The 64,972-nt window shown below is 43.9% G+C and overlaps 4 protein-coding genes and 1 pseudogene across 5 annotated transcripts; 4 read left to right on the top strand and 1 right to left on the bottom strand.

Moving 5' to 3' along the window:
- Positions 1–4,552: 4,552 nt before the first annotated feature.
- Positions 4,553–18,286, bottom strand: LOC109471168 (syntaxin-5-like). 2 transcript variants are annotated; one of them, XM_019770452.1, is made up of 12 exons: positions 18,120–18,286; positions 17,169–17,543; positions 16,686–16,753; positions 15,258–15,313; positions 15,024–15,094; positions 14,602–14,643; positions 12,638–12,712; positions 12,249–12,305; positions 11,928–12,024; positions 9,723–9,844; positions 9,203–9,324; positions 4,553–6,493 (listed from the first exon to the last, which is right to left on the bottom strand). In XM_019770452.1, the coding sequence occupies exons 2-12, from the start codon at positions 17,334–17,336 to the stop codon at positions 6,334–6,336; spliced, it is 1,038 nt and encodes a 345-aa protein (XP_019626011.1). In that variant the 5' UTR covers positions 17,337–17,543; positions 18,120–18,286; the 3' UTR covers positions 4,553–6,333. The 2 variants fall into 2 exon arrangements, with proteins under 2 accessions (XP_019626011.1, XP_019626012.1); XM_019770453.1 differs by lacking the exon at positions 18,120–18,286 and adding an exon at positions 18,005–18,097.
- Positions 18,287–18,714: 428 nt separating this feature from the next.
- On the top strand, positions 18,715–39,899 carry LOC109471155 (methionine synthase-like). The gene is made up of 31 exons (XM_019770422.1): positions 18,715–18,894; positions 19,744–19,943; positions 20,830–20,919; positions 21,437–21,506; positions 21,764–21,856; positions 22,188–22,294; positions 22,568–22,627; positions 22,806–22,900; positions 23,368–23,468; positions 23,702–23,763; positions 24,060–24,127; positions 24,366–24,558; positions 24,676–24,816; positions 25,177–25,362; positions 25,750–25,929; positions 26,215–26,331; positions 26,773–26,913; positions 27,216–27,305; positions 28,290–28,442; positions 28,934–29,050; positions 29,596–29,696; positions 29,923–30,111; positions 30,492–30,573; positions 30,802–30,900; positions 31,139–31,211; positions 31,396–31,551; positions 37,156–37,352; positions 37,560–37,760; positions 38,145–38,246; positions 38,371–38,574; positions 38,878–39,899. Exons 1-31 carry the CDS (start codon positions 18,840–18,842, stop codon positions 38,962–38,964), a joined length of 3,810 nt encoding a protein of 1,269 aa, XP_019625981.1. The 5' UTR covers positions 18,715–18,839; the 3' UTR covers positions 38,965–39,899.
- A 1,201-nt stretch (positions 39,900–41,100) lies between these two features.
- Positions 41,101–45,556, top strand: LOC109470957. Its single transcript, XM_019770052.1, has 2 exons — positions 41,101–42,151; positions 44,116–45,556. The coding sequence occupies exons 1-2, from the start codon at positions 41,813–41,815 to the stop codon at positions 45,388–45,390; spliced, it is 1,614 nt and encodes a 537-aa protein (XP_019625611.1). The 5' UTR covers positions 41,101–41,812; the 3' UTR covers positions 45,391–45,556.
- Positions 45,557–48,210: 2,654 nt separating this feature from the next.
- Positions 48,211–53,757, top strand: LOC109471205. Its single transcript, XM_019770492.1, has 2 exons — positions 48,211–48,732; positions 51,699–53,757. Exons 1-2 carry the CDS (start codon positions 48,598–48,600, stop codon positions 52,122–52,124), a joined length of 561 nt encoding a protein of 186 aa, XP_019626051.1. The 5' UTR covers positions 48,211–48,597; the 3' UTR covers positions 52,125–53,757.
- A 5,246-nt stretch (positions 53,758–59,003) lies between these two features.
- The window catches only part of LOC109471189, an 8,242-nt pseudogene continuing 2,273 nt past the window's right edge, over positions 59,004–64,972 (top strand).

Genomic DNA, 64,972 nt, shown 5'->3' with positions numbered 1-64,972 from the left:
GCTCTCACACATCCACACACATCCACACACACGCACACACACACACGCGCACACACACACACACACACACACACACACACACACACACACACACACACACACACTGCACTTCCACCCACCACGAAATGTAAAGGCCTTTCAACTCATTAACGAACGTGAAATGCGAGTGGGCCTCAACTCAACGTTACAATTACAAATAGAGCCAATCCTGGGTCTGTAATGGAATCCCTGGCCGCCGTATCTCCTATGATATGATCTAAAAGCACTTACCGCTTCTTAAGGGCACTCGTCTCAATGAGAACAAATGAAGTGCAAAACCAAGTAAATGTTACTATCGTATTTCAGCCAGTGTCGGACAGTAACTGAGTACGCTATTTTGAGTACTGCCGACACCGGGAACTAGGGACACGACACAGACTATAGAGTAAAGCCGCTATAAGGTGTACTGACGCAGGTTGGACGACCCTTGCCATTCCGGTGTATTGTCCCATGTCCCCGGGCGGCGCACCGGAGCCTGATGGACTTGGCAGACCAATAACCCGCCATTGACGTCATTCGGGTGGCGTCATTCTGCCGCTTATGAGACTTGCGACCACAGAGATAGGATTTAGCGGATGAAACCGGCATGTGTGTTGATGTTTGTCTGTTTCTCGCTCACTTAAAACGATGGGCGTAGATACACAAGAATTGTTATTGAGTGGGCCACTACTCTCTCTCTCTCTCTCTCTCTTTCTCTCTCTCTCTCTCTCTCTCTGAAGCCTGGGTTCAATTTGCACAATTGCTGGGACTGAATCACAAGGTCTGTAGCGGCTGCCATGCGGTGCTCAAGCCCGAAGTGAAGGCTTCGCTATGACTCGACGTGAGCGAAAACGACAGGAGATGATACGTGAAATGTTTAACCCGTGGAAACCTATTGGCGCTTTTCATTTGGGTAGCGTTATGTATGAGCAACAAATTTTTTATTTCTGGTCCTCTCCCTTATAAAAAAACTGGGCATCTTATTATTTCAAGTTATATCATATTCGATGTCTCATGGAGGTTTCTTCCATTGAATCAAGTCCGGTCAGCTGTGTTCTAATGGTCACATGCAGACCGAGGAGGCGGTTATTGGGACTGTGGACCGGGCTGTGCTCATGTGTAGTTTAGAGGGGAGTCTGCGTTACGTTCGTGTGGACATGCCATGGTCACGTGTGATAGACAGGCAATGCGATGAGATGTTGCGAACAAAGTCGCACGATAGAAGAATGTTCTTTCAATCCAACAGCAAACTTAGCATAAACTGAAGAACAAGATTGAAATACTAAAACATGTATACTGCAACTGACAATTCATGCCACATTTTCACAACCACATAACCCAGTCCCTCTCAGTCCCTGTAAAACCTGCGTTCTGTTGTTGACAAAGTTTTGTAAAGATTGCAGTCAACACCAACTCCTATATTTGTGAAGACCTGTGACGTCTTGAAGCATTTGTCTTACCGTGCAGACGGCGTTCTTATCGTCCCACAGCGTCAACGTCGTTTCGATTTACGGAGCACAGAATAACTGATGACACGAGGCATCTCTTTGCGAGCTGTTGAAATGAATCAATGACGGCGTGAATATATGTGTAGACAGATAGATATATGAAGACAATAATTCAGACTAAACAATATTAGTACAACGCCAATATTTCGGATTGCTTCTCGTATATTACGGCTGACAGTGACGCTAGCTGACGCAGGTTGTATAAATTTGACTTATCTCTATGTTTATTATGTGTTACTAACTACTCGGGGTGTTGTGAGCTAGCCAATACATGTATTTGAAACTTAGGGCCAACAAACGATTTAACTAAATCGTGGAATTGGCCGTCTTTTCCCCCAAAGAATTACCATGAAAAGCTGTTCATTGTTGTGCTGAACTAAAGATGGCGCCCTCTAGAATATGCTTCTGCTGTTCTTGTGTGGACGACGCACATAAAACGTCAGAAAGTGAATACACAAAACGAAGACATGAGTGTACATAAATCTACAACAAGATTTTTCTAACGATGTTCGCAAGTCGAAATAGATGAATAATTAATTCATTGAGATTTATTACATTGATATAAAAGGTGACGATCAATTTTTGAAGATGTCAAGCCGGAGACCGGACTGTAAGGTTCATCCAACCACTCACACCACGACGAACCCTACTCTTTTCGATAAGTGTGGTGGGCTCTTTAATCTACTTGAGGTGCGGCTCGCTCCTCAAACACGGGAACGGACCTCCAGCTTTATTCCCTTCCCGAGAGGACGCCCTAACAGGAGATAATTTGCACCTGAGTCGCGGGAGGAAATAGGCATTTAGTGCCTTTCTTAACTTACCAAACTTGATAAGCACAGAACCAACATGGGCTCAGTAAGGTTGGACACATGAACTGCTTGCACGTGTAGAGAAGCCGGAGAGAAACAGCCTCTTCTGAAGTGTTATTTCATTCCTTCTCACGTGCGCTTGACGAGCAGACCTGACGCTCTTGTCCCCGCTCCACTGCTGCCGGGCTGATGCTCACGTAACGGAAACACACCGGGCCTGGCGCTGAGACCGGGCCGGTACATGTGAGGCCGGCCTGCTGTCCTCGTCGGTAAAGGTCACGCGAGCTCGCACGTGTCTAGTCGCTCTCCGTTGATTGCGAATTGCGAAGTTTAGCGCCAGAACTTGTGTGAAATTGGGGAAAAGTGGCACGGAGGGAATTTCCAACCCATTTCCTTTGATTTCCATTATTTTTAATGACTGTGAAATCCTGGGTGGGTTCCTCTTTGAGTCATGTCAGACTAGCCTTTAAATGAACGAATGAGCCATGAACTCGCCAGGAAAATCTACCAAATGGAAATATATTGACAGACTTTGCCAAAGACACCTGTAAAAAGTAAGACGTTGCCGTCTTCCACGGAAACCCGGGTTCGTCAACGGGCTCCCGCCTGAGGGCACAGGGAATCTAAGATGTTTGATATCTGCTATAAAAGCAGTTTTACAAGTCGTCTTAAAATGTCAAAAGGGGGCTGAACTGCAGTGGCTCATTACCGGGGATGAGGAGGATGAGAAGATGTGTGAAAGTACAGGGAATCTGAGTAACTTGTTCTCCGGCAGCGGAACAATTACAGGCTTAACAGCCTGCCGATGACGCACGTGGAAATCCCACCCGGATCCCAGGCCATGATTCTCCCGTTTCGTCTGCCCTTACAACTCTTAATCGTCTCTTCCTGTGAATAAGGTGTAGAGGAATGGATGTAAGGAGGCGGAAGGAAGGGGCTGATGAGGCATGGAAACACGGTTGGAAACAAGTAAACAGAGGAAACAGAGCGTAAACAGAGAAAACTAATAACGTGCAGTACTTGCCAGCTCAGCCCATTGCCACAGGAGGCATTCTCGTAATGATATGTAATTAAGACAAAAACATTCTGGGACAAATATTCCGTACACAACATGTCCCTCATAGGCCGCCCTCGGGTAACTATGCATGAACTAACCCCCTTCCTCTACTGGCTTGTCTTCAATTTTAATCGCAACCTGAAATATTCAAGTCACACGCGTGCCTCAGTATGCTCAGAGCAGTCGTGGTTTTATGGTCTTTTATGGATGGCATCCGCGCACATCGATTTGAACACGTTTCCCTGTACATGTACAGTTGATGACCCGCGGCTATGTTCACATTATTACATTAATATTCCCGGAACAAGTTGTAGTAAACGAAGAAAAACCACTCAGTAGGGAGTGACAGCCCCGGTAGGGAGTGACAGCGAAACAGTTTGTTGGGCTATTAAAAATATATCCGCAAACACGCTGAGCTTGTGGTTTATTGTGGAACAACTTTAGCTGCCCATCCGTGGGTGACAGCTATTCTTCCAGGAGAGGGTGCTTATATACTGGACGGTTTCCCAGTACAAAACTTGTTGGTAAAAAGTAGTCGTTCACAGGGGATATCTATGCCAGGTCTGCTGTATCTCAAGCAACGGCCCTGACGTACCCACAGGTATTCCACTCCTAACGTTAGCAGTACACCTGCAACAGGTATTCCACTCCTCGGGTCTATCCCGTAAAAGACAGCAGAGATTGGCCAATCTATTCACTAACCCAAGCAGTCTGGCGGAGGCTAGGTACTAGTACTTCAGGCCTGTTCCAGTAATAGAATTCTCCGTCGTTGACCTATACTGCAGTGTTGATGTGAGAAGGCTCCTGATGTTACCAGCATGCGTGGGTTGAGGACCTCTTCAAACAGCCACTAACAAAGAACCCATGGCCCGCATACATTCACCTGAACAGGCAAATATATCAAGGAGAGGGTTCAGACGAGTTGAACCAATACACGTTGATTCATCCATATACTTATATGTAAGTTCATTTGTTACGTGTATGTATTTTGTTTACACCATTTGCTTATATGTCTTATTAGTAGTCCACTTATTTCTACGTATACCTGTATCGGACCTTACGAAAGTCACTGTGCTTTTGTTGTCAATAAAGGTGTCTACGTGTATTTTCTGAACGCAGCTCACAGCTAATCGAAAAATAAATAAATCTGGTCTGAGACCTTGGTGGTAATTGCCAATCTTTATTATATACAGGCGGATGTACAGCCAATAATTACATGTTTGAGACAAGAGTTGAAACTTAATAACGGCAGTAGACTGGCTGACTGTGGCACCTCCTGGGAAAGGAACTATACAAGAACAGAGTGTAGACCTTAACTCCTGTTACAAGTTCAACCAAACAAGCAGCATGACATCTTCACAATAATCCAGGAATAAAACGACATGTTTTAGGGATGAAGAGCAAGGTGTTTGAATGGTCTCTAGGAAATATTCAAAATATTTCTGATCTCAGTACAAGTTTATAGCAATCATACACACCTTCTGACCAAGATATGTTTTTCATCTTATTCCTGTATTATGTAGTAAATACATTGTGACATAAAAGTCGCTGACTGCACCATTGGCAGCCAATTTTTCTCTGTACTACATGCACCACATACACTCAGTCTAGCTTATAATTTTGAAACCATCTTATTTTCAAGAAGTCTAAAATCTCTGGTTTTCCACTCCTCCCTACCATTTGCTGGTGCCTTTTTAAACCACAGAAACACAAAACAGTGAATCTTCCAGGTTTGCTCTTATGTGGACTCAGAACATGTCATGGAAGTACAATATCACAACATCATGGGAATTAAACAATAAATATGAATAGTACACATAATATATCTTTTTACTGAGTATCCTGATCCTAAAGTTGTACAGGGAACTTCTCTCTACACCAAAACCAATTTGTCAATAAGAGTCACCAAAAATGATGCCCTGTTCTCCAATATCTTTTACACACCACCTTTTAGAGGTCATTATTCCCATGACTTGATCTGGCCACAGACAGCTACAAGAAATTGATTTTGGTTTTACAGTAGAGAGAAAGGATTCTCCACACTCTTGATTGCATATGCCATTCTCATATACAGCCTGTAAGGAGCTAGAGAACATCATATTTAAAGTAAGATCAGATAACTTCACAACATATGTAGAATGGACAAGAGTGGCCGAGTCAACATATTTTGAAATGGTGATGAAATCTTAGTGAAATACACTGCATAAGACAAACAGTATGTTAAATTGATGATGAAAATGATGATGCTTGTTTTTCTGTGGGATTTTCAGCAAACACTGCCAACATGTTTTGGGCAAACAGATGTTTGCTTGGTTTCATGTATTTTGCATCATACATTTCAAATTTGAAAATTCCTCCTGTCCTGCGTACAAAAGTAAGAATAGTAATGTCTCTTACACAGTTTTGTTCAAACAAGTTCATTTGGTATGTCAACTGTGGAGGGCAGCCATGTATTGAAAATTTCCAGGTTTAATATTTCGGCCCCTAGCTCCTAATCTGTTTAAAAAAGACTGTTAAACAATGGGAGCACCATTTCATTTAATAGGCTGTTTGCCTGAGTGAGAGAATTGTATTCAGATATGCTTTTTACGTCATCAGTGTGGTAAAACCTAAACACTACAAGGCAGATCCATTCCTTCTCTGACACGACAAGTAACATGGCTACTCTTAGGTCACACCAATTTATTTTCCTCGTACTCAGACATTTTAAAGTGGACATCATAAAAGCAGAAGGCAGGGTGGAAAACTTGAACGTGACTGTATAAACTCCATAAAACTGAGTGTATCAAGACATAACCTGGTCCTCAAACTTTGTGTTTGACATTTGTAAGCATATTACTTAAAAAATCTGAGATCCAACAAAATGAGTTGTACTATAGGATTAATCACAAATCAATGTACAACTAAGAGGTGTATCATTGCCATGGCAACACATCCGCTCTCATGCCAAGAAGACGACAAAGATGATGAAGAATACAATGAGCACGCCGAAGACCTTGATCATGAGCCAGCGGTTGGAGGAGATGGACTGGAAGTACTTCAGGATCTCCCCGTGTGCCGCCTCCACATTCAGAACTGTGTCCTCCACGTTGTCATCAATCCTGGAGGGAACAAACATCTGGATTATTTCTTTGTTTGATGATGGGTACTTCAGAATCTTAAACAGCTTTCAATCTTTCAATACCAAATAATTAGATAATAATCTAGAAATTTTTTTATCTGTTCATACAGAGAGAAAGTTTGCAAGGTACCAGACTGCTGAGTACGAATCAGTCTTAACATGCTGATACTGGCACTGCAGTTTCCCTTGTCAGAACATTCTGTGAATTCAGTTAGCATTTTCATGAGGGGTTCATTTTATGGTATGGGGAGAAATAGGTTCTTGCACTGTTTCTAAGTCACAGTTAAAATGAATTTGAATATTCTGTAATACATTAATACTGGTACAATGGTGATAAATATACGCAGTGTCCCAATTTTCATTGTGAACGGAAAATAAAACAACTGCAAAAATTCTAAGATTTACAGTATACATACATTGTATATAGCTGTCAAGATTTCCCACCCTTGTTATTGGCTATTTTTACACAGAAGCTGATGACCACCTGTGCTTGCCAACACTTCCATTAACAACTTGGCACACCTGAGGGATAGCTCACGCCTGCCTCAGACATTATTTCTCACTAAGGCCACACCAATTCAATTTGTTGGTTTGTCAGATTTTTTAATAAAATATGCTTAACTGGAAAGACCTAATGAAAACAAAACTTGAGGACCAGAAGTCCAGAGTTTGATTCACAGTCAGCTGGTGCAGACATCTTTTAAAGACAAGTAGTTAAATAGGCAACCTCACTGACCAACTAAAATTGTGAGGACCAGCCTGGACAGATATGTTTGAATAATGGTGAGGACAATGTAAGCAGCACGTGCATTGACTGGAAAAAATGTTTTTCAAAATGGAGTTCCTTTTCACTTGGTTCCCACTTGTGCTTAAACCCTATAAATCATTCTTGTGGGCAAGAAATGAGTGGCTTTGCAGGTAATGGAAAAAAATCATGTGGTGCCACTTAGCATTCTGAGAGGCACTTTAAGGTTTAAGTTAGGAAACTAGATGACTGTTAGATGTACCACAGCAGGCCTCAGGTTAAGCAGTAAAAATCTCTGCCAGCCTTACATGTGCAACATGGGCCCAGCCTGGGGGGAGATGCTATCAGCTTCTGGTTAATGTGGCCAGAGTTTTTTACCCAGTGGCCATCATTTCTGTTCAGTACCTACTGTAAATACTTTCTCGGGGACTTCATTTTGTGGCAGAATACATCAGGAAGTTTTCACGGTATTACACTGGAAATGCATACTGGTACACATATGTCATAAACTATGTCGGAGAGGTGATTGTAAAAACTGCAAAAATAAAACCAGTGCAATCATATCAAGATTTACAGAAGCCTACAGGTGAACATAATGGCTGGTGTGCTATGGGAACAATGGGGATTTTATGTGTTTTAATGTTGACAAATTCAGCAGTTTTATTCTGTGTACTAAACCTTACCTCAGGCAATGTACATATTTATCTCAATATATGGATATTATTATCTAAATGTGCAGGGCAGGAAGGGCATAATTGCACCAGCCATTTTACCACGATCTATTTTAAAATTCTGTGAATAAAACTAAATATCAAAGAAAACCCAGTTGGACCATATTTAGGAAACCCCCTGGAAGTCTTTCCTTCCAGCAGTTTTCTAAAGTACATTTTGATTTACTCATTTAGTTTTGAAGTCAATGCACTCTTTTGAATTACTGGTTTATCTATTCCTACTTACAAATCCCCAAGGCAGCTAGCAATCAAACTTGCATCTTTTATGGATGAAAACATGCTTCCAATATGTGATATTAGTGTACAGAGGGTAAAAGATATGCCATTACATGTATGTGACCATCCATCCATCTAGTCCTGGCCTGGCTCGTATTTGAGATGGTGGCTAAGGTAATTTCACATCCATCCATCCATCCACCCACACAGACACCCACGCACGCATGCTGGCATTTACTGGACTTCTTCAAACTGGCCGTGAAGTGGGGCAATAACCACTCACATGGAATCCACACTTCTCCCCACTGTAGCAGGGTTAGACATGCTTGCACTTTGTCAGGGTTTGACAGCAGACCTCCAGATGGAAAGAGTATGAAGGGTGAAATTCAAATTTGCGAAACATCAATTTCATCAAATCAAACTGATGCGTCCTGCGAAATCCATGCCTTGCACAGAGTCTGACAAGAAGAGACAATCATCTCTCATGGAGCACATCTGGGCCGCGCCCTGTTCAATTTCCTCTGGTCTATAGACAGCTACAGGCCCTGAGTACATCTCTGTCAAATCAGATAAAGGCAGGCCAGCCTTGGGTGCTATTTCTGTTGTTTGCTGATTTCATCTACCATTTATTCCACACTTGGTTTTTGGGTCAATGGCCTCTGGATTCACATAGGATTAGGTACTGGTGAATGAAGCACTATGTCTGTGTTCTGTAGGGTTTACAGTTTTAGGTCAATGGGCCCTATTATGACACTGGATACTATAATATGCATGAAAAATACATGTGCTTGTGAATAAAATGGCTTCTGTGGGAGAAATCCTGCTAAAGGAGCTGAATAGTTCAACGAAAAAAGCTGTCTAGCACCTCTTGTTTATCATTTTTGCACCTCTTGTTTATCAAATGTGTGCAGTTTACTACGTAGATGTGTCAGTGGTAATTTTTATTAGGAATGTATTTCCAGCTGTTGGCAGAGAATGAAGACTTTTATTTCCTGACCTCTGTACTTGTTCCTCCTGTTCCTTGACCATGGTGGCCAGCTGCTGAAATATGGAGCCCAGCTCGACTATCGTGGACTCAATATTCTCCATCGTCCGCGCTCGCTCCTGGATGTACGCATCCTACAGAGGGGGTGGGGAGGGGGGCAGCACTGTTAACTACATGTACAGATATCAATAAGATTATTCATATCAAATGTCAATTTTTTATGTGTTTTTCTCTTTCTCAAGGAAGCACTGTAGTACAGTGGACCCAATTTAGTAATGCCCTCTGTCAACTCTTTCATGTACTGCAGCAATGTCATCATTTCTCAAATTCCCTCCACATAGTGTTATAAAGGCTCACATCCTGCCCCCACAAGTTTTTCTGGTGTCTCGAGAGCACATTTCTCCTGCTGTGTTTCCTAAGCATAAGGGACAGTTATGAATTGGCTTGTCTGGCCATAAGCCAGTTTACTACTATATTGTAGTTACAACTTACATACTGCTAAACAAACAAACAAACAAACAAATAAACTGACGTCCTCCTCCACGAGTTGCAGCTGTCTCTGGTGTCTCTGTCTCTCCAGTGCGTCCATGTCAATGGCCACCTCGCCTGACTGGAGAGACTTGGTCTCATCTAGTAACAGGATGGACCCTCCAGCTGGGCAGCACAGAAAAGGGAAGGAAACAAATTAGAGATGGTCTTCAACCCACAATGCTGCCTACACACATAACTAATAGTAATAGAGAATTGGTAGCTATTCAGTGTTTGTTTGTTTGGTTTATTAGGATCAGCATTAGCGTTACATGAATTTCACACTATTTCAGCTCTACTTCTCTCTTCTCATCACATACAAGCAGGATATGAATTTAAATTCTCATGATGGGCTGGTGCAGATGACTTTTAGGTAGCCTTGCCAACCTTGCCAACTCCTAACCACAGGTGACCTTGCTCAAGTTTGTGTTTTAATTTGTTTCATGACTGCAAAATTTAGTCCATGTAAATGTAAATGGATTCACAGTAGTGCCATGCTACATATTATCATCATTAAATCCCAAACTGTAACAGTAACTGCACCAAGAACTCTTGATAATGGCACTGTGTGGGTGTGAGGGGGTGAAGTGTGGTACTCTGACATTTAGATCAAACTGTGTTTCAGGGAAAACAACAGGGATAGCTAGGTCTCAAGTGTTATATTTCACTTGAGCTGACAGAAACAGCGGTATGGAGGCTTTGATCAGTCTTCTTTCCAGGTAAATTGAAGGATGATCATACCCTAGTAAATGTCACCAGGCTTTTAGGCATCTGGAAATTGAAGCTCAATCAGTCAACTTTCCCTCTATATATGTAGTTGAATCACATCATATCCTCAGGGATAGGGAGAGTAACTAGATGGCAATGCACCATGTGCAGGGCTTTAGAGCCTTTTTTGCATTCCTGCAATGGTGCAAGTAAAATTAAAAATTACCCGTACTTCTCATTTTCCTTCCCTTTTATTCTTGTCTATCAAAAAGGTGGACCTGACACTAATGTAGATCCTGTAGATCTGTACAGCAGTTGTACAAAGTTGGACCAGAAACCATTTCAATTCTTTCTTTTTCCATTTACAGGTGGTAAAACTCAGTAAAGCAAACTCCTCTATGAATATATCAAAATTTCTTATTCTGGTGATATTCTGGCTCATTCCACCTCTTGTGTGAAGGGGGCTTAGGTCAAGTCTCTCGGCAGTTTAGATTTGAAGGATAGGCAGATCACAGAACATCACGGAGGAGACGGCTGCCTCAGTAGAAATGCCTTTGCCCTCAAGTTACCTTTGCAGGACGTGAGCTGCAACTTGAGTGGCCCAAGTTCTTTCCCATATATGTATTTACAGGGTCCACAAGATGAGGAAATACAGTGCGTAAGACAGAGCTAGACATAGCAAACTACACGTGGTCTAGCATTTTTAATTATCTGATCAAAAAAGTTCTTATCCAACACAGATTTTGTTCTAAAAGAGCAACATTTTGACCCTGCTATGATGCAGTTAACTTTCTTACTCACTATGCTAATTGCTTTTTGGCTGCAGAAGATAATCAGCAGGGAGAAGGCTATTAGCAGACATTGCTTTAAAATGCATCAGTACTTCCTCCAGCTGGACTGACATCTTGTACGGTTTAAATGTGTATTCTTTTACAGCTTTGTGATCAAAAAAATGAATTAATAGGAATAGGCAAGTCACTATTTAGCCATGGTCTAAAATTTACCAGAATTTACCATGGCCAATACTGACCAACAGAGGTCATACAGTATGTAATACATTGTACATGTATATATAATATAGGCCAGTTAGCATGTTTTCAACAGGCAAATGCATTAAGCACCACCTACCAGTTTGCTCATGCATTGCACAGCAATGAACATGTACATTTGTATACCAGCCTGTTAAAGCACTTGTGCCACCAACAACAGGAAAATGAAACTTGTTCCTGATTACATCTTACCATAATAAGTATTCTCCAATGAACATAGATATGTGAGAAAAACAAACAGCCTTCTGATGTTAGTGAACATTATCACCCTGCAGTTAGTACTATGCCTGGTTCTGAACTGACTGCTGTGTTCACTGTTAACATGAATACCTGGCTGCAGGTATCAAGAACTGGAAGGTTGGATGTTCTCTAACATCACAAGGGTGTTTATTTTGTATAGATGCTCACTGAACAATACAGCCATAGACTATTGAGCTGCAGGGAAGTCTCACCTTCTCCGTTGGGTGCGTTGTACGTAGATGGAGGCATGCTGGAGGAGACTGGACCCTGAGAGAACTGTTCTCTTCTGGACCTCTGGTGCTTCAGGTTCTACAACACAAAACAGGAATGTAAAATTTCAGCAAAACCTAATTACATACCTTATTGCTCTATTCAGATCTTGAATCTGAATCTTAATGACTTCTACCAACACAGATGAGCTTTCATGCTAAGTTCTAATTTTTGTTGCACAAAGGTACATACAATGTATGCAGAGGGTATTTCCAGCCTTCATACATACACTGCACTACTGAAACAGTGAAATTGCTACTCACCTCTGTTCTAACCTCCAACACTGACTTGAAGTCATTGGACATCGTGGCCAGCTTCGACTGAAAAGGAAAGAATTGTTCATCATTTTAGCTGTTTTAGGTATAAACAATCATCCTTTAACCTTCAGTCTGATACAAATTTGTATTGAATAAACAGTAGGAAGAGGGTTGCCTGCACTGTTGACTCAACTACATGTATGTTTGATTACATATTTTGTACTTGTCTCACATTTTAAAACTTTATCCAAATATGGTCCTACTTAGGCAGCCATTTAGCATCAGATTTCTATTGGATATGGGGTTAAGAAGCAGGGAGATGGTTAATTATGCTTATGATAATTCTGGTCAATGTAACAATATATCTGTGAAACTAAACAAAACAAATCAAGCACCTGTAGTGCTACCACCACACTGTTGGAATGTGACTGGACATGGCGGCCATTTTGTCTGACCCTTGACCGTGCAAACTGGAAAAGAAGACAATCAGTCAGAGTTCATCTCATTTCTGATTAAATACTATGTAGAAAATAATACTCCAAGCAGAAACATCACCATTGATAACTATGTGTTACAAACTAATGTACATGTATCAGAGTTGAAAGTTTATTAAGATAAGATAATATTGTGGGTGATATGACATTCTATTGAGAACAAGCGAGAGGAGCATAAAACTGGTCAAGTGGACCCATACATATATATACAAGTTTGAGACTTTGACATACCTCTTGCAACTCTGCAATCTGTTTGTTGAGACTAGCTATGTCCTGTTCACAAGAAACGAACACATGTAGATAAGTATGATGTAATCAAAACTTGTGGACAAACTTTGAAGGTATCTGTATCTGTATCTGTATAGCAGGTACATGTATAACCGCCTTTCGGCGTAACATACCAGCTTAAAGGTACATGTACATTGTACTTGTAACAAAATGGTCAGCAGACGTGAAGACTGTCTGTAGCTGCATTGGGACATTGTAAACAACACATGGATATAAATAAAACTTTCTTAGTTACTATGCGCATTACCAGAAAATTCATGCAGATATAAATCTACATATCATATCCTGAAAACACTTATCTAGCTGTTACAATTGAGATATTAGCCATAACATACAGACAGAAGACATCTGTACTTCCCAGTTTAACCTACCTGTTTGATTATATATGTTAACTCTTGGATTTCCACAGGTTTGTCATCAAACAAGGATTTCCTTTTGGCCACTGAGAAGGAAACGAACAGAAGGAAGTTAATATTGATCAGGTTCAGGTGAAGCTAGCGGATGACAGAAAATCTGCCATGATTGTAACTTGACTGACAAACAGTAATTCCAAAGAATAAATATGCCCTGTTGTCTTTTTACATTAGTACATGAGTAATATCTACTTACGTATTGTAAGTTTTTCTAACTTGGCAAATGTGTTGGCGATATCTCTTCCGATTCTCCTGCAACAGAACACATGGTAAATGTCAAGGTGTGTGTATTCTTATGGCTCAATGCAGAAAAAAAAAGCACCATTATGTAGGATGCCCACACTGCTACATGTAACAGATAGATGTTGTGACAGAGACACTGTGCATGTACAGCCTCAAACATCAAGAGGCCACATGCGTTCCAGGGCTGCCTCCCTGTGACATCTGTATCTGTATAGCCGGTATAACCGCCTTTCGGCGTAACACACCAGCTTCGCAGGCACGCGGCGCGGCGGCAGCTGGCTATATAACACTGATCGATGTGTTACACCTAACCCTTGAACTTTTAACTCTAGAAATCGTTTAAAGCTATCTAATGACAATGCCCCTACTGTACTTGGTGACAGTGAGTTCCACTCTGCGATAGTTCTAGGAAAGAACACCTCANATTAAGGCCANACCAATTTAATTTGTTGGTTCTCGGATTCGCCTCTTCGTTTTTTTCTGATTTAGCAAAAAAAAAAAATTTGACTTTGGTCCTGAATCAACTGAAAAATGCTAATCGTTTTGCCCCCAACAGTTGAGGAAAGTCCTTTTCTTCCTACTTGTTACAGTTTTCCCATCTATCATTGCAGTGGTTTGATTAGAAGTTCAAAATTCAATGTTTAAATTTTAACCCAGCCTTTTGTCTTGACTTCATGGCTCATTTTGTAGCATTTAAGCCTATAATAGGATGCCTAGACCTGTTTTTATTTTTATTTTTTTCGCCCTGTCGCTTCATATTTTTTCTGAAAAAAATCCGAGAACCAACAAATTAAATTGGTGTGGCCTAAGATAGGATAATATTGTGGGTGATATGACATTCTATTGAGAACAAGCGAGAAGGGCATAAAACTGGTCAAGTGGACCCATATATATACATACAAGTTTGAGACTTTGACATACCTCTTGCAACTCTGCAATCTGTTTGTTGAGACTAGCTATGTCCTGTTCACAAGAAACGAACACATGTAGATAAGTATGATGTAATCAAAACTTGAAGACAAACTTTGAAGGTATCTGTATCTGTATCTGTATAGCCGGTAAAACCGCCTTTCGGCGTAACATACCAGCTTTAAGGTACATGTACATTGTACTTGTAACAAAATGGTCAGCAGACGTGAAGACTGTCTGTAGCTGCATTGGGACATTGTAAACAACACATGTATATAAATAAAACTTTCTTAGTTACTATGCGCATTATCAGAAAATTCATGCAGATATAAATCTACATATCATATCCTGAAAACACTTATCTAGCTGTTACAATTGAGATATTAGCCATAACATACAGACAGAAGACATCTGTACTTCCCAGTTTAACCTACCTGTTTGATGATGTATGTTAACTCTTGGATTTCCACAGGTTTGTCATCAAACAAGGATTTCCTTTTGGCCACTGAGAAGGAAACGAACAGAAGGAAGTCAATATTGATGAGGTTCAGGTGAAGCTAGCGGATGACAGAAAATCATGATTGTAACTTGACTGACAAACAGTAATTCCAAAGAATAAATATGCCCTGTTGTCTTTTTACATTAGTACATGAGTAATATCTACTTACGTATTGTAAGTTTTTCTAACTTGGCAAATGTGTTGGCGATATCTCTTCCGATTCTCCTGCAACAGAACACATGGTAAATGTCAAGGTGTGTGTATTCTTATGGCTCAATGCAGAAAAAGCACCATTATGTAGGATGCCCACACTGCTAACAGATAGATGTTGTGACAGACACTATGCATGTACAGCCTCAAACATCAAGAGGCCACATGCGTTACAGGGCTGCCTTCCTGTGACATCTGTATCTGTATAGCCGGTATAACCGCCTTTCGGCGTAACACACCAGCTTTGCAGGCACGCGGCGCGGCGGCAGCTGGCTACATTACACCGATCGACATGTTACACCTATCCCTTGAACTTTTAACTCTAGAAATCGTTTAAAGCTATCTAATGACAATGCCCCTACTGTACTTGGTGACAGTGAGTTCCACTCTGCGATAGTTCTAGGAAAGAACACCTCAATCCTCGGTTGATAACTCTGGTACTTGAACGAAGTTGAAGGCATGGCTATTTCTTGTTCTCTTCTGGGCTGGTATTAGGTACTTATTAGTAGTTGGGACGTCCACCAGTTTATTATTCATTTTGTACATCATGCATAGTCTGGACATTTTTCTTCTGTCTTCCAGTGAGGCCCACTGTAGGTTTCTTTTCATTTTTGTGACACTGGCACCTCTTTCATAGTTGTTCATACAGAATCTTGCAGCTTGATTCTGTACCCTTTACAATTTGTCTTTGTCTTTCTTTGTATATGGATCCCATACTGTCGCAGCATATTCTAGGTTCGGTCTTTCAAGTGACGTGTATGCAAGTGATTTTACTCTAGTTGGACATGCCCACAGATTACGTTTGATTACTCCCAAATGTCTGTTTTGCCTTAGTTGTGATATTACTAACATGTGCACCCCACTTCAGACCGCTTGTCAGTGTGACGCCCAGATACGGATGGGTTTTTGTGGTTGCTAAAGCCTGGCCACAAAACTGGTAGCTAGTTGTATGTGGTGTTCGTTTGTTTGTTATGTGCATAATGTAGCATTTTTCGGGATTAAACTGCATGAGCCATTTGCTTTGCCATTCTTCCAGTCAGAATCCAGTGTGTTCAGGTCTTTTTGCAGAAGTTGTGAGTCGGTCTGTCTAGACAGCTCTACATACAACCGACAGTCATCGGCAAATAACCTCACGTTTGAGTCAAGCTGATCTGGCAGGTCATTTATATACAAGAGAAAGAGCAATGGTCCCAGGACGTTTCCTTGAGGGACCCCAGATGCTACTTTAACTGGAGCCATACCCATAGAGGAAGAAGTGGATGGATTGAGTAAGTTGTAATCTTCAGGGAATGAAACATTCTCAGAAACACCAAATTTTTTATGTGCTAAGAAACCAAATATCCATTTGCAAACATTGCAAACATAAACCCTCAATACAAGAACTTACTTTGCCCTGTGTGAAAATTCACTCCTTTGCCTCAAATCTCTGGATACAGGTCTGTTCAGTGCAGCTCCCTGGAATATGAGAACAAAACATTAAAAACATTCTCCCTGCTACAGAATCCTGTAACCAATACAGATTTGGTGCCAAAAGGCTAGCCAGCAGCCAGAGGGTTAACCAAGCAAAAATAGCACCTAGCACTTCTCTAGCAAAATGGAATAAATTCGATTATCTAAAATTGTTTTGTGATATATGACGTAACCTACGTTGAGTTACTAGAAGTGATTTTTGCACATTATTAAGATAATATTTAAGGACAACTGACTACAGTTGTTTGTGAGACATTGTTATTCATACATTGATCTAAATATTTTCACGTTGAAGTTTGTACATCAGTCCCACTAAAATTGTACGAATAGTACCTAACATAATGTGGCTTTTCTCAGTCAAATAACAGGAAGTGAAAGTGGATCTGTGCTACGCACACACCTGTCTCATCTGCATGGACTTGACAGCAGAGACGAACTCAGAGGTCCTGTCTCGACACGACATCTCGACAGACGGTACCACATATGTCGGCGAAGAAGAAACAGTCCGTTCACTGCCGTTCCCGTTACTCGAACCTCCGGAATCAAACCTGCGGCGCCTAGTCGTCATTGAGAAGCACCAGAACCAAAGACGAGGAATGGACAGTAAACTGCATACAGACCGACTCCTCTGTCCTGTAGTCCATGAATGAGGTACAACTTGTTGTGAGCTGTTTGAAGATTGTACCTCAGGCTTAGTTCAGTCTGACACACTGTGTAGTGTTGATCCAACTCTATGGTTTTCTGTTGTTGTTTGGGTAGCTGCTGTTTCTGTTCCCTGTGAAAACACAATATGCTGATTATAGATTGGAAATAATCTTCTTAGCATGCAGTTTAAAGATGACCTGATATCATACAAAATATAAAATCACACAAACGTATGATTTGACCCCCCATTCAAGAGGAGTACAGGCAGGGTTGTGCAGGCTCAGCAAGACATTGATGGGGGAGGTGGCTGCTTTAATACAATACATCAAATCATGCAATAGAAGTCTGTAATATTCTGCTAATCAGTACCTTAAGTTACCTGGTACAACCATAATCCCTGGTTGAACGACAACAGGTAAATCCAACAGACTCATGTGATTTACTGTACAAGTAATTTATGCCCCCCTCCCCTATATAACGTATCATGAAATTATACAAAGACCATATGCTGTACGTGTGTGTTAGAAAGTTATAACGACGTTGTGGGTCGTCGGAAGGTATACAAGGTAAATAAGTATCTGAGACACGTACGTATCCAAGCTGGATATACAGTTTCAGTACGTGTTAGTATGTACTGTCACTCGGCATATCAGACTGAACACTTCAAACAGGACATGTTTTAGGCTCCAGTTGAATTCCTACTCACTTCAGCTGCGTCTGTATGTGATCCTGCACACGTGTACTGTTCGCGACATCAGTGAACGGGCTAACAGAGCTGAAGTCAGCAGGAAATTTGTGGAAACTTGTGAAACATTCGTGACACACCGGCTTCAGGTTCGTAGTGACGTCACGGTGGCCACGTCTTCCGGAAGCCGGAAGTGGGATCTTAGATGACAGTTTTTCATAACATTGACCAAAAAATATTCGATTTGAAGTTCAAAATTTTTGAATTATATTTCGTTTGACGATACAGGTCTTTGGTATCAAATGTTTTCAGAGAAATTTCAATAACTTTTGACCTTTACACTTGCATAATTTTCTGGGATAGTACATTATGTAAATAGGGGAGTACAGACTTTTCACCAGTACGTACATGCAAAGGTCAGTGATAAAAGTTTTATCATTTTGGTTTCTATCAGTCAAAGAAAAAGCCTCTTTTAATACTTGGACGCCTTTGAAAATGCAAATTTATGCCGAAGGAGTTAGAAATCAAAACGCCTTTTTTCAATCAGATGAAATAAATGGTTTAGTCTGATAAGTTATCGCGAGAAAACGCGCGATCTCGTGTGTATAAATTGTCCGCGAAACCTACCATCCTTCCCACTCGCAGTAACGCTGTCTGCTGTAGGGTAACATCACGTTGCGTCTGCTAAACTCAGGAAAACGTACTTTATCCCTACTGTCACGGAAATTTCACGCCAGGAACATGCCTCCTGCGTCAGACTCCGCAGCGTCCAGTTGGTCGGAGTACCGCGACCCAGGTGAGACTGTCGCGCGATCGGAAAATTCCATCATGTCCCGTGAAAGCGAAAAGCCGGCCGGCTGGTTTTGTGTACATGTGATGCGCGCGAATGTCAAAAGGGGTTCGCACGCGCACGGGCTATAAACTGATGTCGTCTGAGCTGGTCACCGAATACATGCTTTTAGTTATTAAATGCGTTTTCATCATGAATGCTATCCACATATATGACAGTCGACAGTGAAGTTTTTCCCTTTGATGAGCCTTATGCAATGTTTTCGCAGTTGCGCTATGCTCGTTCACTCCCCGTTTGATAACAGGGATAAGCATGTGAATAAAAAGAACAAATGTCAGGCGGTCGTTCGACCAATTTTTTCTTATCACATCCTACAGTAGAAAGTATAACACAAAGGTACGATCTTTTCTTCAAACTTTAATAGATCATACTTCAATTGATTGTCTGACGTTGTCTAACCCCCGATTGAAAGGTTGTCACGGCGCCACGGCAAGTTTTATACCTGAAATTCAAGTACCTGTACCAAAAAAACAACAACTATTCAATGAATCAATATCAATGTTTGATTAATATTCAATATAGGCATCTTATTGATGTTTTAGTACTGAGTAATTCTAATTTGAATACCCTGTAGCCATGTTTATCAGACATACTGTGATCCAACATGACCCAAGTGATGTCATATGAAAAGCCTGTACACACTGCTGTTTAGTACCAACTATTGCCCCCTCCCCAAAATGTACTTTATAATATATATAATGTTGATTTTAATTTTTTGTTTATCCTCAGCCTTCCTGATCTCCAAGTTGTGTTTTGTACTTGTCCCAGCACTAATAATTTGTGTCCGTCCCACAGAGGTAGCGGCTAAGATTGCTGCCACTCTGCGGGAGCGGATCATGATCCTTGACGGAGGGATGGGTACCATGATCCAGGGGTACCATCTGGAGGAGGATGGTTACCGTGGTGAGGAGTTTAAGGACTGGCCCAAACTCCTGAAGGGGAACAACGACCTGCTGAGCCTCACACAGCCCAACATCGTGTACGACATCCACAAGGTGGGCCCACATGCTCTTCTACTCATTTCAGCAGTTATAATAACTTAGAGCGGGTACACATCTGCTGGAGAAAGGACCGTAAGGAGGAAGTGTGGAGAAAGGCAAAGTCGGTAGGTTCACGTCTTGGCATAGCAGATGACATCGAAGGCAGAATCCAGCTGGCCAACCTTGCAATGAAGAACATGTGGCACATGTGGGGAGCAAAAGCTGTCTCTCTGGAGCTGAAGCTAAAGCTGTTCCACGTGTATGTTCTTCCTGTCCTACTGTATAATGCCGGAACTGGGTTTAACGGAACAGGTAGCTAGCAAGATAGACAGATGGCATCGCAAGCAGCTACGACGCTTAGCCGGCTATTACTACCCCAACTACATCTCTAACAGCAAACTCTATAAGAAGTGTAAGGCTTCACCGCTGCACAACGAAGTACATCGACGTAGGTGGACACTCTTTGGACATATATTACGCATGCCTCTTGATTCACCTGCTCAAAAGGCACTTAACATCGCCTTTAGTAAGAAACTCACACCTAGGAGAGGTAGGCCCCGTGGAGGCCTTCTCGACTGCCTGGTCGATGATGTGAAGCTGTACTTCCATCAGAATGTCCAGACGGCGCCCTACATGCTGAAATGGCTGCGGGAACAGGCAGCAGACAAGGCACGATGGAACGGAACTTTTAAGACTATCGATGTCACACACTGATTTGGTGTGCCAATGACAGTTTGATACCAGTTTATAGAACTGTATTCATTTGCCACCAAGAACAGTATATTATTATTATATTATTATTATTATATAACTTAGATGGTACAATATGTAAATCGTTAAACAAGATGAATTTACACATACAGGATTTGTAATAACAGCTGGTGTTGCTGTGCCCGTCCAGGCATATTTAGAGGCTGGTGCAGACTTTGCTGAGACGAACACCTTCAGTGGGACCAGGATCGCCCAGGCTGATTATGGCATGGAAGAACTGGTACAGTCTTCCCTCTGTTCCTACAGTAAACACCTAACACTTGGGCTTTTGGAGTTGGGAAATTAGTTTAGCGTTTAGCCTGATAGTGATATTTCCACTTCTTAGCAAAGGTGCAGTAAAGTTACTTAGCATAACACATTTCCCTCTATGTTGTTGTATATTGCTGTCATACATTTTTTTCATTATAGGGGACATTGAAATGAATGTGATTAGCTAACAAAAGTGCCAACCCAAGATGTGAAATTATGCTTTAAGTCAATGGAACTACTTTAACCCCCCCTTTAATATGGTATACAATTAAGGGTTAATGATAGCCATGTATAGTTCAAACTAATGCTGACAATAGTGACATAGTTAAAAGTTGAAATTCCATCACACCTACCAGAACTACTAGCATGTATTAATGGCTGATTATTAATGCATAGCTTTATGGCTCAAAAAGCATTGGTAATGGAGGGTTGTAATTGGTCCACACAGCCTGGCTATATACATGCCTGACCTGCCCATGAATCCCCAGGTGTACAGACTGAACAAGGAGTCGGCAGAACTGGCCAAGAAAGCTGCAGACAAAGTCACAGCAGACACAGGTGGGATGGCATGACAGCTGAACATATTATCTGGGTGGAGTTCAGACCCATGGAAAAACTTCTGCATATTAGATGCATATCAACCTCTTTCTGTTTTATAAGTGTCATGGTGAAAATCCTTCCCACACATTTCAGCAAGGTGAACACCCTATAGCTATGTACCTTTGTATATACATGTAGGCCATTGTGCCACTGTACTACTGTACCATCATTACTGTAGTATAATTGACAATCCCGTAATGCTGTCTTCCCCGCAGGTATACAGAGGTATGTTGTGGGTGCGCTGGGTCCCACCAACAGAACCCTCTCCATCTCACCTTCAGTGGAGGACCCTGGGCTCAGGAACATCAGTAAGTACTTAGAAAATGAAAGTGATCTCAAAATCCAGTTTATCTCACTAAATAGCTAATCTTCCACTAGTGGTGACAGAGAAGAGACACTATACAGTATTTACAGATTCATTGTACCAGGGAAAGTCCCTTACTAGGTCTTTGTGACAATTAACGTTACATTGTACAGTGCCCTAAACTCTGCAACCCTTTCCTGTTGCATGTGTGTAATGTGCACTGTTTTCTGTGCATAGTTTGTACATGTATCTGCCTTTCTGCAACCAGTGGAAAACTAGTCTTTCAGTAGATACATCTCTGCCCATTGGTTCATGTATTCCTGTCCCCCCTCCAGCCTGGGATGAGTTGGTAGATGCCTATGCTGAGCAGGCCAAGGGATTACTGGATGGAGGGTGTGATGTACTCATGGTGGAAACCATCTTTGACACAGCCAATTCCAAGGTGCAGTAACTGCTGCTGTAATGTAATTCATTTGTGGTGAAATTTTAGGACAGTAGTAAGTAAGGGTCTGAATAGAATTTTATGTCCATAATGGTGATAACAAGTGCTCTTCCAATTCAGGGGAAAATGATGTAAGAGACCAGTAAAAGTGGCCGTAATTATAAGTGGTCCTTATGCAGAGGTGCTCAGTAGGACAGATTTAACTTTGTTGTACTTCATACTGCCAATTTATTTACATAAACTGATGTTTTGTTTGTACTCCTCATGTTTCAGGCAGCCCTATTTGCCCTGTCCCAGCTGTTTGAAGAGGAATACAAGCCAGTACCTATATTTGTAAGTACCAGTCTGGCCAACAACAACAAGACCAGACTCATTGATGCACCCAATGATTGTCATTCTTCTTGTGACCAGAGTGAGGGTAACTTTCTAGCTCTGCATGTCAAACTTGATCAAGATATACAGTTCATTTTTTTTCATTCTATTTGTATATATGTATGTTTGTTTGTTTCAGGTATCAGGAACAATAGTAGATAGAAGTGGTAGAACGTTATCAGGACAGACCTCGGAGGCCTTTGTCATCAGTGTGTCGCAGGCAGAACCCATGTGGTAACTAGTCACACTTGATGGTCAATATGTTAGCCTAAGTGAACAGTAGTTTCAAACATTGTTCGTAATGCAATTTTGAGAATACATGTAGGTGTACTGGTCTGCCTAACCTAAAAATTAAGGTGCACAGAAAACATTTTGGCTGCACAACATAAGATATACTAGTAGTATAATAGAATGTCAGCAGAACATAATTATCTATATTATATACTGGAATGTTAAGAATATGGTGTATACTATTGTGCAATAGTATGCCTACACAAATATCTTGTGAATACATTGTATTCACAGCATTAGTCACTGCCTCCAAAAAAGAAGTTACCCCCCCCCCCCAATAATGAGATAGATCTATGGAATGGACATTTTTTTAGCTCTCTTCACATTATATTATCTTAGCCCTCAGATGTGAGTTTGCAAATGAATGCATTATTACTAAAATTCTTGAGTTATTGTTGTTGTCCCCCCAGTCTTGGCCTGAACTGTGCCTTAGGAGCCACAGAAATGAGACCGTTTATAGAAGCCATCGGCAAGAACACGACATCCTACGTACTCTGTTACCCAAATGCTGGTAGGTGGAAGGAAAAAAATCTTGATATCATAAGCTTGACCTTTATCGTGTCATCTTTACGCCTGTATGACAGGCTTTTGCCCTTTTATTGTTTGATTCATGGGTACTGCATATTACAGTAAAGTTTTATATCATATTGAAAAAAGCAATTGACTAATGATAGACAGATTAAATAAAGGGCAACAGTATTTTAAAAATGATTTTTTACAACCTTGTGTTTTCTTGGTGTACAGGTTTACCAAATGCTTTAGGAGGCTATGATGAGACTCCAGAAATAATGGCAGAACATTTACGAGTGAGTTTCTCTTTTCAAAAAACATTATACATTGTGTGAATTGTGCTATACAGAACATTTCATGGGTGAGTGTTCTCATCATGTGGTTTACATAGCTGTTACAGTATTAACCTACTAGTATATATAATGAGGCAGTCTTAGGGTACACAACAGAGTTATGAGATTTTTGAGAGTTGACCTAGAATATACATAAAGCTTGATTTTTTGATCAGTGAAAACATTTATTTCATTCAGGCATTTTGTGGAAAAGGAAGCAGACTCAGTATGAGTGTTTGTTCTCTCCCACCCTGCCCCAGGTGTTTGCTAAGGACGGCCTGTTAAACCTGGTTGGAGGCTGCTGTGGAACAACCCCTGCACACATCAAGTGAGCTTTGTTTGTAGTTACAGGCTGCATTAGAGAACAATAAGGTTTGATCCAATCACTCCAGGATGGACCCTGATAACTTTTGGGCACCACAACTTGCTGCGATACTCAATAAAACTTAGTGAAACCACCTAAAAACCTAACATGTGCCATGCAGAAATAGAGGTAGTAACCAAGTATCCAAATAAAATGTTGTTAGCAAACATCACTGATTGACATGTGACTTTTCCCTTCACAGAGCCATTGCAGAGGCTGTACGCCCATTCAGACCCAGGAAAGTCCCCTCCGTACTGCACGAGGGGCACATGCTGCTCTCGGGACTTGAACCCATGTATGTTGGTCCGCACACATTGTTTGTGAACATTGGAGAGAGGTGTAACGTGGCAGGCTCCAGGGCGTTCAACAAGATGATCCAGAAAGGGGACTATGAGGTGTGTACCTCCTCCTTTCCCTGGGATGGTTTGGAAATATCTCAGATTTGATTCTATGATGTTGGAGAAAATGGAGTACCTAAGATGTTTATGTCCACATATCCCCTCCCGCCACAGAAAGCCCTGAGTGTAGCTAAGCTGCAGGTGGAAATGGGGGCCCAGGTTCTGGACATCAACATGGATGAGGGCATGCTGGACGGCAAGGCTGCCATGGCACGGTTCCTCAACCTCATCGCAACAGAGCCTGAAATCTGCAAGGTCAGTAACAAACAATATGGTCGCAGGAAGAGCAAAAAGACTTTTGTCTAGTCACCAAAGACAAGGCAATCAGATGTGGCAACTTTACCCCCTTTGCATAGGTTAAAAACACACAAAGACAGACAAACAGAATTGACAAGAAATGTAGTAGTAATCAAGAAGCGGATGAGGTAGTAATCAAATCTTACTGTAAATACAAAATTCCTATTTCTATCCTTCTGATCAGCAAGGATGAGGATAATACAATGTACTGTTATTTGTCCAGTATTGTACTTGTATTTTGACTTTTTGTTGTATTCTAGACTGATTGAACTTAAACCAAAACTATAAGCAAAGCCTTTCTTCTCCACACTGTCACAGGTGCCTTTGTGTATCGACTCGTCTAACTTTGCTGTGATCGAGGCAGGGCTGAAGTGTGCCCAGGGGAAGTGTATCGTCAACAGCATCAGTCTGAAGGAGGGGGAGGAGGACTTCCTGAGGAAGGCCAGGACCATCAAGAGATACGGTGCAGCTGTGGTCGTCATGGCGTTTGATGAGACAGGACAGGTCAGGCCTGGGTGGATTCCTGTCTTTGTCTGTTGTCATGCAAAATAAATCAGGCAACTGGATAAATTCTCTGAAGAGTCAGATGTTTCAGATACAGCTTCTACTGTCTGTCATCAGTGACTGAAAATGAGATGAAGGGTTGTGATTGCTATCTGAAATTCTGACAATAGAGAATTTGTTCAAATGCTTGATTTATTTTGTATCATGTTCTACCTGGATTTCTTACCTTCATCTACAAAATGTATGTGTCTGTAGCAACTGTAGCTGACCAACTGCCAGCTGGTGTAACACACCTTATGACTTGTTCTTAGTCCAACTTGTTCATGGAGCTGACTAGTTTGAGCCATTTTATAACCGATGGTATAATGTCTGTTCTCATGTCCCCAGGCTACAGATGTTGAGCACAAGGTCAAGATCTGCACAAGGTCGTATCGTCTGCTGGTGGACAAGGTCGGGTTCAACCCCTGTGACATCATCTTTGACCCCAACATCCTCACCATAGCAACGGGCATGGACGAACACAACGAGTACGCCATCAACTTCATCGAAGCAACAAGGATCATCAAGGTATTGTAGACAGGTGTCTTGTTAAGGACTTTCTTCTGTGCTGGAGAAGACTCTTGAAGTTAGATTTCTCATCTTCCAAAATTGATAGACCTTCCAAAATTGTAATTAGTGTTGGTCTTCTTCACTCCTGATGCAAAGTAATCCAATTTGGTGTCCAGTGTTTGTACTTGTCACAAAGTGTCCCAGCAGTCCCACAGTGGGCTTTGCAAATGTCTCACGTCTTAATCATGTTATGCTATAAGCAGACCAGTTGTGCTCATGAGCTCTCTATGATCCTGTTAACAGAAAACCTTACCCGGCTGTCGGGTAAGTGGAGGCCTGTCCAACCTGTCCTTCTCCTTCCGAGGCATGGAGCGGATCCGTGAGGCCATGCACAGTGTGTTCCTGTACCACGCCATCAAGGTATGCACCAATCATAGCCTGGATCTGTACAGGACATGCACAGTGTGTTCCTGTACCATGCCATCAAGGTATGCACCAATCATACAGGACATGCACAGTGTGTTCCTGTACCATGCCATCAAGGTATGCACCAATCATACAGGACACGCACAGTGTGTTCCTGTACCACGCCATCAAGGTATGCACCAATCATAGCCTGGATCTGTATCTTAGTCTGACAGGACACGCACAGTGTGTCCTGTACTGGCCTGGATACAGGATATTACCTTCTTAGTTAAAAAGATTAAAAATTGTAACTACATTGGGTTTGTCAGTGACTCTCTATACTGATGGCAAAGATGGAAAGACTAGAAATGCCACCTTATGAATGAATGAAGAGGGTGAGTAATTGACATCAGGGCATTGCTGTATTTTCATTGCTTATTAATATTTTCCCCCCAGGCTGGTATGGACATGGGCATTGTGAATGCAGGAAACCTGCCCCTGTATGATGACATCAATGAAGAGCTGTTGAAACTGTGTGAGGACCTCATCTGGAACAAGGACCCTGAGGCCACTGAGAAAATGCTGGCCTACGCACAGGTAAATGTAGCAACTGCACACAGTTTACACAGGTAGACATAGCAGCTGGCGTTTGTTTTGCCATACTTGAATAATAAATTGAAATAACACAAAATGATTTGGACTTTTCCAAATTTTTATTTGGAGTCTTATTCCTTGACAAAGGGGAGCATTGCACAGTCCAAACTGATGTAATTACAATATACGTGTACTGGGTATATAGGTTGGAGTTTAGAATTTTGTGAATAAACTTTTCTGATAATCAAACAAGTTATGTAAACCATTTACATGTGTTTAACTATGAGAGTTCCCTCCTGTTCCAGGTCCACGGGAAAGGTGCTAAGAAGGAGCAGGAGTCTGAGGAATGGAGATGTCGGACTGTGGAGGACAGACTGGAACATTCCTTAGTAAAGGTTAGTACATGTACGTGTACTGTACCACATCTTGAGTTGCCTTGATATTGGGGTGTGGCAGGTGGGCCAGACCAGCTGATGTTTTATTGTCTGCCCCTGCCCATGTGTCTGTTTTGTCCATCTTGTGTTTCTCCGTGAGGTCTTGGCATCCCCAAGTCTCTGTCCTAAGCCAGGAGTGCTACTGCAGAGTAGTTTCCATTTTATGTCATTGTTTACAGGGTTGAGAGCAGTGGAGGACACAGAAGATCTAGAAATCAGGGCCAAGATATATACATACTTACTTACTTACTTAGGCCCTTTGCCCCTGCCAGGGCATAGGCCACCGATGATGTTCTTCCACTGTACTCGTCTCTGGGCCTTCTTTCTCAGGTCCTGCTAGCTGGTGCTGATGCTCCTCATCTCCTCCTCCGTGTCCCTTCTCCAGCTGTTCTTGGGTCTACCCCTCTTCCTCTTACCCTGTGGATTCCAGGTCAGGGCCTGCTGAGTGATACAAGTGTTGGTTTTCCTAAGCGTATGTCCTATCCAGGACCACTTCCTCTTTAGAATCTGTTCTCTGATGGGTTTCTGACCTGCTCTGTCCCACAGCTCCTGGTTGCTGATTCTGTCCCACCACCTTATCTTGAAGATTCGTCTGAGACAGGTGTTGATGAAAGTCTGTAACCTGTGCTGTGTGGCTCTTGTTGTTCTCCATGTTTCTGAACCATACAGGAGGACTGATTTGACATTAGAGTTGAAGATGCGAAGTTTGGTGGCTCTTTGTATCCCTCTAGAAGCCCAGACCTTCCTTAGCATGAGGAACGCTGCCCTTGCCTTCCCTATCCTTGCTGACACATCTCTGTCCGTGCCCCCTTGCCGGTCGACCACGCTACCCAAGTACACAAAGGCTTCTGTCTCCTTCACCTCTTCCCCTCCAAGATGGATAGATACCCTCTAAAATTGACTGATTGATTGACTGACTGATTGATCCCCTGTGGTTCTTTGCAGGGTATAGACAAGTATGTTGTAGAGGACACAGAAGAAGCCAGGGCCAACTTGGAGAGATACCCCCGTCCCCTCAATGTGATTGAGGGTCCCCTCATGAAGGGCATGAGTATTGTTGGGGACCTGTTCGGCGCTGGCAAGATGTTCCTACCGCAGGTTTGTACCTTGTTGTTACTCTTGTAGTTTTTTTTACTTTATTTTATGACGATTTACCACATTTGTGGAAGGATTGACATAACAGGTGACTATCACCTCTTCAAAGATGTCAACCCCGAGATTGGACTGTAAGGCTTGAACCACTCACACCGGGAAGGTCCCCTACTCTTTTCGATAAGTGCGGTGGGTTCTTTAACGTGCGTGGGGTGTGGCTCTCCCAAACACGGGACCTCCATTTAACGTCCTATCCGAGGGACGTCCCTAGCCGAAGCTAGGTACTCATTTACACCTGAGTGAAGTGAGGAAAGTCGTGTAAAGTGCCTTTCCCAAGGGCACAAGATCGGTGACATGGGCAGGGTTCGAACCCACGACCTCTCGGGTGTGAGCCGAACGCGCTACCGACTGCGCCACACGACCCCACCACCTTTGTGTACAATATTGAAATCAAGTGAGTTTAATATAACCATCATGTTGTTTCTCCCATCTGTCAGGTGATAAAATCAGCCCGTGTGATGAAGAAAGCCGTGGCCCACCTGATCCCTTACATGGAGGAGGAGAAGGCCAAGATTAAGGACCAGATGATGGCAGAAGGGACCTGGGATGAGAACGTAAGGCTTCATCTCCTGTTTTATTGTTTCTCACATATAGACTGGTCTATAGCAGCCATACATGTATATCTATCCTGTTCTAGCTCCAGCTGCAGAATAATCTGGCCCTGTCACATAGAAATGCTTGATCCTGACGTCTTACACTATTCTAGAAATCTAATAGTTCTCATGTAAATGGGTTCGAACTTCTGAATCAGATTTTCGTTACTATTGCAAAATTGTGTCACTTGGAGCCAATCGGAATGCCCACCTACATTTTACAAATGTATATTTTCAATGAATGTCAAAATGCTAATTGTTTTTCCATTAACCTGTGTCAGACTATTCTGCTAGGGAAGAGGATCTGAATGGCATCTAGAATACTGAATGAGGAGCTAGGTGTATAGTGTACCCATGTTAATCCATGCAAGATCACAGAGGCAACATGTTGTTGAAATGACACTCCTTTTAGTCAACATTGGGAGTGATTCCTGGGGGGAGGTTTCACATTCGGAATGGTTTGACACAGTCCTGGTGCAGTGTGCAATGATTGTTCTCTCCTGTAGGCCAAGTACGCCGGGACCATCGTCCTGGCGACGGTGAAGGGAGACGTCCACGACATTGGGAAGAACATTGTCGGCGTCGTGTTGGGCTGTAACAACTACAGGTGAGAACTCTTCACAGTGCTGGCTAGAAGTCTGGAATGTTTGTAGACTGTGAGTTTATGATCACTGCATCAAACATGTCACAGCAAATGTTTGTTCTTGTCCTTGTAAAAAAAGTTAACTTACATTACACGTACGTTGCTGTCTGTCTCTGGACCCAACTTCGTTCCCCTTGAAGGACAAAAAAAAAATTCATGAGTTGTAATACCCAAATCTTTTTTTCCTCAGGGTCATTGACCTTGGGGTCATGACCCCCTGCGAGAAGATCTTGAAGACGGCTGTGGAGGAAAATGCAGACATCATCGGGCTGTCGGGTCTGATCACGCCCTCGCTGGACGAGATGATTTTTGTTGCCAAGGAGATGGAGAGGGTGGGGCTGAAACTCCCGCTGCTGATTGGTGGAGCCACCACGTCAAAGTATGTCATGTGACATGGGTTATATTGTGTGAAATATGATGACGAGGTTTCCTGGGGGGTCCTTCATTTAGCAAACTGAAGTAGTCATTTGGCTACCAGATCCTTATAAATTTCTTACATCTTACAGTAAGAAGGAAGAAAATACACAACCTTTGTAGTTCTGATCCTAATGACTTGATAGTTTATTGCAAGTAGATGTCAAGTCTATTTATACATTGCACAACAATGTATGTGTGAACTGTCAATATTGACTTGTAAACTTCAACGTAAATTGTACTAGGATGGACAGTAGGCCTAAGTAAGTAACAGGTAACTCAATGTCCATTTCTTTCCTTACTGATACAAATGTACATTGTAACTCAATGTGTGTCCACCTATAGGACCCACACAGCAGTTAAGATTGCACCGCGGTACAAGGAGCCAGTCATCCATGTGCTGGATGCCTCCAAGAGTGTTGTAGTGGTAAGTTCAGCTGCCTTAATCGGGCAATACCAACCAGATTTTGTGTGCTACATCCTATGATGGTCCCTAATCTGAGGAGTGTTGTGTTGCTGTATGTTTTCATAGTTCATTTTCAACAAAACTTAATCAGCACAAAGCTTTGTCTTTCATCAAGCAGCCACTTCTGCCTGTAGTTCCAGCATACATGTAGGTGACACTCATAGTTACTGACCCCTCTGTTGTTCTCAGTGTTCTGCCTTAATGGACGAAGACCAGAAAGAGGACTTAACTGAAGAGGTTGCTGAAGAGTACGAAGAAATAAGGGAAGAACATTATGACTCTCTTAAGGTATTTAACAATTTTCCCTATAGATTCCACCCAATCCTTGATTACAGCAAATTTTGTACTTACTGTATTACTTTTTTTGCTTACATTAAGTTTTCATTTAGTTGCTGACTGCAGAGCTCTGTTTTCCCATTTCTTGTGTGTTTGTAATTTCAGTAGGTTTTGTGTACAAAAGGCAAGCTGCATGTAGAGAGCACATACATACATAACATTAAACCATGCCTGTTTTTTTTTTTTTCAGGACCGGAAATACCTTCCTATTGAAAAGGCAAGGGCCAGGAAACTGGAGGTGGACTGGGCCTCATATGAAGCAGGTAATGAAGGATAAGTATGAGTGGAAATGCATTCTTCTTCAGTTAAGCTCGAAGCATAATGCATTGACCAAGGGGAATGTAGGTTCTTATTCTTACTAAAATAGGAAACTGACATGTAATTCATTAACAATGTGGTACATACATTTGTAATAGTTATGTGAATAACCCTTATTGTGTTGCCCAGTGCGACCCAGTTTCACAGGAACCATGGTGTTTGATGACTACGACCTGAGCCGCCTGGTAGACTACATTGACTGGAAACCCTTCTTCGATGTGTGGCAGCTCAGAGGGAAGTACCCCAACCGGGGCTACCCCAAGATCTTCAAGGACAAAACTGTCGGTAAGGAGCTTACTTTAAGTACAGGTAGTGTAGAAGAATTTCAAATAGGCTACCCCAAGCTTTTCAAGACCAAGACTGTCGGTGAGGAGGTTCCTTTATAATGATGCACACTCCAGGTTTGAGTTTACATTGCACATAATATGCTTCATGGCTGAAAAGTGTAAGAAGTGGTGAAAATTGATTTTGGGCTTTAACCTTACATCTGGCTGTGCTTCCACGTGGAAATAAGTTCAGAAAAAATAACCATTCAAAGCAGTTGTCAACACATCCTTTCAATGCATCTGTTTGTATCAACATTTTTCCAATGGATCTCGTCACATAAAGCTGAATGAGTCAAAAATATTTTTTGTTAGATCTAAGATAACAGTTAATTTTAAATTGTATTCAATTTTTACAGAATATTAATAGGAACATCACCAAGTACATGTATGCAATGAAATACCATTGGCATGTATCTGGTATATCCTGGTTCCTTTTTTTTTACAATGTACTAGTACACATTGTACATACACTAAGAGTCAGTGTTAAGGTAGTTCCTTCACATGGACCAGGTTAAACCAGTTTTCTTGTGGTTTAAATTACTGACAAATTGTTGGTTGTCTCTGCCTGGGATGAATGTCCATCTCTATCAGTCACAAGCATTTAAGTATTTAACAATGCAAATTACACAAGTATTAATAATGCAAATTACACGTGTAGGCCAAATGAGTTTCTCAAAGCCACAACAGCAACACCAAACCATCTAAATTTATATATCATTTTGCCTGTAAGTTGATTTGATTGCTATGAACATGCAGCATATTTTTGAGAAATCAGTTTCTGTTACAATTATCAGTTCTACAAACATCAATGTCAATGAATAAACAGAGCTTTGGCTGATCATGATTGTACAGTGCTCATCACAAAGGAATTTTCATTTTTTTCTTTTTTTTCTCTTATTACATTCCCAAAAAACTCCAATCAGCATATATCCAATCAGCATCTGCCTTTCAAATAGGCTTTGCCCCAACTTTTACAGCTATTAGATGGATATAATACATCAATGATTGATAGCATGTACTACTAGTATGTCTAGTAGATGTGCAGTGGCACAGATACATATATTACAGTAGTAATTTTTCATGGACATCACATGAATAAAATTGAGGGGTGTTTGACCTTCTAGATGCTAGTCAACGTTGTTATTTTCATAGACGTGCACATTGTCATAAGCGTCTGCTGGCTTGCCTGACATTAGTGCATCAGTACATGAGGTACATTTACTGTGTGGGGGAGGCTGGGCACTAGTACATTTGCTGTGTGGGGGTAGGAGGGGAGGTTCATCTTGAGGGGGTCCAGCTGGGACCTTCTCTTCCACAGGTTTCCCTGGACCTGCACATGCAGATCTGGTGCTGTTTGGTTCTGATCTCATACCTATGTACAGAGTTTGTCCCACACCTGTGTACAGGCTGTGTAGTGGCTGTGAAACAGATGGAGTTGTGGTGTATGTTGGATTTTTAACATCCAAGGATTGAGTAACAGCCTGATACGGGCCCTGCCTTGTCTGATCATGACCACTAATTATTTCTGTGGGTTTTGTGTCGGGTTCAGCATCAGTGATGGCCGGACACTGACCCTGCCCTGTCTGGTTTTGTTGGTTCATATATTCATTGTTATCATGACCACTAGCTACATGTATCACAGCAGCTGTGGTGTTTGTATTGGTTTCATAGATGGCCTGAGACTTGCCTTGCCCTGTCTGACCATGATGGTTGTCAATATCTTCATACTGGTGGTCATCACCACTGGCCATTTCTATAGAAGTTTGTTGTTCTGCATACATAGGATTTTTATTTACTGCTAACACCTTCTTCTTATTTAATAGATTTCCAGCTTTCAAAGATTGAGTTTTAGTCTTACCCTGCCCAGTCTGGTCATGAAGGTTGTCAATACATGTATCTTCATACTGGTGATTATCACCCCTGGCCATTTCTGTAGCATACATAGGGTTTTGCTTCAATGCAGCTAACACCTTGTTACTTTTTTCTAGTTTTACGATTTCCAGCTTTCAGAGATTGAGTTTTTAGTCTGATCCTGCCCTGTCTCATCATGATGGTTGTCAATATCTTCATAGTGATCATCACCATCGGCCATTACAGTACAGGGGTCGAAATAACCCTCTGTGTGCAACTTGGTGCAAGTAGATTTGGTGTCGTGCAACTAATTTTTTGCCTGCTTGCACCATGGTGCAAGTTTGCTTTATCCACTGTTACTACCTGTAGAATTACCCAATAATAATATTTTTTTTTTTTATTAATTAATAAAGAACTGGAGTGGAAAGGAACAAAACCAGAATCCATGAAGTTTTTCTTCATTTTTTGTAAGTAACAGAAGGTTACTATCTACGTCGCTGCCAGCGGATGTTTCCCATCACTTCTGTATTTTTGGAGGGTGCAACTATTTTTCTTCCGGTGCAAGTATTTTTCTTTTCATTTGCACCAGTGCAAGTTGGCCCCAAAATCTATTTCGACCCCTGCAGTAGCTGTGCCATGAGTATTGATTACAACAGCATTGGGATTTTTGGCCTGAGGGAGGATTCCCTGGTCCTCCCCTTGCACCTAATGATGAGAATGATACTGCCAATCAGAACTAGAGCTACTGGACCACAGACTGCGACAATAGGAATAGATTCATGGGAACTGCCTGAAGTAACTACAAGGGGTGTAGTGGAGGTTTCTTTTGTTATTTCTATATGGTGTGGCTTTGAGCCATCATCGGTTTTGAAGTACCAGTGGTAAGTTGAGGTGGTCGAAGCATGAATATCAAGAGGCAGTTTTGATATGGTGGTCTCTTCACAAGTCAGATTTTCAGGATTAATATTTATGAGCTTTTGTCCACAAAGGCTGGCAGGTTGTTCACAAGTTATCTGGTTTTCAAATGAAGCAGATCCAGTCATTTTCAGCCTGAAGGGAACCATCCTACAGTCACACTGCCAGGGGTTTTTCTCCATAAGTACCCATCGAATTGCCGAGAAAATGTCATGAGCAGACGGGGGTAGGACAGGTATCTGGTTGTCGTCTATGTCCACTGATTTTAACCAGCCATTGGATATTGCTGGTTGGAGGAAAGTGAGTGTATCTGGTTGGATGGAAGTTATATTGTTGTAGGACAGGCTCAAGGAACAGAGCCTGGGTAGATTACAAAATATGTCTGGGTGGATAGAAGTTATCTGGTTGTGAGTCAAAGTGATCCCATCGAGATTGGTTAGATTGGAGAATGCACAAGTTCCGAGGTCTACTATCTTGTTACGAGACAGGCCCAAGTAGAACAGCTTATCATGATTTGAGAATGTACCAGGTTTAATGTGAGTTATCCCATTTTCTCTCATGTTCAAAGATCCAAGCTGGGGTAGATTTGATAACACATCAGACGGAATGCTTGTTATCTGGTTAATGCTCAAATCAAGCTGCTGATGGATTTGGAAGGTTCTGGGGAAAGCTGGTTATTCTATTATTTGTCAAATATAAAAAAGAGATGTTTCTTGGGAGGCTTTGAGGAACGCTGGATAGGCCCAGCCTCCCACAGTTGCAGCAAGGAGTCACTGGTGTCCATGATTTCGGGTTACGTGTAAATATGCAGCCTGTGGATATTGAACAGCTGCATTGGGCTTCTGGCATGTGGACTTCCTTCAGGATGAGGAGAAGGACAATCAGCATGTGTCTCTGCTCTTTTGTCATGTTGTCCTGCTACCTAAACAGAACAAGGAGTTGGATAAATCCACCCGAGTGAGCCATTGTAACATGACACACAGTCACTCACCGTCACGTTTCTTTAGGCTGAGAAGCATAGCAACTTGAAAGCTCATGGCAAGTGGAATTGTCATTGCTTTAACATGCTGTCATGAATACATGTATGTAACTATCAGGCTTACACGTCATCTAATCTTTAAAATCATAAATGTCTTGATGTTTTATTGTCTGGGGTGGCAACTTGGTAAAGGTGTGTACACCTGTTTTGCCATCCAGCTCATTTTTTCATGTTAAATCGAAAGCACATAATCAATATAGATAATACTAGTAAGCAGCTTGAAGTCTTACCATAAAAACGTGACAAGGATATGTGAAAAAGAAACATTCTGAACTGAAGACATTATGAAACATAGGGCTGGCCTGCAGAAAATAAGTGCAAGTTACATGAAGTAGATACGTTTAACTTTGATAATTGTGCTTCAGAGAAGATGGAAAGTCACTCTGATGTGGCCTTTACAACTGCAATGTTTTGGGCTATGAAGAAACCACCTGCCTGTGTGATGAATTTACACATGTACATAACAAGTGACATAATGTAAATAAAGATTATCCAAACTTACCATTCAGTCTAGCCAGAATGAATATCTTCAGTCAGCATCTTCTTGCCAGGAAGATAAAACGAGCTGCCCATGTCACCATTGTGCATGTAGGATATGTGCTTCAGTTACTGTAGCTGATCCGTAATGCAGTGTGACAAACAGTTTTGATGTAGTCTTATTTATATGATGGTGTTGATTGTCTGAAGCCGGGTATTTGCATATAATGACCAATACCCGGTAGTCATGATTTGCTTAAAATTTTGCAGACTTGCATGGTATTGTTTGTTTGTTGAGCTGTGAATTTTGCCATCTTCAATATTTAGGAAAATATGCAATTTTGAAGATAGTGAATATAGGTTGAAATCTGCATTAAAATCTTATAATCATTATTGTTAAATGTGACTAAACATTGTTTGAAAAATGTACATGTACTCTCAAGGCTGTATTGATATACATATACATAGTGTATGTTTGGTATATTGATTGTCTGAATCTGCCAATTTGAATAGTAATATTGAACAGGTTGTTTACTACTTACATGTATTGCCTTTTACACCTTTTGCTGCTCTCTGGTGAGATTTACAGGAAAGAAATCAAAATCACTGTGAAAAAGTGTACAGGATGTTAAGGTGTTCTATGTATTTCTTGGTTCATACCTTAATCCATGTTGGTTCATACATGTACCTTAATTCAGCTTATCTTTAAGGCCATACCAATAATTTGATTACTTGGTTCTCATAATTTTGCAGAAAATTAAAGACAAAAATGAAAGAAAGCATCCTGTAGTGCTATAAAACCTGAATACTACTATCGAGGGACGTAATGCATTAACATTTAATAGCAAAGGTAAAAATTCAACAACTAGGAAAGCAAGGACTTTCCCCAGCTGGCTCGCTACTGGAAAGGGTCACAGTCCTTTGGATGAGACCTGTTGTGGTCCACTGTTCATTGCACTTGTCAAAAACATCTGGTCTAAGAGGAATAGCTGTTTACCTATCATGGGCTCTCTTGGAAATCAGCCCCGTTCAGACTACCCTGATGTACTCCGGATTGATAGATAGATAATACTGGATCAAGATTGGACTGCATGTTGAGATGTAACTGATTGGTGTTTCTTTGTTTTATTATATCTGTAATTTATCTATTTCCTATGTTCCTGTGACAACCTAAACCTTCAACTGGCCCTCTGGGAAGAGCCGACAGAGCATTCCAGTCAAAATAAAGTATATTGACTGATTGATTGATTGATTGATTGATTGATTAATTCTCCCCTGCAGGAGAGGAGGCAAAGAAGGTGTATAACGAAGCTCAGGCGATGCTGAAGAAGATCATGTCGGAGAAGCTGCTGACGGCGCGGGGTCTGCTCGGATTCTGGCCGGCCTGCAGCGTCGGGGATGACATCCAGGTGTTCCGCGAGGACAGTCTGCCGCGGGAGGGCATCCCGCTCGCCACGTTCTACGGGCTCAGGCAGCAGGTGGGGCACTCTTCTGCAAACAAACTTAGCCGTACCTTTGCCTTGTCAGACATTGTGACATAAGAAAAAAATGGAATAAGATGAAGAGTATCATTTTTAATCACCTGTTGCAGATTTGAACTGATACATTGTACATGTAGGTCTCCTTCCTTGTCATTCAGCATGGCATTTTTAAAACATACTGGTATTTTCCCTGCGCTTGTCCAGGCTGAGAAGGAGCCTGGCGTTACGGACCCTTACCTGTGTCTGTCGGACTGCGTCGCTCCTAAGGAGGCCAGGGTACGAGACTACTGCGGACTGTTTGCCGTTTCGGTGTTTGGAGCGGAGGACATGTGCCAGAAGTTCAAGGCTGATCACGATGACTACAATGTCATCATGGTGAAGGCCCTGGCAGACAGGCTGGCTGAGGTAAGACTTTTAACTTTCTATACTTACTGTGCCAGGGCTACAATGTAACCCATAACCCACGTGAGTGGTTCAAACCATACACAACCTAACGGCTACGTTACGTAATGACCACCAAGTAAAAAAAAAATGTAAGGTCACTAGTACATGTAGGTATGTTACACCATACTGGTCGTGTGACATTTTGACATACAGTGTACATACATAGCAATCACTGCCTGAGGCTCCATATGTATTGTGTTGTACAATTCAGAAAAGTTACTCGTCACTATACTTTTAGTAGTAAAACAGGTCAAACATGACCAGAGTGCACCTTACCTGGTTAAAAAATTCTGTTTTCAAATTGTGCTCTTTGCCGGTGTTAACAGCCTCCTGCCCTGTTTGCAGGCGTTTGCGGAGGAGCTGCATGAGCGTGTGCGGAGAGAGTTCTGGGGTTACTCACCTGAGGAACTCCTGGAGACCAGCGACCTGCACAGGGTCAGATACGAGGTCAGTAGAAGGCAGTCTCCAAGCAGATGAAGCAGTCAGGGTTATATTTTTTTTTGCTGGCTTAAGCAGTGGCAGATTAGCTCTTTAGTAAGCTAAATATTATGCTGGATCCGTTTTTCTCCAGGGCATCCGTCCTGCCCCAGGCTATCCCTCCCAGCCGGACCACACGGAGAAGCTGACCATGTGGGAGCTCGCCGACATCGAGCTGGCCACCGGCATCGTGCTGACCGAGTCCCTCGCCATGGACCCCGCCGCCTCCGTGTCGGGCCTCTACTTCGCACATCCCAAGGCTGTGTACTTCGCTGTGGGCAAGATTGGCAAGGATCAGGTCAGGCAGCTGCTCTCACAGCCACAGCAAGTTATTGTGTTTGTTGGTTCTTATCAACAAGAACACATAGTCTGAAGGGAAAGTGGGTACCTTGTACACAGAATTTCGGGGGTGAATGTAGTCAGAAGAAAGTTTTCTTCCCATCAGTCTGTTTTTATCTTGTTCTCTTGCAGGACTTTAGTCTAATGTGTCTAAGAACCAATGAAGTCAATAGATGATGAGAGAGCGTCTCCAATTGTTGTAACTTTTGGTGTTATTATCCTTGATGATGTCAAAAGTAATGATATCATTATCATTTCACAGGTTGAGGACTATGCCAGAAGAAAGAAGATGGAAGTACCAACTGTGGAGAAGTGGCTTGGACCCAACCTGTCGTATGAGACAGACTAACTAACACACACCTGGTACAAGCAAGGGATCCACCAGGGTTCTGATTTATTACCAAGTACACAATGTACTTCTTAAGGAAAACCAGTCTACTGTAAATTCATTTATTTCTACAGGGACTTAATTTTGCAGTAGGAGTGGAAAGGAGGTTTTCAGTTCACCGTTGAAACAATTATACCCTACAGAAGTAATACAATGAAAATACATGTATGCAACAGTCCAAAGCCAGGATATATCTTCACTTGTAAGGAGGGACAACAGCAATAGATGACACATCTTTTTGTTCTGAACCATGCTGGCATGACATCTCACTCTGGCTAGACACAAGTGTGTAATGTGGTTCTTTTTCTTTTAAAAACTTTATGATGTTTGTTTATAAGTAGGTCTGAAGGTTCACCTTCAGTTTGTCTCTTTCTATACTTCGTCACTGTCTATCTTTTATACAGATGAATTACGATTTTTGTACAAAATTAATGAAAAGCTGTAAAATGTGCTTATTTGGTTATGAAAAGAGAGAAAATGATGTTGGAAAAACATGGATAGAAATTAAATTCCTGAAGATAGATGTAGATGTTAAGTAGAAAGGGTGGTGTTGGGTTTTCAGAATTCTGGATTGATTTATTGTTATTAAACAAACATGCTGCTATATTTACAAGGAAACATGCATCAGTACATACATGTAAGTGGTAAAGTCCAAGCAGATGTTGGGATGGAAGATTATATCGTTTTCAGGCTATCAAGAAAATGTTACAATATTCCATCCTAACAACAGCTAGGAGGCTACAAAAATGGCACTATAACCATGTGGTGGGGTTTGTTCATGTACATGTACATATACTGGTGGGTACTGTGTGTAACTGTTGAACATAACAGGTATTACACTTGTCTCTGAACTATTTATGTTCTGGTGAATACATTAAAAGGAGGATCAAAATTTATGAATGGGCATTTATTTTGATCATTATTCTGTTTAGTAATCCTTTCCCCTAGGAAGATATAATTTAATGTTTGACTTACATTTGATGGTGAAAAGCATGGGTTAGTTACACCTTACACTGTAGTAAGTCATCTCTGTGCAGAGCATGACAATAGAGACTGAAACCCACACAAAAGAGGACAGGGAAACTTGACCCAGATGTGCAAAAGAATGCTAACCAGACTGAATAATGAATGAATGAATGAAAGACCTTTATTGTAAGGGTATGTTTAATGTCATGCTTAATGCCATACAGCCCAGGGGACTATGAAATGAAACATTTACTGTAACTGAAATGTCCCACTGGGGTTTTGTACATCAATCAAAAACTACTGTTTATGGAGTATCAGTATGCAAAAATATCAAATGATGTAAGGCTTTTTTAATCTTCTTACTGTAGATACACTGTATGTGCTTATATGTAACTGTGATCAAATAATTTTTGTGCTCCGAATGATTTGCAGTTCTGATGCTTTTTAAAGTAGGGAAATGCGGCTAAGCTTCGGTTCGCGTTTACATCCCTGCACATCGGGTCACCCCACTCTTCTGGATATGTGAGTTTTTCTTCGGTGCCATGGTTACAGGATACAGGTTGTCTCTGTTCCTGGCGTACAGCAGAACAGGTGGCCATACTTCATGCCTGTACAGCCCTCAGAGAGATTGATGAGGTCATTCGGCAGTAATCAGCCGTTCTGTTGCCATGGAAACAGCAATTAGGACAGATCAAATTCCGATTATTGCAAATCCAGAATTGAAGGCAACAGGCCCTTTATACCGAGGTTGTCATATGTGTTGGGTATCCATGGCGTTTGTTGTGTTGTTGTAAACATCTCTTGTGTACACCACTCCTGACACTGTTCTGGCCTGTTGAACCCTCGGGGAGGGTAGCGGTAATCCGCCAGCGCCCATGGACGTCATGTTTGTCCGGTTATCCCCGGTAATCCCCGATCCCCGCAGACTGCGCACGATCCGGGGATTTCTATTCAGCGCGTCTCCCCCACCCGCGGCTGCCCGCCCGTGCCGTTAATGTGTTACCGGCGCACAATGGGAGTTTTACAGGCTAATCTCAACCTAAAACCAACAGGAGCGCCCCGGTGACGCGCCTAGAACCGCTAAGTGATGCAGAAAACAAATAGTTGCTTTTGACGAGTTGTTCTTTGTGCGGTGCGATGTTGCAGTTTGTAGCCGATGGTTGTGTAACACCGGTCTGGAGGAAGTGTTACCTAAGGCGACTCTGGAAGATGCATCAGTTAACTATTACGTCAACTTTTACCGTACAAGACGTATTCTTTCAGTTGTGCGATTTTAAGACCCGGCCGTCGACCTGGATCGAGGACAGTATTTTCCGTCACAAGACAACTGAACTTTGTACGACACATCACGACTGTCCCAAGTATTGCATCAAGTTGCTGTCGTACACCTGACGTCCGACGTTTGTGAGGGGCTATTTTAAGTTCTTTTGAGAGCTTTGGAACCTTCATTTGATTTTGGAAACCTGTTATGTCGAGCGTCGTCGGCGTTTCCGGTGTACTGGACACGCAAAGAACTTTGCTTCCTGAAAACGGAGTCTTTGTGCTCTCCTCGTCAGCGCGTGTGTCTACTACCATGCTCACCGCGAGGAGTTCATGTTCTTGAGTCACGGCCAGAAGTCGGACTTTCAGCTACTGACGTACAGGTGCATGTGGCAGTAGCACACCTGCTGTACAGGTGCACGTGGCAGTATCAGATATGTACAGATGCATGTGGCTGTAGCATGCCTGTCGTACAGGTGCATGTGGCTGTAGTACACCTGTCACACCGGTACATGTGTCAGTAGGCGTACAGGTGCATCTGACACTAACACACCTGGTTTTACTGACTCGCTTGTCGGCTACCATGGCGGAGGACCAGAGCTTCTCGGCGCTCCAGTCGACCCTCTGGCGGGAGGGGACGTTCAGGGTGGTGTACTGCCCGCGGAACGAGCCGGTGCCGACCGACCCGGACCTGACATACGAGGTGAGCGTGAGCGAGTACCGGGGGCTGTACGCGGACCTGCGCGCGGCCAGGGAGCAGGTGCACCGCCAGGACGGGGAGATCGCCCGCCTGCGGCAGCAGAACGGCGCGCTGACGGACGAGCTGCGGCACCTGACCGAGCTGCTGAGGAAGGCTGAGACGGAGAGGGACGGATATCTCAGGGACCTGAACAACCTGTGGGACCTCAACACCGACACCGAGGTGAGAACACTTCTTCTTTCTCATCTATCTGTTATAAGCTTGTGTCGGGAGCGGGGCTGGAACAGACCCCTGTCGCGGGTTTGATTTGACAGGCGTGAATCGAATTTGATAGCTACTCGGTCACGATATCGATATCTGCCTGGAGGTTAATAATTCCGTGGTTTGTTTAAACTCAAACATCCAAGAAGATACATGGCCTCGAAATGTTTTATACAGAAGTCTTTGCAGAAGTCTTCACATCTGCTGGAGATAAGTTTTCATATCGATTCAAATGCTACGTCTCCAAATGTTTAAGGATACTGAAACGGTTCTCCCAAACTTCCTCCGACATAAGTCATTGTAAGTGTGAAAAGTGCGTTTTAAAATCGCAAGTATAACTCCTCCGGGCAGAGGTCGGCGGTCGTGCTAACAGTCCCGCCTGTTGTTGTTCCTGCCTGGCCTCACGATCTGTCACTCACAGCCGAGCAAATACAACCACCAAGGCAATAGTGGGAGGGAAGATCGTACTGTTCTTTAATATGTTATATGACTGGCACAGAATGCTCGGTAATATTGTTGCGATCTTCCCTCTTGACATACACATCAGGTTGAAGATTACGGGAAATGCTGTATAATCCTACCGGAACAAAGAAACGCGAACACGGGTAAAACGTACAAAATTCCTAAACAGCCGTACAAAATGTCCCCCAAAACGTACACAATGCCTAAAGAAGGCATGTAAAGCAACCCGGAGCTAAACTCCTGATCAGAGATTAGTACCATAATAGTAGTGTCCAAGTATACTGTACGTTGGTATCATATTCAGCATAATTGTTAGTAGCAATTTTAACGTTGTACGTACACGTAGCTTTTATATAATATATGCATTATTACGCTCTAAAATATTTTAAAGAATCGTGTCGCATTTTAACCATTGTATGTGTAATTTCGAAATTTTAATGTGTATATCAGTAATTCGTGTCGTCGTGAGTACCGTCCCACGGTGACCACTTTGTATATTTGTTATTTTGGTCAAGGGTAATTAATTTTTTTAACTAATTAGCACATTGTAGTTACAACCAATTCAGGGCCTATGCCCTGCGAGATGTAACATGTGCAAGACGAACAATAAACCAGTATTATTATTATTATTACCTTGTTGCGTACATACATACGAGTACATAGCATGGATTTGATTATCTACCAATTTGTCCTTCGTAAAACCACTTGAAAGCTGCCGCCACAGGTTTCTCCAAACATACTGCCCGGGTAATGTCCCCGTTTGTCCACGTGTGTTTCTTGTCGAGTGCTTGTTTCTCCGTGTCCTTGGAGACGGGCGCGAGGAAAGACGCTGAAGGGAGGACCAAGTAAATTATTTATATATACCGGCTTCTTAAGTGTTTTACGTACTGCTGCTTGGAGATCGTCCTACAATATTTGTTATCTTTAAGACATTTGCTATCTAAAGCCCCTGTCCTAGATTCAGGACCTTCCTACGACTAAGTCCCGACACGGTCAGTGCTGGGTTTGGTTATGGCGCTCCAAAACTGAAGCCTGGTTTAATCCTATTCCTGCTCATGTTTGCTCTTAGATCTTCTGACCGCATCGAAGCATAATATGAATTTCGAGTTCCCGACTTTGGCACAAACGACCAACACACAACAACAAATGGCCTTGCTCACGACTCCGACAGGCCATGGTCGGCTGTGTGTGACAGGGGGCCTTCGATAAGTCATATTCCATGCAAGGCTGTCCTTAATCTTCAAGCTGATGTATGGCACTGACTTCAACTTGTTTTGTCTTTTCGCGGCGTTTTGTAACGTTACCTCTTTATAATGGTGCGCCGGGCCGATATCTGTTTTACAGATTACAGAGAGATTATACTAGGATGCTTTCGTTTTTGCTAAATCCGGTTAAGAATCAGTTTTGGAGCGCCAGAACGTATTGGTTTCTATTAGAGTTCTGATGTCTTATTTCTTTTCCAGGGTACTGACGGGGAGAGCGAGGGCAGTCCGGAGCTGGGGACAGCCGAAGAGCCACAGGGGTCCAGGCGGCCCTCGTTGGCGGCGAGAAGACTTTCTGTCGCGTCGAGAAAAATCTCAGACGGGTCGGAGGACAATGAGAAGAAACAGGGACTGGCGAGTGACTTCCTGGGAACATCCAACGCGAACGCGTCAGTCAAGAGTCCGGAGAAAATCAAGCGCGCCCTTAAAGCCAGCTACGAGAAGAAGAAAAATAAAGAAATCGCCAAAGTCGAGGCAAGCTACGAGAAAATCATCAGCCAGCTACACAAGGAAAGGGAAAAACTACAGCAGCAGTTCAACAAAGACAGGGACAAACTTAAGACCCAGATTAAAGACATGACTAAACAGCTGCGCAGCAGGAAGGCCGAGAAGATCGTGTACACGGAGGTCCCCAGACACGTGACGGCTGACGTCGTGACGCAGACGGACTGGGAGAAGCGTGACGTGTACGAGGCGGTGAGGACGGTCGTCGCGCAGGCCAAGGAGCTGAAGAAGGAGAAGGCGGAGATGGCACGGGAGAAGGACAAGGCGGCGCGCCAGTTCGAGCGCAAGATGGACGTCTTAAAGACGCGCCAGAAGGAGCTACTGCAGACTAAGGTCTCCCTCGAGAAGGACGTCAAGGGCCTGCAGAGGAAAGTCGCGTTCTACGAGGCGCGCCAGTCGTACCGGAACCGTGCCCTGCCGTCAGTGTCGCCGGAGAGGGGGGTGGGGGGCATTGAGACAGGGGTGGGGAGCGTCGCGACCGGTAAGAGAGATTCCTTCGTGGAGGAGAATCTATTAGAAGGAAGCAGACGGAACTCCATGAGATCCATGTCTGTGGTTTCAGCAGATAATTCTGACAGTCCCGGCACAGACACGTTTCCCTCTCCGACGCAGCCCCATGGCACAGATAATGTTAAAGGGAACAGCGGCGTTACGTTACCCAGACTTCCGCTAACCAGTGTCCAAGTCCAAAACAATGCCTCACCACGAACTAAGGAAGCCAGAGGAAAGTTTGCAGCGACGAGATTCCCGCCACATCCGCAGCCTGTCAAACCGACGGTTGCCGTGGCAACGAACCAGCAGGTTGCTAGGCAACAGATGAGTAAGTACAGGTACCAGCAGAGAAAGTCGTTCGACAGCAGTCCGAGTAAACAAGGAGTTATCCGGCTGGCGGACAGCGAAGCCGCGCGACGGCACAACGGCAGGAACGTTCTCAGACCACTGTTAAACTCCAGTCAGAAGGACAGGCACTAGCCCTCCCCACCTGCCTGCCACTCAGGTGACAGGTGAGATGAAGCACCTGCGATGTCTCGACTCCTTCTTACAGAAGAGCGCCATGTCACTATGTGCAATCATACACAACTGCAATGTAATATGGAAAGTATGGCGCAGGGCAACCAATGGTGGCTGGCCTCACCCCCCCCCCTCAGAGGGCTGAAGCCCTCTAGCAGGACAGACTAAAACTGTACCAGCTACCCATCAGAGCTGTCAGAAAATGTTACAATCCTCGATCCAACATCTTGGAGATCAATACACTTCACTGCACGACACTTCACTGCGCGGGACGCATGCGCAGGTAAGTAACAATGTGTCCTCCCGACTAACCGGACAAACGTTCCAACAGTACAGCTTTATTATTGTGCTATTGTCACAAAAAGGGTGACTTTTTTTAGAAAGGGATTGAAAACAGAATTGTTTCGGCAGGGTGTGAGAACCACTGTAGACTGACCTGTTGGATCGGTTGGTTCCTGTCTAACGTCTGAGTGCTCTTAGCCTAAAATGATCCTCAAGCAGATGTAATGATCTCGCTTAATTCCGTTTGACGCTTTGTTGCAACATTTTTAAAAACTTTTCTTTAGTGTATGTATTCTGAAAGAGGAAGTTCAACTATTCAACACTGGAAAAGCACTACACACTATAGCTAGTTTTCGTCTTCATCAAGTGCAGCTGGTCGCGCGCGGTCGACTACTTTTTATTCTTTTCCCAGCATATTTTGACGCCCTTTACATCGAATCTATGTGATTTATTGTCAGTAAAACTTGAGAACAAAAAGCTATACATGAAACTTTATTTAGGGGGATAAGCTAGGGGGATGGGTGTTTGCGGCATCACTAGGTTGTAATCACAGGTTGCCAGGACGAGACGGAGACGGCGTTGGTCTTCGCAGCTGCAGTACTCCGTAATATCAGAAGATGACGTTGTTGATCAAAAATGGTTTGAAAAAAAAACAGTCATGATCAGGGCCGAGTCTCGCGCGTCCCTGAGATGCCGCGTGCCCACTGCGGTTACCCGGGTACAGACGTGTCCGGATTACTGTCCAGTCCATCAATTATACATGGCGATTACAGGACGGATTATCTCCCACTCATTAAACGTCATTAATCTCAGGAAAAGGCTGAGAATCCGGCTCAGTGGCATAACACTAATCTCCAAGCAGATGTGTGTCCGGCTTTTCTTGTTTTGTTTTTCGAACGGTCTGTTTTGAGTCCCGAACAAACATGACGCTGACGTCAGAACCTGAGCTCGCCATACCGCTTCACTCTGTTTTTGTTTGTTTATTCTCAAGGTAAATCAGTGTTCGCTTCTCGGTCAGGAACTACGTCATCGCCCCAGAGGCAGGTTTGTTGCCTCTACGCAAATATCTCATCTCCAAACAGATGTTGGGAGGGAAAGTAGTTACAATACATACCTAACTTATATCCAAAAGCCGAACATTTACGTCAAGAAAAAAAATCATTTAGAGTGAAGGGTGCTCTATCAGTTGGCATACATACTGTGACGACCAAATTCATAATGTTTGTATCTCGACCGGGATCGATGAACCCATAGATCTGTTTTGTCCGTTGGCGTCTTTCTCCGTAAACCTACATATCCATAACACTATCCGCAACTTGTCTCTAAACTCCAAATATCTACAAATCTTCTGAAATAAAATTATGTAGAACAAACGAATGATTTTCAGAACTCGTAGCCAGTGTTAAACCATTGACCCTATAGAAGGCGCACGGGTACCAGTGAGTCATCGATACATGAAGCAGTTTTGTAAAGAATGCTGTCAAGGCATTACATGACTCAACGGCCACTTGTAATAAGAAACAGGTATTGAGTATAACATGCGCGGGCGGATGCGGAGTATTTGCCGTCCGCCTCTCCGCTATGCGCCCTGAGCCAACACCGGTCGATGGCTGGTCTCTCGGAAAGTCGTACGAACAAAATTATCGTACGAGGAATGTGACTGTGCCCCAGGTCCTGGTCGCACTCGTCGTGCGACAGGTTTATGACAAGACAGGCCCTGTCAGGCGCCCCCTGCCACTTGCTTAATTTACGACCGTAACTTAATTAAGAACGTTCTTGGCACATGTACATGTACTGCCGTGGATAATGCATGTTATACACAAAATTCAGCTGTCGTGTGACAGAAAAACAACAGTCAACGCCAGTCCTGTCATAGCCTCGCTAAAAATCGACCAAAAAAAAAAAAGAAAATCCGTCGCGTAGACCCCATAACGAGCCGGCAGGTGTACAGACTGATGTAATCACCATCGCCGTGAGACACTGGGCACACCGTTCCGCTTGTTCGGGCCGGCTGATATGTGTTCTCTACGTGTACAAACGTGGCGCGCCTTTGTAATGTTGCAGGGCGTGCGGTTCGTTACGGAAGATTACAACATTTCAGTATCATTCATTCACACTGCAAGTCACCCGCCGATTGTTCGATCGGGGACCTTTCTGTGTGCGAAAGACCCGGTTTTCAAGTTCGCCGTGCAGAGATTTGAATGGATGGTGATTATTAAGCACGACGGTTTACTCGCGGTGCTAGTCTCAACTGAAGTGCCGAGAACAAAGTGCAAAAGCAATCAGTGTACTTCAGACACAAATCCCTCTCCAAGACACGTCGCTAAGTGTTATGGACACTCAAGAGCGAGGGTTATAGTGTCAGTATGTTAAGCAAAAACAAGCGCCCAGAAGTGGACTACAAGTTAGACTGTGATCCTTCCTAAGCTCGGTTGTGACGTGGTCCTAATCTTAATCCCCGTCATTTGTCCACAAATCATCGGGGCAGAAACGGGACTTGATCCCATAATTAGTTTGGCGTAATTGAACAGGATATCGTCTGTCAGGGACGACCCGCTTCCTGTGCCACGACTCTCGTCTTGTAAACTCTTCCCCTGTCACAGCGCGAAGACCCGTGATAATAGGAGAGACAGTGCCCCTCCCGGGAAGATGCCAGGCCGCTATCTGGACACGGGCTGTCCGACATTCCGTTGCTAGGCTGTCGTCGTGTATGTGGAAACGCGGTTTGGGCAGGATAAGAGTGTGTGCTCTGCCCCGCCCCGGGAGCGGTGTTGACTTTTCCTTTGCTCCAAAGTGACCCGAGACGTGAGAGGGCCATACCAGAGCAGTAGTAACTCTAGCTAACGTACCGGGAAATACCGACTACTGTCAGCCGGGCCTGCCGACATGCAGGCCGAGAAGCCGCGGACGCTACAAATGGCGTCCACGGAGAAAGAGTTAGAGACGTACAGACTGAACCAGAAGGAGACGAGACGTCTTCAAGAAGTTCGGAGCCAGCTGGAGAAGAGTGAGAAGATACAGGTGTGATTTCTGGGCGACAGGTGTACAAGTGGGGAGGGAGGGGGCAGAGTTCGCTCGTGATTGTGTACTTGTGACAATTATAGCCCATTACCCCCAATCTCGGCCACCTATTGGCCGGTCAATCATCGAATTTGTTTGACAGGTTGTCAGTCAAGTGGGATCGTGTAATTCCCAAGTTTCGGACTTGTTTATGGACGCGCCATTAAAGCGGACAGAAGCTAATGTTTTCCCTAATGTGCGTTAAGCCCCTTCCATATATACAACCTGTTGTTTTTGGTCCTTAGCTTTGCAGTGGATTTATGACGGACCGTTACAGGCAAGAGTTGGGTGAACTAGAAAGTTTCGTCTACATATAACGTCTGTGAATGCCACAACTTCAGGAATGTTGTAGTTCAGAAACGTTGCAATGTACTACGAATCAGAAAGAGGAATCAAACACGTTTAGTACATGTATATGAAACACGTGAACTTTATTCAGTAATCTGTACATTCTAAGTTCTTATCTCTGTACATCAGAATTTAGAGACACTGTGACGAACAGGTTTATAATGTTCGTGTTCCGACCGCCGAACACATAAATCCATAAATGTGACCGTTGTTGACTTTCACTCTAAATTTGTACTACCCCCTACACTACCCGTACTGTTAAAAAAAGCCACGGTCACTGTGCTACAGAGACGTTTTAGTATCCATACAGTAGATATCTTATCTAAAACATTCCTATTGCCGAGGTTTATTAAGTTGGAGCTAATAATTCAACTAGTGGGGACTTAAGGTTGCATTGTTACGGCGTAGCAGCGGAATTAGGCGTCGTTGTGCATTAATCCTAGCTTCAAGTACGGGTATTCAGGAACTGTCCAGCGAGGATCGTTAATTTTCTCGGCGCATTCACGGTCAGGTGCAAGCCATTTGTAGTTATCTAAGACTGACTCCTGCTGTAGAACTTGTTCTTTATCTGACTTGAAAGGAACAGTCGCCCTTTTAGTGTAGGCGAGACAGGACTGTACAGAGTCTGTGTTCCATGGCGGGGCTATTATCCTATCTCCACGGAGCGTGGTTGTCTGGTCGAGGTCCGTGTTTTATGTCCTCCAGTTGGTTAAGTGTTGTCGCCTTCAAGCATACATGTAATATCGACCTATTTTCGTCCGTATTTTAGCTCCATTTTATGCATCTGTGAGCGTGGTCTTTTTCACCAGACGCGATGACTGAAACTTGACGTGAAGGAACGACACAGCGACCCCAAAATTGTGTACCATTCTAAAGAACAAGAAAAGAAAGCAGCGCGTGCCAGGCAGAAAATAACAAGATGGAAAAGGAAGGCGTTCAGCTGCCCAAACCACGCATCTGCTTGGAGACAAGTTGAAACGAGAAACGCACGACTACCGGCACCACGGTTTGCTGGTGGAATCCAGCGAAACAAACACGGGACTTTAAAACGGTAGTGGTTTTGAAGAGCGAATGTTTTTGTTGCGAACGAGGAGGGATAAAAGAGGAACATGTACGTACGAGATCTACGTGTCCAGATCAGTCTCTTTGCTTCATTTGGTACGTCTTTCTAGTAATGCATCTTCATGGAGGAAGCGATATGCGCTTCAATATGGACGTACTACATGTTGCAAAAACACACGTACATCTGCTTGGAGATTACACTCCTACCCGGTTGCAAAACTATAAAAGTTGGGAACTAAAAAGGGTACGCTTGCACCAATGCACCTTACTCTACAGCCCTAGCCGCCAGACCACCCAATGCCACCTTTATCAAATTCTTGAGGACATAACAGGCTTACTAGTATGCCTTTTCTTTCGTCACTTCACTTAGTATGGCAGTGTGGTAAGACTTCCCTGACATAACTCGGGGAGAGGTCACAGTACTAACACCCTCTTGAAGTCCTAATCCCCTTTATCGTACATCAATGCAGATTAAAGGTGGGACAAGGGCTCTGCTAATCAGGGATTAGCAAAAGAAGATTTGCATTTACAGAAATATCCTTAACCTGATATGTTGGGTTAAGTCTGTAGCGTGGACGGAGGAAGTATGCGGGGGTTGTGAATGGGCTGGAGATAAATCGTGGTCCGGGCTGTGTCTCCTGATATTCACGCGTAAAGTGTTATTCTAAGAAAAGTCAGGCCGGTGTACAACATTACAGCATTCTCTTGTCACCTAGCCCTGTCGTTCAAGACCGGCCACGACTGACTAGAGCACCATTACCAGATCCAATTCTTTTGTGGCAGAAGACAACGTCTCAGCCCTTTTTCTCCTTGCTGCCCAACCCTGTAACCAATAGAGAATTGGCAGCAGAGCTGCTACTTCATTGTGCTAAATATGTATATATTTGACTCACCAGAGTGAGTAGGGAGGATGTAGCACTTATAATTTTTGTTTTCCACTTGTCAGTCTTTGTTTTCCTCACTACTCGCACTCAGCCAATGTTTACAGTATAGTTTGTACAGCCAGTCATATCCGGGCGTAGTTGCAGCACGTCTGTCTGTGCTAAAGTCGCCCCTGTCGTGTTTTCCTACTCAAGAACACTTGTTGTGTCATGTTCTGTCAATCTCAAGCAGCAGGACATGACGTAAAAGGTCAAGTGGCGAAGAGACGGGAGCCTCGTAGATAAGCATTTCTGCAGATCATCTGAATCCCGCTAGAGGTTGCAATATACCTGGGGCCACTCTAGTGGCAACTTTGTCAAGCGAAACCCGCCCACATTGGCAACTTGCGCCTATTTTTAATGGGAGAAAGTTAATGGTTTTTAATTTAAGACCCATTGTTATCAATGCTTTTATTAACGTCTTTTTGTTATGCCTGTATTTATACGCATTGCTGTGGCATATGTATTTGTGGTTCTGTAGTTGTGCAGGTATCAAAGGCAAGGGGAGCTATGGCCTGTACTGAGCCCAGTGGTGCAAAAATATACACTTAAGCTTAATGTCTTCAGAGACTGAAATGTCCGTCTATCCCCATGCAGGTTCGGTCCATCTGTCAGGAGTCCGGGGTGGTGTACCAGGACCTGGAGCGGCTGCACGCGCGCGAGCTGACGCCGTCCCTGTCAGAGTGGCTGCAGGGCCGGGTCAGCACCAAGAAGAGCGCGCAGCGCAAGTTCCTGGCCCGGAAGATCGACAGTCCGAAGGCGCGCGCCCGGAAGAAGGCGGCGGAGGACGCCGAGAAGAGGCTGAGCGAGCTGGCTTACACCAATCGGATGTTCCGCGCCTCCGTAGAGCAGATGATGGGTGACCCCGCCGTGGTGGACGACACGTCGGCCGTGGAGACCGTGGCTAGGCACAACACGTTTCACGCGGAGGACGGCCTGGACGAGGCGGGCACGGACGTCGACACGCGGGAAGACAGCACGGAAACCCGGGAGCAGGAGTTAGACGCAGAAGCAGCCGAATGACAGGGACAGTGGTGCCGAGACGGCGAGATTCTTAGCTATGTATCTTATACAGACACTGACTCAGTCTCGTTTGGGACCGCATTCGCCTTGCCCCAACGCCACCATGCGGCAAAGAGTGGCATTGCGTCCTGATAAAGGAAGCTGAACAGTTGCCAAAACGTTGTCATGCACAAAACTAAGATTAACTCGAATTCGGGACTCGTGGTGAGAAACTGTCACAACATCGTCGCAGTAACGGAAAGTACCTAAAGGCCAGTAACGTTCTATAACGGTCTTTGGACCCCTCCCGGACGTTGGATAGCTTCCGTTGATACTACTAGTAGATACTAGTAGATGTTTATGCTCTATACAAGAATATCAATGGCAATATTTATCGTAAGCGTATAAAAGCGATAAGCGATATATGTGAAGTATGTGTGTACGTGAATTGTGAGAAACTGTGTTTATAAAAACTGTGCAATTTGTAGATATTTTTATAAGATGATCTATGTGTTTACCGTCAGGTGTTTACGTCTGGGAGTGTGACTAGTCACTGAAGATGTAGTGTATGTTGTCATGTGACGTCCTACTTAGTTATAGGCGACTCCGATCGCCATTCTCATATCTAGGGCACAGTCTTCATTAAGGTCAAGGTCTAGTTCCACTGTCATCAATGCTACTTTATAGGTTCAACACATGCCAGCCTTTTTTCAGTGTCTGGAACAAGAAAGAACACATGCACAGTTTATGTCATCATTCTTACATTATTCTATTTCTTCATAGTCCAAAGAGTACAATTACATATAACTAATAGCTAGCTGCCAAGTGGATTTGTCAACGTCAATTGAACCAATAAGTTAAGAATCAGCCCAGAAAGCGTTATTCAAATATTTACTAGTTGTAGTTATGCAGGTGTTTAAGACATACTTGAGAAGACGTTGTTTTTATGTGGCGGTCTCCGGGTACGGGTGTAGTTATGACAGTTGACGTTACGTGCCGTCACCATGTCTCCACACCACTTCTCCCCGTCCCTACTTGAACCCCCAACTCCACCCTAAGCACGTCTCCGTGCCTGTAATGAGAGGATATCGGCCCCACACAGCCCGACCCACCGATAAACGCTCTCCAAACGGGCCGTGATCGATCCCGAAATGTGCGGGGTCCGCCAAAACCGTCAATCATTTTCAAAGGGTTGAATAATCAAAAATCAAATAGCGGCTGTTGATAAAGTCTAACGGAAGGAATGCCAGCCGACGGGACGACATGTTATCAGTGCCCGGCTCCCGGGTTACACAGATAGCGGCGGAACCACGCTGTAAAACCTGGCAGGGCGCCTAATTTCTCATGATAAAAACCTGTATTGCCGGTGTATTAAGCGTACTCGACCGGACTATATATGATAGTAATTTGCCACCGTACATGATGCTCGTCCAGTTCAGTCAATGAAGGCCTTGACCCTGCATAGAAGTCTGTGTTCGAACTGAGGTGGCGCGGGTTAGTAATCGTAATGTGCAACGTATGGCATCTACTTGAACTTAATTTCAATCTACATAAACATATGAAAATTAAGACAATTACAGTCTAGTGAAGTTAACTACTATGTAACACAAACACACCTTGCAAAAGACTATATAGTATGGGATGAGAATGTGCATTATATTATTGGTGGAATTTCTAGCGTTTATATCACATTGCCTTAATGATTACATTTAATCCACATGTATATAACGTTATAAGTAGATTTATTAGGACGCTGTATTTGTATAAAGATACACAGTATCGCTCAAACGTGTTCAAAAGGCAGTGTGGTCTCATTTGTCTCGCGATAAGATCATAAAGTGCCGGTACATCAAGTGTAATCAATCGACGATTATGTGTATGAGGAATTTGACATCATATTTGCACACAGATAGCCCTGCAACATCAGCAAAATGTGTTCAAAAGGCGGTGTGGTCTCGTTTGTTCACGATAACATCAGATATTACCGGGAGCAAGTGCACTCAAAAGGCTATTAAACATGTTAGGACTTTGGTACTATATACTAACACTAAGATAAGCCCACAAAATCAGAAAAATATGTTTAAACACGGCCGTACTAAGTTGGGCCGACAGAAAATCAGCAAAATGTTGTCACATACATCGGACGTTGTATCTACGATATTTTTCCACGACGATATCTCCGCACGTCATAGGTTTGAGAAGAAAATGGTACACTGTTTAAATGTTTGAACTATTGCTCCAGTTTCCTCCCAAACCCACTGCACGTTCGTCGCGAAAAAACCAAACTCCATCGTAGGTGTGTCGTACGGTATCACATGGCCGAGTCTTTAGATCGTGTATAGTCGGTAACAAGAACACTTAATAGGATGATAGATTAGGATTTGACACTGTGTTTGCATAAAGAATGACTTGCAGAATCATCAAAGTATGCTCTAAAGGCGCCGTGGTCTTATTTATGTATCGGACGATAAGATGCTAAATTGCCGGTAGCGAGCACACTTAATAAGACTATAAATTAGTAGTCTGACACCGTGTTGACTAAAGGATCTATGGACTCCGCAAAACGATAGAAATGTGCTCTTAAGAAAACGTCAGTAAATGCTTAATGAGTCTGTTTTCGCTAAGCGGTTGATATGAACTCGCCTGAATCTATCATCTGGAGAGGTGCGAAAAACAAACATTTCCCTGGACATGTTTTGTTCAAACCACAGGAGCCGCGTCAGGCCGGGAGGCAAGGCTGGGTAAACTGGAACTTAATTAAACTTTGACGACCTCCTCATTCTGCAACTAGGCATGGGAGGAATCTCGTCATATCTCCAAGCAGACGGGAGGCGTTGGCTTGTTTTGCACGTCATTTTGCTGTGTATATACGGTACTCTTCTACGGAACACGTCACCCATCAATATAACTTTATTGGTATCTTTATACGCCATACAGTTTACTAAACTGTATTTTTTGTTGTCAGATATTTGTCTTGAATAGTGTACATAGTTTTGAAACCAACGTTATGGTCGCCGTGTTCTATATGATTGGCACAATTTCTCAGCCCAAGTCAAGTTCATTGTCAGGTTTATGTGTTTGGTCTATTTGTTTCCTCCCAATAAAGTTCACGTTGCATCCTGTTTAGGCAGCCATGATGACAAATGATCATCTCTTAATCTTAGGACGCTGTGACGACGAGACAAAGGCATAAGCATGTACCAGATGTCATAGCTCTATGACTAATGTATACATTGTACCAGTCTATGAAGTTTGTCCCAAAACACGTTATGGGTGTCTTTGTTCGCCGTATAGTTTACTAAACCAGGGCTGTCATTTTCAACTTGTCGTATGGTGTTTTCGTGGGCTGTTATATATAGGTTTAAAGTCTACATTATAGATGTTGTATACTACAGAATTGTCATTGTTTTCCAAACTGGGTCACGTACACCGTTAAGTTTATGAGTTTAGTTGGTTGTTACTCCCAAAGATTACCGGAGTTGCTTGTTATGGAAAGTTTTTTTCCGACAAGTATAAACCGTTTTTGCATGTTTGGTTCGCTGCGCTCTCCCTGCCTCGGCCACGTCCGCAGTTTGTACTTGTATTTATACGTTTCCAGGTTTTGAAGTTTGACAAAACCGCGCCGCAATATTTGACTTGGCGTGCAAACCTTTCCGGAACGGCGCTGTCGGCTCGCAAAACAGACCGATAGTGGGAACGTAGCGAGGAAGGCGCTCTCTATTCTGCTTCCAAATAATCTAAAGCAAGCATGTGATTTTTGACAATGTTAGATTAAATGTTCCTCGTTATTTCATCCATATCACCCCATCATATTTATCACCCTGTTCTGAAGGACCGTCCACAGAAGCACGTCGTGTGGTTCCGCTCAGTCGCTGATAAACGACACAGTCATTTATTATTCCACAATTCCACAGTCCCGCTCTCCTTCCCCGGAGGCCTCGCACTTTTAAATTGAGTAAACCGGGACTTAATTAAACTCTGGCGACCTGCTTACTGTGCAGCCAAGGTGAGGAGGAATCTGGACCACCTGTGTTCACCTGTACTCACGGCGCCGTTTAAGTTTCTGTGGAAGGTTAGTACTGGGCCATGTCAGGAGCGGGGTTGGGAGCTGTGGCGGCAGGAATTCGCAAATTGGGCTGTTTTTGTTACCTTCTCCTGTTATCTGCATTCCTGAACTCAGTCAAGTACACTGTTTGTATCTCTGTTTGTGTGGATTCGAGTTGCCAAGTTTACCACACTCTGTCGTCCCGAAAAAAAAATTCTGAAATGGAATATGTGATTATTATTTTCAAAGAACATTGCAGATATTTTATCCTATATCTATCCATATGTCCGTTTGTCTACCTGCTTGTCTCGCTCTCTGTATCTTTCTTCTCTCTCCGTCTCCCCCTCCCCATCTTCCCCTCTCTATATACATGTATGTACACCACTTTTCGTCAGACTGGCTTGAGTGTGATAGGCAACGTTTGACTTTTGTGTGTGCCTTTTCAATATCAGCAGTTTATCAACGTCCACATAATATACTTAGCTTATCGCTTAGACTTTCAGACCGAACTGCTGCAGAGTGCTTTGAAAACAACGCCACAAACACGTTGATCCGCTTGATTACGACGATCGCCCATACTGTCACGTCTGAAGTGTCTGCTGTTTGTACCGGGCTTTCAACATGTACTGATCGATGCTGTAATATTGATCTTTCCGTCCAACACTTTCTACACCAGTACTGAGGCTGATGTAAAGTTTAACTTTGACATAGTATATATACACTAAGCACATATTAGCTGGTCCTATTAAGCAGCAGTCACACACGTCCAATGATTGTTTCTGTCCTGCGATTTTTGGCGAGGCCATGACAGACCCGACTGTGGACGAGGACCTACGACAACCTTTTCCGTCACTGAATTTTGTAGGACATATCCACGACTGTCCCACAAATGCCGCCCAAATTGCTGTCGTAAACCTGTCGTAAAGACGTATGTGACAGGGTTTAAAGTTTGTGTACATATCATCGCGGTCTGTACCCGCCAGCTGGTCGTTAATCCGACAGTAATCCGACGGGCATTCATTACTGGGTCTTTATTTGCCGCTGTCAGAGAACTAAGCAACCCCGCAGAAACAAAGGAAGGAGTCGTCCTGCGCTCGTCCGCAGTTGGCCCGGTGAGGGGGTTCTTAAGGGGGTGTTGAATGTACTTTTTGAACTTTACAACCACTTCAAGACGTTACAAGGCAACAGGTGGTTAGACCAAGACTCTGCGCCAAGAGTTTCAAGGTGAGTCTGGGTTTCTCAAGGAGCCGTGTGAATTTATAATTTGTAATTTGTGAAGTAGTTTTGAGCACCATCTGACAGGTGTTTGTAAGAAGCGGGATCCTGACATACCGTTACCTGTGCTGATGTTAGCTTGCGTCGCACAACCGGTAAACTGACGCTTACATAACACGTAGGCTTAAGTCAGTATTAGCCAACTCTCTCTTCAGAAACCAAGATTTCTTTGCTGCTTTGTAGCCTGAAACCTTTACTATTCTGACACAGCCTTGCTTGTCTTCGCGTTGTTTGTTCTACACTTTGTGTTGAGTTTTATTTTAATTGACGACATAAAATACTAGTAAGCATGAGTCTGTTGTTTAACTACATCTTGTTATTGCCAAATGTTGAAATGAATAAAAGAAAGGTATTTTAAGTATGCTTTGGACGTGGCGGCCATCAACCACGGTGCTTTGAAACGGTCGAATTTGCCTTGAAAATAAAGAAAACTGACACTTGCTACCAGTCACAGAATCAACCCTCCCGCTATGTTCGCGTGACGTCACCGCGATGACATCATATGGGTTACGTCACGTTTCCGCCGCCATCTTGTTTACACCTGTAGTAAAGAGTCGTTCCGTCATTCGTCGCTAGGTGTCGGTTTCCTTCAAGTAGATGTGTGATGGTTTCTTTTTTGCTCAGTAGTTTCTCTAATCGACTAGTATGTTCTCTAATCAATGGCTGTTCAATACGAAAATATAAAAATATTGATATGAAATTGTTCATACAAAGACAGCATGTGCGAAGACAGAGGACTTGGCGTGGCCCTCTTATACTGCACAGAAACTCCGGCCGCTTTCGGGACTAGTTAATCCGGCTTCACATTGTCAACGAGCTTCGGACGAATTTGATGGTCAGAAAGTCGCCGAATTCCAGAGTCGCCAGAGATTCGAGTGTATTCTACTCTAGATATGTTACATTGGGCAGAGCTCAGTGACCTGCGCACATCGCCCGATCTCTAAACATTGCACAGTGATCGAGAGGACACCGGTTGCACGTTGCTGCCGAAGATGTCGTTTTAGGGCTGGCAGACTTGTCGGGCAAGCTGTTTTGTGACGCCGGCTTAAAGAACAGGACACAGATGACAAAAGGACCAATCGCAGCTGGAGGATGTCACCACTTCTATAAATGCAGAAAACAATGCGTGATCACTATAATGGGATCTCCATATCTCTTAGAGGGGGCAGAAATAAAACTAACTTATCGGACCTTTGAACCTCAGAATCCTATTTACTTAAGCAGATTTGGAGTTCAGAGGTCGAAGAATTAGATTTGTCTCTTCCATCTAAGCATCAGCAGCAAAGCCGGCTTAGTAGAACTTTGAACGTGTCCGCACGCACTCCGTGATAACCGGACACCGTTTCCATTGTCTACCGCACAGCTATTAGATTTACTACTCTCTATAGCGGTTAGAAACAACACGTAACTGTGCTGGTTCTTGAGCACAGTTCAGGTTCCCAAAACACGTTTCACGGTCTCGCCCACTCTACACTAATGGCGAGGTCAAGTTAAAGTAGCAGCGGTGATTTTTTTCTTCCCTCGCTGCTTTTGGTGGCACCGGTTCTGTACAATGTTCGGAATCTGCCACAGTCTGGAGGCAGCGAACCAGGCAGGAGAGGAGAGCTCTCGAGCTGGAGAGGTCCTATCACGACGGAAGGGTGATGAAAGCGCGCGATGGAGCAGACAGGAGTGGTGGTAGGGGTGATTCTTGCACACCACTTGTCATCACATCGCCATTACGTGCACATGACGTGCCGGACCACAACACGAGTCTGTCTCTCCCGTAGCGTCGGCTGTCGTCTATCACATGAAGGAGCTGTCCTAAGGAGGAAGTACAGCGTCTTGAGAACCCACATCTCACGCCTGGAGGACTCTCCGTCTAAGGAGCTAGGGAAGACGTCTTGACAGCCCGATTCCTGTAAAGATGGCGGGACGGAAACTGCCTGACGGGACGCTTGACGACTTCCTGGAGTTTGTCCGTAACCAGGAGGTTCGTGACCGGTTCCTGGAGGAGGCCCCGGCGGCACAGGGCATGCAGCGGTTCCGCCCGCTGCCGGAGATCCCTGCCGCCGCCACGCAGGGCAGCCTGTCCCCCTGGGACCACGGCTCCGACTGCGACAGGTATGAGGACATGAACTCCGAGGACGAGGAGGATGACGACAGTTGCGGCTTCAGCGAACAGGTGGCAGGGGAAGGGGACAAGACGTACAGCGCGACTGTACCCAAGATCGTCATCAGCCCCAGAGACAGTAGGAAGACCCCCAGCCCCCTGAGACCCAAGACCCCCTCCACTCCCAGAGACCCCCCTCCCCCTCCCCAGCGCATTCAGAGAGAACAGATGATCCAGCCCAGAAGCAAGTCGCGGAGTCGGGAAGACGTTGCTATGGAAACGGTGGTCACCATGACGACGCCCAGGCGCGGCAGTCTCCATGACGGGTCGCTAACGATCCCCCGCGATCCTTTAAGTGTCAGAAGACATTCTCTCGGCTCTCCTCAAGACAACGAGCTGAAACTGCCGCGTCTAAACGACAGGAAGAACAGCCTGAGATGACGTCTTAAGACGATGACGTCGTCTTCACCTCCGTCCGACATTCCGTTAGAGTCTAAGAACTTTCACCCAAGACGGGATAGCCACCCAATGATATGCGCCGTAAGGAGGCGGATTTTAAATACACGCGGCGCTAAGCCGGGGTCTTTGTACGTCCCAGTGATGTGTTTGCTCGCTACGTGTTTAACACCGCCAGAATAAGGACTTCGCGTTCCACACTCGGCATCGAATGTTTGCTGTAACATTGAACTTCGGATTAACAGGCTTACCGCGATTCACTTGAACACGTGTGGGTTTGGATGGAAGAAATCAAACTAATTAAATTTCGAAACGGTACCGGTTCAAGGACAGGATTGTTATTCAGACGGACACACGAGTGGCGTGTTTACTTATTTATTGAGCGTTGCCATTATGTAATTGATAAACAACGGGATAGAAACGAGAAAATAGTTACGCCGGGGGTGCCGAAAATATTTGGTTAGGGCGATTCCAATTCAATCCAGGACGACGTTTTGGCTACACGGCGCACGCAGCGCTCACACATGACTTAGAATTATTGTTGTGAGAACAAGGTTTCTGCCGTTATTTCCCGCTTGTTGTAGTGGTTTGACCAAACTTGACGCACGTTTTTCGCGGCCCGTGTGGTCTCCCCGGTGCCGGGTCGGGGGTCGTGTAACCGGCCCATTATGCACATTTAATAATTGTATTTTACGAGCGGAGTGTTTGCACATGGTGGCGTTGTCAAGATGTAATTACCCACTTAAACTGTCAAGTCGAGATCGAGCATTAATGTAGTTCGTATATTACCGAGCTTGTGTCACAGAGGTGACCCCCCCCCTTCCGCACGTAATGCTAGGATTGTCAGAGTCATTAAGAAATTAAGGCGGTCGCACAGGTATGTCTGCAGAGGTAGAGCACACCGTTGAATCCCCTGTGATCGTACGTTGTATAGGTGCTGTACTAGGTGTGCCGCTTCTATTAGCGCAGTAAACACCGAGCGCTGAATGAGCGGACGTACGTCTATTTTTGATACCCGCCAGTGCCTTTGATAGGACTGAAGTCGCCAGGCGTGGTGAAACAGCAAACTCCAGATCACATCGCACATCTTTGAGCTTCCGGACACAAGGGGAATTATAGTTCACGTCAGTCTGGGGTGGTTTACGGGAAGAAGTGAGGAGCTAGCGGAGGAGCCGAGCTGATCGGACAACGCCGACACGTCACGACAGGGCCTGAATGGCCCAGAAGAACCGCGGGCCTAATGGTGTTGACTCAGGACGAAGGGTTTTGTGTGGAAGGATGGGCGCATTGAGAAAAATAAGGCAGAAAACAAACAAGAGGTGAGCTGAGGTGGTCGGGGCAACAGCGGGACGTTCAGCCGCCGCGCTAGGGTCACAGGTGAACCACCGGACGACCGGGTTTTTCCCGCGTTAAACAACTGAGGAGATAACAAAAATATCGTCTGCTGCGCCCGCATAGGCCCGAGCTAACCTCCCCGGGGTACACGCGTGTGTATTGTGTGCCGGGCGGCTTTGTTCTGTGGATCTGAACCTGACTGACTATCATGCCACGTAAATGTCAACGCTATTGAGACAACGTCCTTTGACTGAGCTGCATGCAGGAACCTGGACCGTCTGGCAGCAGCCATCCTAGCGTGTGGACCGTCAATTTGACGTTGCTAAAAATACATGTATTACCAGGATCCGGATATCCAGTTCACTTGACGCGTTGTCTCCAGCTTGGCGAACAAGAACGGGACCGACAAGTACCGCTGGAAGAATCGAGAGGCTCTCGAGGTTCGTACAAGACCGGGCCTGCCAATGGCCGCCGCGGCTGTGGAGCCCTGCCGTCACCCGTAACAACTTCACCGGGGATATCGACCGGCTGGCTGGAGAGGCGGTCGGGAGGAGAGGTAAGGGTTTTGTTTGCGGGATGTGAAGTGGTAGGAGACAATAGATCGGCTCTCCGCGCTCTGAACATCTGTCTGACGCCTTGCTGCTCAGATTAAAAAGGGGGCACGTTTTAACGCGCGCGATCAAACCTTAAGAGACAAGAAGGCCGGCCGGGTGTAGACGCGGAGACAGGCCAGGAGTGGTGGGGTTGTGTCGGAAACCGCAGAGCGGTGAGTCCCCTGTCGTCACCACAAAGCCACCGTACGTTTGTGTCGTAGTGTGAATATCCAAGCAGATGTTTAATAGTTCTGTGCATGCTTGTTTTAACGCGTGTTTTCGCCGTTTCATCCTGAGGTGTCCCAGGTAAGGGGAGGTGACCTGATCTCAGGCGCATATATACAACAGACGTACGAAACACTGCAGAAATACAGGAAGAACAAGCCGGGGACTTGAACATCTGCCCAGAGACTAGGCGTGGTGGGACAGAAAAGGTCGGCATTCCTGTATAGAAGCGTGTGTAAAGGCTTTAAGGACAGTAATGGTCACAAAAATGCTTTGTTATCTCAGTCCGTCCCTTTCATTTCCACCGAAAGAATGAACCAGTCTTTTCTAACTAAGACCATTTGACAGACCATGTTCAAAGTGTCACCAGGGAAAGGGATTCCGGAGTCGTTGTGTAAGACCATGTATCATTCGTGTTTTCGCGGTATGTCCGTCTGGAGGAGGGTTCAGGATGCTTGTCATTCCCGGTAATACGTAAACATGGAACTAACAACAAACAGAATGCCCTGTCCCGTACGTTGTTTGGTCGTTGTCAGGGGGTGTTTGGATTGGACAGATCATTCTCCAAGAACCATCGGGGAAAGGCATTCTTGATGTAAAATTCATGTACATGTATTATTCCATGAGCCTTTCTGCAGTACGTTAATCCAGACGACAGAGAACGTGTAATGGACTCTCTAGATGTTGTCGATGTCCTCCGTATATGTAAACATGGGACTAACAACAAACAGAAATGTTGTATGGTCGTTGTCAGGAGGGTGTTCTGGTATTTGATAATAGTCTTTCAGTGCGGTAAGAACCTACTCAACTCCTTTATCGCTCGCTAAATCTTCAAACTAAAACTGCCACCGCCCGCGCTGTAATCACAAATTACCAACTTTTCTATCTGTGGTAACCATTTCTCCAAGCAGATATCTGAAGAGAACATCGCGGTAACCTCTAGTTCACCCTTGACAGAAAACATCAGGCCGCGCAAAAGTAAAACCTGTTACGATTTCGCAGAAAATGTTATAATTTTGCCTCAGATATCAGCATACTCTCCATGAGACCTTATCATCACACGGGCGAGGCCTGTGCGGGCTTCCCTCACATTTACACCGCCTAAAGCCGGGGATTGTGGCCGGCGCATCGGCGCTAAGCTAGCGTACACATCCACCGATAACACGGGAAAATATTTGGTTGGGATTGTTCTCTACCACAATAGGCTATAGGTTATGTGCTAAGTGGGTGATTTGGTGATCTATGACATCCAGCTGCCTGACCCTAATAGACCATTCATCAACGCTTTCGGTCAATTTTGCGGGTATCTAGGTAGAAATCCCCCCTCCTGTTGTACCATGTAAGCCTGTTTCTGTGTGCGAACTGGCGGTATTGAGTATACACTGCAGCGGCGTATCGGTTATTACATCTGACATATTCACACAATAAGCGCGGCTGAGAATAAGTAACACAAGGCTGAATTTCAATAGGCCTGCTATATATAGGCTGTGTTATGATTATGAAGGAACAGGAATGTAATGTCACCTGGTTATTTTTGTTTGTGTTTAAGATTGATTACTAAGTTGTGTATTTCTATGGTGACAGATCTCTAAAATGACAACCTTGACAGTTGTGGCAGAACAGGTGTGAAAACGACCTAGTGAGTTGTGTGTAGAATTCAAACATGTCAGATTCTACCGTCCTGTTTCGCTGCTTACCGAGGCCGTTGATACAATGGTGTAACGAGACATAACTTTTGTATACACACCGATGTTTTAAATATGAAATTAATGAACTGATGAATGTTCAACCCTCTTAAGTTATGACACGTGTACTTGGCAATGCTAAGCAAAGAAAGAACACATATCATGATTGATAGACTGAAGAAGGATACGACTTGAGAAATCCAGCTCTAGCGGTCAGGTTTATTCAAACCCACTCGACTGTGAAAAACAAGCAAAGAACAATGACGAACAACGTTTAACCCTCAGCCCCGTAGCAGGCCTGGGGGTTGGCGGTATGATTCCGCCGTGTATTTGGCATCTATGACTTATCACGAGTGGGCAACCACAGGCTAAAATGTGAAGCGCTATTGCAACCAATTAAAATAGAACCTTGGCAATATGAAAGTGATACAGATTAGATAAAATGGTCAACATCGAAAAGAACAAAAAGCATAAGACTAGGCTGTTACGGAGGCAAGCTGTGGTCTGCGGCTCCACGGTACACTAGCGCGGCGTTACCATGGCGACGGCGTGACACCTGTTTATCTCTGCACACCACACCACTGTCCGCGCGCTGCGGAGCCAGCCGGGATCTCCAAGCAGACGTGCGACTCAGGCATGTTTTTCGGCGTTTTGGGAGTCTCTGTAATTTCTGGAAAACTTAGAAGGGAGACAGAGAGAAGGCTATGACAGGAAACAGGCGTCAAAAGACACGCTAAAGCAAGTCGTATCCGCACATCTGCTTGGAGATCAGACAACCGCGTTATTTCATACGTGTGGGAGTTAGAAAGCGTGCCAGTTCTCATGTGTAAGTTCACAGTACACACTCTGTCTGCTGTCTACTTATTACCATTGACCGTCACCGAATCAACACCGACTCTAAAGGTAACTGTTGTTCGTCTGTTCTCTTCCCTTGCAGTGGACCGGAGTGACCCGCCCGTACTGTCGTCCCTAGCGACGGGAGTCCCCCGCCGTGGTTAACGTGACTCCGATGCGTCAGGACGTCCCGACTGAGCGGAACCGGAGGACACCAGCATGGAGGACGGTGGCGGCCAGGCGCTGATACGGGAACAGTCGGGGGCGGATTACTCACAGTTCTCCCGCCAGCGCAGACCGGGAGGAGAGGACATCGACGAGATCGTGCA

Source organism: Branchiostoma belcheri, unplaced genomic scaffold, assembly GCF_001625305.1.
Source record: "Branchiostoma belcheri isolate BF01 breed outbred unplaced genomic scaffold, Haploidv18h27 scaffold24, whole genome shotgun sequence".
Taxonomy (NCBI): Eukaryota; Metazoa; Chordata; class Leptocardii; order Amphioxiformes; family Branchiostomatidae; genus Branchiostoma; species Branchiostoma belcheri.
Note: the sequence above shows the minus strand (reverse complement) of the source record. Positions and strands in the feature narration are given on the sequence as shown.

Excerpts from the sequence above, each read along its gene's own strand:
- LOC109471168 (XM_019770452.1), bottom strand. The coding sequence starts at position 17,336 with ATGACGACTAGGCGCCGCAGGTTTGATTCCGGAGGTTCGAGTAACGGG. Across the intron at positions 16,754-17,168 it reads AGTCCATGCAGATGAGACAG|GGAGCTGCACTGAACAGACC; the intron begins GTGTGTGCGTAG and ends CTCATATTCCAG. Across the intron at positions 12,025-12,248 it reads TGTTGGAGGTTAGAACAGAG|AACCTGAAGCACCAGAGGTC; the intron begins GTGAGTAGCAAT and ends TTTGTGTTGTAG.
- LOC109471205 (XM_019770492.1), top strand. The coding sequence starts at position 48,598 with ATGCAGGCCGAGAAGCCGCGGACGCTACAAATGGCGTCCACGGAGAAA. Across the intron at positions 48,733-51,698 it reads AGAAGAGTGAGAAGATACAG|GTTCGGTCCATCTGTCAGGA; the intron begins GTGTGATTTCTG and ends ATCCCCATGCAG.
- LOC109471155 (XM_019770422.1), top strand. The coding sequence starts at position 18,840 with ATGCCTCCTGCGTCAGACTCCGCAGCGTCCAGTTGGTCGGAGTACCGC. Across the intron at positions 22,295-22,567 it reads TTGACACAGCCAATTCCAAG|GCAGCCCTATTTGCCCTGTC; the intron begins GTGCAGTAACTG and ends CTCATGTTTCAG. Across the intron at positions 30,901-31,138 it reads AACATTATGACTCTCTTAAG|GACCGGAAATACCTTCCTAT; the intron begins GTATTTAACAAT and ends TTTTTTTTTCAG.
- LOC109470957 (XM_019770052.1), top strand. The coding sequence starts at position 41,813 with ATGGCGGAGGACCAGAGCTTCTCGGCGCTCCAGTCGACCCTCTGGCGG. Across the intron at positions 42,152-44,115 it reads ACCTCAACACCGACACCGAG|GGTACTGACGGGGAGAGCGA; the intron begins GTGAGAACACTT and ends TTTCTTTTCCAG.